At 34.7% G+C, this 72,089-nt stretch overlaps 1 protein-coding gene and 1 long non-coding RNA gene across 2 annotated transcripts in view; both read left to right on the forward strand.

Annotated features, from left to right (window-relative positions):
- The first annotated feature begins 30,899 nt into the window (after positions 1–30,899).
- LOC112702839 (UNC93-like protein 1) lies at positions 30,900–34,294 on the forward strand. Its single transcript, XM_025754032.3, has 4 exons — positions 30,900–31,639; positions 32,347–32,570; positions 32,701–33,236; positions 33,802–34,294. The coding sequence occupies exons 1-4, from the start codon at positions 31,234–31,236 to the stop codon at positions 34,001–34,003; spliced, it is 1,368 nt and encodes a 455-aa protein (XP_025609817.1). The 5' UTR covers positions 30,900–31,233; the 3' UTR covers positions 34,004–34,294.
- Positions 34,295–58,738: 24,444 nt separating this feature from the next.
- Positions 58,739–72,089, forward strand: part of LOC140174215 (uncharacterized) — a 268,666-nt gene continuing 255,315 nt past the window's right edge. Inside the window, exons 1-2 of the long non-coding RNA XR_011863454.1 lie at positions 58,739–58,797; positions 58,889–58,960. This is a non-coding gene — a long non-coding RNA (uncharacterized lncRNA). The remainder of the gene's footprint in view (positions 58,798–58,888; positions 58,961–72,089) is intronic.

A 72,089-nucleotide genomic window follows, 5' to 3' on the forward strand; every position in this document is an offset into this window, starting at 1 on the left:
TGTGGTTGGACGGAGGCGGTGGTTATGTTGTTGGGTTGAGGTTTGGTGGTAATGGGGTTTCAGAGAAAAGAAGAAGAAGAAAGGGTGATAGGGTCTATGAAGCGCGACAGTTTCCTTTCGAATTAACGTTCGAAAAATGACCTGTGTGTACGCACAGGGTGGTGTGCGGACGCACAGAAAGGAAAAAAAATGAAGGGTGTGCGCGTGCACAGCAGCGTGCGCGCGCTGTGGACAGAATGGGTATCGCGACCTATGCGGACGCACAAGGGTTTGTGCATGCACACAGAAGAGAAAAGGGTGTTGGTGTTCACACACACAGAGCGTGCGTGTGCCGTGGCCAGAAAGGGTATTGGTGGTTGTGCGTGCGCTCAGGGTTGTGCGCATGCACATGTGGATTTTTTTTAACCAAAAGAGGTGAAGTGTGCGCACGCACGCCTGGTGTGCAAACGCACAAGAAGAAAGAAAGGGGTGTACACACGTACAAGCCATGCGCGTGCTGTGAATAGAGCGAGTGTTTAGAGGTGTGCGTGCACATGTTGCTGTGCAGACGCATGGGGACGGAAAAACAGGGGAACTATGTGTGCACACAAGCCTGTGTGTACGCACAGGACTCTGTTCCTGCAACAAAAATTATGCCACTAATGCATCAAACATGACATCCAAAACAGGTTTTCATGTCACAAAACACCATAAAACTCCAAAAACACATTATTCCACCAAAATTTACTAGCAACCATCAAAATAAACTAACCAACCAAGCAAAATAACCAATTATTCAAGCATGAAAAACTAAAAAGAGAAAGTTAGAAGGATATTACCATGGTGTGGGGTCTCCCACCTAACACTTTGGTTTAAAGTCCTTAAGTTAGACTTTGAGGAGACCCTTGTTAGGGTGGCTTGTGTTTCCACTCCTTCTTGAATCTCCAACCAAGTTTGCTCTTGATATGACCTCCGGGATCCCAAATGAATTGCATCAAACTCTTAAGAGATTTCAAGCTAGCTACTAGGATCCATGAGTGTTGACTTTTAAAACTAATGCCCGGATCCCATATTCTAGTTTCTCTATCACCCTCTTGTTGGTTTTCACTTGTGCACTTAGATGAACACTCTTTTGAATCACCTTTGAAGCACCCAAACAATCTTTGGAATCCTCTCACTTGTATCTTGCACCATTTATACCTTGAGTTCCTTTTGCAACCAACATCCATTTCTTCATTGTTTAACACGCCAAGAAGTACTCTAAGTTGATAATCCGTTTCCACGAGAGAAAATTGATGAGGGCCTATGAAGCTCATTAAAGAAATTGTTACCCACTCAATTTGTCCTTAGATTAGAGTTGCTTCCTCACCCACTTCTTCTTCCTCTTCCCCACTTAAGTCATAGCAAGGAGGTTGTGAGAAGTCTACCTCCATGTCTCTATCAAACTCATTGGAAAGAGGCTCATTAGGATCATTGAAGGGATTGAACAAGGAGGACAAAAAATCATCAATGATGGAATCCTCATCTTGATCAATCTCTCTCAATTATCTCTTGCTTTGCTCTGGTTCACATACTCTATTTTCTCCCTCTTGTTGCCCTTCAAGCTCTAACTCTTCTTCTTTTTCTTGAGGCTCCATGTTATCCTCCTCTTTATACTCCTTCGTTGCTCCTCCACATTCCTCAAGGAAAATGTCTTGATTGCTTGAGTGTAGTGAGGCTAGGCGGCTCACCACCTCGGCCATGGTAGCCATGAAGTCCTTTTGCTTCCTTCGGAATCCTTCTTGTTCTTGAAAGAATGCTCGAAGGTCTTGTTCCTCTTGGGACAAGGATTGAAAAACTTCACATTGAGGTGGAAAATAAGGTTCAAAGGTTGGGAGAAAGGTTATATATGTGGGAGGTAGTTCATGTGGGTGGGGACATTGAGGTGGTGTATAAGGGGTGATGGTTCATATGGTTGGTAACAAGGTGTATAGACATTTTGATTCTATGGAGGTGTATGGCGTGGTACTTGAAGGTTTGGTGGTTGAGGGTTGTGTATGGGGTATCTCTCATATCCTTGGGTTTGATATTCATATAAGGGAGAGTGTGGCTCGTTGTAGTATGAGGGAGGTGTTTGCCATGAGTGTTGCTCATACACAATTGGTTCCCCCCTTAATCGATTCTCCCACTCCATGAAGCAATTCAAATTTGAATTCATCATACCCTAAAAATTACTCATAACCAAGCTCCAAGCAACAAGGGTGATAACTGATAGAGAAAAAAGAACTAAAAACAAAAGATAGTAACAAATAAGAAAAATAAACACCCAAATATTAACAAAGACAACCAAACAACCAAAAAGTAAGATATTTACACTATCAACATATTTACAACAACCAAAAGATAGCACTCAATTGCATCCCCGGCAACGGCGCCAAAAACTTGATGAGTTGTGATTTGCATCGGTTTGGAAATTAGATAAAAATAGTTCTTTCGTTGTGAGTATAGTCCAAACCGGCAATTAAATCCCAATCATCAAAGTTTAATTCAAATCAAATAAATCAACCGAGAGTAATGAAACCTCGGGTCGTTCTCCCTCGGAATGAAATTGAAAGTGTTACACCTTCAGTTGTTAGGGGCAAAACAGAGTGGTTTCCAAATCAAAGAACGAAAGATTAAAAGAATTAAGAGATAAAAGAACTAAGGAATGATCAAAATTTAAATTAATGCAAGTAAGAGGCAACAAAATCAAAACTAGTGAAAATGCTAAGATATGTAAAAAGAGCTTTGACTTAGGAAAGAGAATCCAAGGAATCATATCATCGCCATAACCACAACTATGATAATTATCATGAGTTAATCTCGCTTAGTTAACCCCTAACATCGAGTAATAGGTCAAGCAAGCATAATTGGCCTTAATCCATAAATCCTAACCAACTTACCAAACTAGTTGATAAAAGACTAGCTTTAATGGAAACAAGAGTCAACTAACTCCCCAAGAATTACCACTAAATGTCGGACATTATGACTCTAGTATCCTAGGAACTCAGATCCCAAGCCAAGGTGGGAAAATTTACTTAAAAAACTAGAGTTGACATTTTCACAAACACTTTGTGGGCTGATAAACCCCATTTTTAGGGGTTTATCTTGTGTTCATTTTAGGGGATTTTATCACCTTTTCTCACATTTATCCAATGAAATAGCATGGTTTTTATTATTCTCCTTTATTTGTGCTTAAGTGTGAAAACATGCTTTTTAGGCCCTTAAATCGGTGATTCTGAATCACCTTAATTCCATTTGATACCTTGATGTGTTTGTTGAGTGATCTCAGGTTCATGAGGCAAGTAATGAAAGGAAGAAGTGAAGAGAAAAGCATGCATAGTGGAGAGTCCATGAAAAAACAAGGATTTGGGATGCTGAGATCGATGCACACGCACAGCAGACGCGCACGCGTGGAAAGTGAAGTCGCATGGCGACGCGTACACGTGAAAAACGCGTACGCGTCGATGCTCGCACGTGACCCACTTAAAGTGAATTCGCTGGGGGAGATTCTGGGCTTCCCAGGCCCAGCTCCAACTCATTTCTGAGCCTATTACATGCAGAATTCAAAGGGGGATCAACACACATTAGCACATAGTTGAGTTTTCATCATGCTTTAGTTAGTTTCTAGAGAGAGAAGCTCTCTCCTCTCTCTAGATTAGGGTTCTTAGTTTAGATCTAAATCTACTTCTTCTCTTTTGCTTTAATTTTTCTTTTTCACTTTGATTGTTCTCTTATAGTTGTAGCATTCTACTTTTCTTGTAGCTCCTTTGTATTGTTAGTTGTAGTTTATGAATTCTTTTGTAGATCTCCTTTTCCTTTCAATGCAATTTATGATTTCTTTGTTGTTTCATAATTGTTTTGGTTTTCTATTGTTGATCTCTTGCTTTTGTAGTTGTAGATTCCTTTAATTCTTGTAATTAATGTGATGTTTGCTTTTATTGCCTTCTATGTGTTTGATGAAATGTCTCTTTTAGTTATGAGTTAGGTTTTCCTCCTCTTAGTTTGGGTTGAGTAATTGGTGATTCTTGAGTTATCAAACTCTCTTGTTGATTGATGATTTGGATGTTGCTAGTTGACTTGAATGCCACTAAAGCTAGTATTTCACTATGATTTGACTAGGACTTGTGGACTCAAGTTGATTATTCCCACTTGAATTTCCTTCATAGTTAAAGGTTAACTAAGTGGAGCAATGGATAATTCTTCTCACAATTGATGATGATAATGAGGATAGCACTTCTAGTTCTCATACCTTGCCAAGAGCTTTCTTAGTTACTAGTTTATTTCGTGTGCAATTTACATTTCTTGTTCATTATCTCAAAAACCCCAAAATATACTTTCATAGCTAATAACAAGAACACTTCCCTGCAATTCCTTGAGAGACGACCTGAGGTTTAAATACATCGTTTTATTTTTATTGGGGTTTGTTACTTGTGACAACCAAATTTTTGATTGACGAGTTGTTTGTTGGTTTAGAACTATACTTTCAACGAGATTTTATTTGTGAAATTCTTTACCGACCGACAATTTCCGCTCATCAAAATGTCGTCGTTGCCGGGGGAAAAGAACACGTAGTAACCGGTTGCCCTACCAGCTAAAGGTAGCAACTCGGAAAGTCGCCGTACCCCCTTACTCATCTTTGAATGCATCGAGGATGGTGCAAACTTTAAGTGTAGGGGGTCGTCCGATCGGTCGGCATTTTTGGGTGACAAGTTTCTAATCCCAACACTTTTGCATTTCATTTTTTTGGTCTTTTAGGATATTTTTTATGCATTTTCTTATTTTGTATACATATATATATGTAATAAGCTTAGTTAAAATCATGATATTTTCCAAGGATTTATTCTATAGGGCATCCCAATTAATTTGAGTGAAAAATTTTTCATTGAACTTGCTTGAATTATACATTATAGATCGTATTTTTGAGCTAAAAACACACAACCTTGTGAGATTTGAGCCTAATTGCGCGGTTACATCTTATAACCACTTATTTTCCTTCTTGTGTGCATTGTTCTCTTCCTATGATTGTAATCTTTGATTTGTTTGAATCTATATGTCCATTATTTTGTGTGTACACGCATTTATATGATTGAGGCCATCATTTCATTTAGCTCACTTACCCAAATGGCCTTACCTTTTATCTTCCATTGTTAGCCAACTTTGAGCCTACGATTAACCCACTTTGTTCTTAATTTTAGCACATTACAAGCCTTAAAGCGGAAAACAATAAATGTCCTTAATTTGGATCTTTGATTAGCTTAGTGAGTGTGTGTATCATTCAAGTGTGGAAAAACTTGGGACATTGGTTGAGGTAAAAGTGTGTTTTTGTATTTTGTTGAAAATATTGGGAATTGGGTACATACTCATATGTTAATTAAATATTTAAACCATATGCATTGCTATTTGTATATAATTACATCAAAAAGAAAAAGAGAAAAACAAAAGAAAAATATATATATATATATATATATATATATATATATATGTATATATATACAAAAGAAAAAAATAGAAAGAAAAGAAAAAGAAATAAAAAGGGGAGAAAATGCCCCAAAGTAAAGTTCAATAATAATTAATGCATATGTGTGGTGATAAAAAAGAGAATGCATGAGTATGTGGAAAAGTGAAGAATGGGTAGCTAGGTTAGCACTTAATTTGTATAGGTTGTCATAGGTTAGGTGGGAAGCTTAGGTTAATCAAAGATTCAAATTCTAGTCCACTTAACCATATACAACCCTACCTTGACCCTAGCCCCATTAGAACCTTATGAAAAGACCTCATGATATTTGTATGCATGCATTGAATAATTGTTGATTGTTAGATGAAAAACAAATCTTGGAAAGCATGATTAGGGGAGAATCGAGTGAATCAACCCTAAACATTTGAGTGACTAGAGCAGAAACACATCCGGTGAGGGTTCGATTGCTCAATTACATGTTTCCACCTAGAATCATCACTTTTCTTGCAAGTTTGTAAAAATCTTCAATAACTCGATTCAATTGTGGATTTGATTTGATTGCTATTGCTTTAGCCCTAGTGCTTATAGATGTTCTCTTGGAAATTGATTTATTTTGACCAAGTAATTTCATTCATTTAGATAGTTGCATTTAGGTAGATTATATTTAGATAGTTTGTTGCATTGAATAAATGTTGACACTCTTTGTTTCTCTCTTGATTTTAGCATGAGGACAGGCTTGGTTTAAGTGTGGGAAGGTTGATGAACCCATTTTAGGGTTTATCTTGTGTTAATTTTAGGGGATTTTATCACCTTTTCTCACATTTATCCAATGAAATAGCATGGTTTTTATTATTCTCCTTTATTTGTGCTTAAGTGTGAAAACATGCTTTTTAGGCCCTTAAATCGGTGATTCTGAATCACCTTAATTCCATTCGATGCCTTGATGTGTTTGTTGAGTGATCTCAGATTCATGAGGCAAGTATTGAATGAAAGAAGTGAAGAGAAAAGCATGCATAGTGGAAAGTCCATGAAGAAACAAGGATTTGGGATGCTGAGTGGTGCACGAAATTGTGTGGCCAATATTAATGGACTATTTAACACAGCTTCGCACAACTAACCAGCAAGTGCACTGGGTCGTCCAAGTAATACCTTACGTGAGTAAGGGTCGATCCCACGGAGATTATTGGTTTGAATCAAGCTATGTTTATTTTATTATTCTTAGTCAGGATATTAATTAAAATTATCAGTTGGAATTATTAGATTGGAAAAATAAAAGAGAATAAAAGCGTTACTTGTTGTGCAGTAATGAGAAATATGTTGGAGTTTTGGAGATGCTTTGTCCCCTGAACTTCAACTCTTCCTTGAAATCCTTTTTCACACACAAAGTCCCTTCCATGGCAAGCTCTATGTAGGGTGTCACCATTGTCAGTGGCTACTTCCCATCCTCTCAGTGAAAACGTTCCTATGCTCTGTCACAGCACGTCTAACCATCTGTCGGTTCTCAATCAGGTTGGAATAGAATCCATTGATTCTTTTGCGTCTGTCACTAACGCCCAGCCTTCAGGAGTTTGAAGCTCGTCACAGTCATTCAATCCCAGAATTCTACTCGGAATACCACAGACAAGGTTTAGACTTTCTGGATTCTCATGAATGCCGCCATCAATCCGGCTTATACCACGAAGATTCTGATTAAGGAATCTAAGAGATATTCATTCAATCTGATGTAGAACGGAGGTGGTTGTCAGGCACATGTTCATGGATTGAGGAAGGTGATGAGTGTCACGAATCATCACCTCCTCCATAATTAAGCGCGAATGAACATCTTAGATAAGAACAAGCGTGTTTGAATGGAAAACAAAGGAATTGTATTAAATCATCGAGACGCTGCAGAGCTCCTTACCCCCAACAATGGAGTTTAGAGACTCATGCCGTCAAAAGTATGTAATTCAAATCTGAAAATGTCATGAGGTACAAGATAAATCTCTAAAAGTTGTTTAAATAGTAAACTAGTAGCCTAGGTTTACATAATGTGAGTAAACTAAGATAATTGGTGCAGAAATTCACTTCTGGGGCCCACTTGGTGTGTGTTGGGGCTGAGACTAAAGCTATCCACGAGTTGAGGCCTTTCTTGGAGTTGAACTCCAAGTTATAACGTGTTTTGGGCGTTCAACTCCGGATCATGACGTTTTTCTGGCGTTTAACTCCAGACAGCAGCATGTACTTGGCGTTCAACGCCATGTTACGTCGTCTATCTTCGCGCAAAGTATAGACTATTATATATTGCTGGAAAGCCCTGGATGTCTACTTTCCAACGCCGTTGAGAGCGCGCCAATTGGACTCCTATAGCTCCAAAAAATCTATTTCGAGTGCAGGGAGGTCAGGATCCAACAGCATCAGCAGTCCTTTTTCAGCCTAACTCAGATTTTTGCTCAGCTCCTTCAATTTCAGCCAGAAAATACCTGAAATCACGGAAAAACACACAAACTCATAGTAAAGTCCAGAAATATAATTTTTGCCTAAAAACCAATAATATTCCACTAAAAACTAATTAAAACATACTAAAATCTACATGAAATTACCCCCAAAAAGCGTATAAAATATCCGCTCATCACAACACCAAACTTAAACTGTTGCTTGTCCTCAAGCAACTAGATAAATAAAATAGAATGAAAAGAAATTAAGAAGCAATAATATCTCGGAGTTTTAAGTGAAGCTCAGATTCTTATTAGATGAGCGGGGCTTGTAGCTTTTTGCTTCTGAACAGTTTTGGCATCTCACTTTATCCTTTGAAATTTAGAATGGTTGGCATCCATAGGAACTCAGAATTCAGATAGTATTATTGACTCTCCTATTTTAGTATGTTGATTCTTGAACACAGCTACTTATTGAGTCTTGGCCGTGGCCCTAAGCATTTTGTTTTCCAGTATTACCACCGGATACATAAATGCCACAGACACATAACTGGGTGAACCTTTTCAGATTGTGACTCAGCTTTGCTAAAGTCCCCAATTAGAGGTGTCCAGAGTTCTTAAGCACACTCTTTTTGCTTTGGATCATGACTTTAACCACTCATTCTCAAGCTTTTCATTTGGACCTGCATGCCACAAGCACATGGTTAGGGACAGCTTGATTTAGCCGCTTAGGCCTGGATTTATTTCCTTGGGCCCTCCTATCCATTGATGCTCAAAGCCTTGGATCCTTTTTACCCCTGCCTTTTGGTTTTAAGGGCTATTGGCTTTTTCTGCTTGCTTTTTCTTTTTCTTTCTATTTTATTCCCTTTTTTTTCGCACAAGCTTTTGCTTTTTCACTGCTTTTTCTTGCTTCAAGAATCACTTTCATGATTTTTCAGATCATCAATAACATTTCTCTTGTTCATCATTCTTTCAAGAGCCAACAATTTTAACATTCATAAAATTCAATATCAAAAATATGCACTGTTCAAGCATTCATTCAGAAGACAAAAAGTATTGCCACCACATATAAATAATTAGAATTTTTCATATTAGGAACTCGAAAAAAATATTGCCTCTTTATTCTAAAAATCTACTATTTTATTCATGTTTGATGATGATGAGAAAAATAAATTATAACTTAATTGGAATTAAAATCAAAGTAGAGATAGTAATTACTACTACTAATATATAACTTCTAAGGTAAATTTCTAATAAGAACAGTTATCACAGAGTTAAGGCAAAGATTAGAACTCAATGACCTTTATTTTGGGAAGTGGATGTTCCTCTAGTCTGTGGGGTGCTTGGTCCTTCAAGGAATAGCTTCTGACACTTTAGTTCCTTCAGTTCACATCCTTGCTCTTCCTGTTCCCTTAGGTGCCATGATCTTGATGAGTTTTAACTCAGTGATCATGGCAACTCACACCAAACTTAGAGGTTTGCTTGTCCTCAAGCAAAAGAAAGGACAGGAGAGGAATAGAGGGAGAGGCAATTTCGAAATCCAAAAGATATGATGAGTTGAAAAATATTTGAAAAAGATTTGGATTGGAAAAAGATTTGGGTTTATGAATTAAGATATATTTGATATTTTTGAAAAAGGGATTTTAGAAATTAGTGTTTTTAGAAATTAGGATTAAAAATTTTGGAATTGAAGGATGATATTTTGAAACATGTTTATGCAAGAAATCATGAATTGAAACATAAAAATTTAGAAAAATTATAAAGAAAAACGAATTTTACCTCCTCCCCACCATCCTGGCGTTAAACGCCCAAACAATGCATGTTTTGGGCGTTTAACGCCCAAATGCTGCTTCTCCTGGGCGTTCAACGCCCAGCTGATGCTTTTTTCTGGCGTTGAACGCCAGGAAGTCCTTTGTCACTGGGCGTTTTTCTGAACGCCCAAGACGCTGTCAATCTGGCGTTTAAACGCCCAGAAGGTGCTTCTTTCTGGCGTTCAACGCCCAGATGGCTACCCTTACTGGCGTTGAACGCCCAGTGGGTGCTTCTTTTGGGCGTTCAACGCCCAAAATGTTTCTTACTGGCTTTTTCACGCCAGTGAGCTTCCAAATTTCCCTGTAACTCTGTGAATTCAATCAATTGCTATTTTTACCCTTTGAAGATACTTGGACACATACCTGTAAAAAAAAGGAAATTTATTTAATTAGTAAATAAACTTTGTAAATGGCTGGGTTGCCTCCCAGCAAGCGCTTCTTTATTGTCTTTAGCTGGACTACCACTGAGCTCTAATCAAGTCTCAGTTTTGAGCATTCTTGCTCGAAGTTATTTTCAAGATAATGTTTAATTCTCTGTCCATTAACAATGAACTTTTTGTTAGAGTCATTATCCTGAAGCTCTACGTATCCATACGGTGATACACTTGTAATTACATATGGACCTCTCCACCGGGATTTTAATTTCCCAGGAAATAATTTGAGCCTAGAATTAAATTGCAGAACTTTCTGCCCCGGCTCAAAGACTCTGGATGACAATTTCTTATCATGCCATCTTTTTGCTTTCTCCTTGTAAATTTTTGCATTCTCGAAAGCATTGAGTCTAAATTCCTCTAGCTCATTTAATTGGAGCAATCGTTTTTCTCCAGCTAACTTGGCATCAAGATTTAGGAATCTGGTTGCCCAGTAGGCCTTGTGTTCCAGTTCCACTGGCAAGTGACATGCCTTTCCATACACAAGCTGGTATGGAGAGGTCCCTATAGGGGTCTTGAATGCTGTTCTGTACGCCCACAGAGCATCATCCAAGCTTCTTGCCCAATCCCTTCTACGGTTAATTACAATCCGTTCCAGGATTCTTTTGAGTTCTCTATTTGAGACTTCAGCTTGCCCATTAGTTTGTGGGTGATATGGAGTAGCTACCCTGTGGCTAACTCCATAACGTACCAGAGCAGAGTAAAGCTGTTTATTGCAGAAATGAGTGCCCCCATCACTGATTAATACTCTAGGGATACCAAATCTGCTGAAGATGTGTTTCTGGAGGAATTTTAACACTGTTTTAGTGTCATTATTGGGTGTTGCAATAGCCTCCACCCATTTGGATACATAATCCACTGCCACCAGAATATAAGTGTTTGAGTATGATGGTGGGAAAGGTCCCATAAAGTCAATGCCCCATACATCAAACAACTCAATCTCCAAGATCCCTTGTTGAGGCATGGCATAACTGTGAGGTAGGTTGCCTGATCTTTGGCAACTGTCACAATTAAGCACAAATGCTCGGGAATCTTTATAAAGAGTAGGCCAGTAGAAGCCACTTTGGAGGACTCTTGTGGCTGTTCGCTCACTTCCAAAATGTCCTCCATACTGTGATCCATGGCAGTGCCATAGAATCTTTTGCGCTTCTTCCTTAGGCACATATCTACGGATTACTCCGTCTGCACATCTCTTGAAGAGATATGGTTCATCCCAAAGATAGTACTTTGCATCTGTGATCAATTTCTTTGATTGCAGCCTACTGTACTCTTTGGGTATGAATCTCACTGCCTTGTAGTTTGCAATGTCTGCAAACCATGGCACTTCCTGGATGGCAAAGAGTTGCTCATCCGGAAAAGTTTCAGAAATCTCAGTGAGAGGGAGGGACGCCCCTTCTACTGGTTCTATTCGGGACAGGTGATCTGCTATTTGATTCTCTGTCCCTTTCCTGTCTCTTATTTCTATATCGAACTCTTGCAGAAGCAACACCCATCTGATGAGTCTGGGTTTTGAATCCTGCTTTGTGAGTAGATATTTAAGAGCAGCATGATCAGTGTACACAATCACTTTTGATCCTACTAAATAGGATCTGAATTTGTCAATGGCGTAAACCACTGCAAGTAGCTCTTTTTCTGTGGTTGTGTAATTCTTCTGTGCATCATTTAGAACACGGCTGGCATAGTAAATGACATGCAGAAGCTTGTCATGCCTTTGTCCCAACACTGCACCAATGGCATGGTCACTGGCATCACACATCAATTCAAATGGTAATGTCCAGTCTGGTGCAGAGATGATTGGTGCTGTAACCAATTTAGCTTTCAGAGTCTCAAATGCCTGCAGACACTCTTTATCAAAGATAAATGGCGTGTCAGTGGCTAGCAGGTTGCTCAGAGGTTTGGCAATTTTTGAAAAATCCTTTATAAACCTCCTATAGAATCCTGCATGCCCCAGAAAGCTTCTGATTGCCTTAACATTGGCAGGTGGTGGTAATTTTTCAATTACCTCTACCTTAGCTTGATCCACCTCTATCCCCTTGTTCGAGATTTTGTGCCCAAGGACGATTCCTTCAGTCACCATAAAGTGACACTTTTCCCAGTTTAAAACCAGGTTAGTCTCTTGGCATCTTTTCAGAACAAGTGCTAAATGGTTAAGGCAGGAGCTGAATGAGTCTCCAAATACTGAAAAGTCATCCATGAAGACTTCCAGGAATTTTTCCACCATATCAGAGAAAATTGAGAGCATGCACCTCTGAAAGGTTGCAGGTGCATTGCACAGGCCGAATGGCATCCTTCTGTATACAAATACTCCAGATGGGCATGTGAATGCCGTTTTCTCCTGATCCTGGGGATCTACTGCAATTTGATTATAACCTGAATATCCATCCAGGAAGCAGTAGTATTCATGACCTGCTAGTCTTTCTAGCATCTGGTCTATGAATGGTAAAGAAAAATGATCCTTTCTGGTGGCTGTATTGAGCCTTCTATAATCAATGCACATACGCCACCCTGTAACTGTTCTTGTAGGAACCAGTTCATTTTTTTCATTATGAACCACTGTCATGCCACCTTTCTTAGGGACAACTTGGACAGGGCTCACTCAGGGGCTGTCAGAAATAGGATAAATAATCCCAGCCTCTAGTAATTTAGTGACCTCTTTCTGCACCACTTCTTTCATAGCTGGATTCAGCCGCCTTTGTGGTTGAACCACTGGCTTGGCGTCATCCTCCAGTAAGATCTTGTGCATGCATCTGGCTGGGCTAATGCCCTTAAGATCACTGATGGACCACCCAAGAGCTGTCTTGTGTGTCCTTAGCACTTGAATTAGTGCTTCCTCTTCCTGTGGCTCTAAGGTAGAGCTTATAATTACAGAAAAGGTATCACCTTCTCCCAGAAATGCATATTTCAGGGATGGTGGTAATGGTTTGAGTTCGGGTTTTGGAGGTTTCTCCTCTTCTTGAGGGATTTTCAGAGGTTCTATTATCTTCTCTGATTCCTCCAAATCAGGCTGAACATCTTTAAAGATGTCCTCTAGCTCTGATTCGAGACTCTCAGCCATATTGACCTCTCTTACCAGAGAGTCAATAATATCAACACTCATGCAGTCATTTGGGGTGTCTGGATGTTGCATGGCTTTGACAACATTCAACTTAAACTACTCCTCATTGACTCTCAAGGTTACTTCCCCTTTTTGGACATCAATGAGGGTTCGGCCAGTTGCTAGGAAAGGTCTTCCTAGAATGAGAGTTGCACTCTTGTGCTCCTCCATTTCCAGCACCACAAAGTCAATAGGAAAGGCGAATGGCCCAACCTTGACAATCATGTCTTCAATCACTCCTGATGGGTATTTAATGGAGCCATCAGCAAGTTGAAGACATATCTTAGTTGGTTTGATTTCTTCAGTTAAACCAAGCTTTCTGATAGTAGATGCAGGTATTAGGTTGATACTTGCCCCAAGATCACATAAAGCTTGCTTGGTACAAGTATCCTCTAATGTGCATGGTATCATAAAGCTCCCAGGATCTTTAAGCTTCTCAAGTAAGCTTTTCAGAATGACTGCACTGCATTCTTCAGTGAGGTAAACTTTTTCAGTTTCCCTCCAATCCTTCTTATGACTTAAGATCTCTTTCATGAACTTAGCATAAGAGGGTATTTGCTCAAGTGCTTCTGCAAACGGAATCTTTATTTCAAGAGTCCTGAGATAGTCTGCAAAGCGAGAAAATTGCTTATCCTGTTCCGCTTGGCGGAGTTTTTGAGGATAAGGCATTTTGGCTTTGTATTCCTCAACCTTAGTTGCTGCAGGTTTATTACCTACAGGAGTGGGTTGGGAAGCCCTTTTAGAAGGGTTGTCATCAGCACTTGTATGTGACTGATCCCCCACTGGCATTTGAATGCCAGGGGTGGAAGCTGGAGTGGCGTTAGACGCCACCTCCTTGTTTGTTACTGGCGTTTGAATGCCAGAACCATGTTCCCTTTGGGCGTTCAACGCCGGATTCATGCTTGTTTCTGGCGTTGAACGCCAGAAATGAGCATGGTCTGGGCGTTCAGCGCTAGCTTTATTCCTCTCTGGGCTCTGACTGTCCTCAGAGGGATTTTGAGTAACCAATTGTTCATTTCTTGGTTTCCTGCTGCTTTGAAGTGAGGTATTTAATGTTTTCCCACTTCTTAATTGAACTGTTTGGCATTCTTCTGCTATTTGTTTTGACAGTTGCTTTTCTGTCTGCTTTAATTGCACTTCCATATTCCTGTTAGCCATTCTTGTTTCCTGTAATATTTCCTTGAATTCAGCTAGCTGCTGAGTTAGAAAGTCTAATTGCTGATTGAATTCATTAGCCTGATCCACCGGACTGAGTTCAGCAGTTACTGTTTTAGCTTCTTCTTTCATGGAAGATTCACTACTTAGGTACAGATGCTGATTTCTGGCAACTGTGTCAATAAGCTCTTGAGCTTCTTCAATTGTTTTTCTCATATGTATAGATCCATCAGCTGAATGGTCTAGAGAAATCTGAGCTTTTTCTGTAAGCCCATAGTAGAAGATGTCTAATTGCACCCACTCTGAAAACATTTCAGAGGGGCATTTTCTTAGCATCTCTCTGTATCTCTCCCAGGCATCATAAAGGGATTCATTATCTCCTTGTTTGAAGCCTTGGATGCTTAGCCTTAGCTGTGTCATCCGTTTTGGAGGGAAATAGTGATTCAGGAATTTTTCTGACAGCTGTTTCCATGTTTTTATGCTGTTCTTAGGTTGGTTATTTAACCACCTCTTAGCTTGATCTTTTACAGCAAATGGAAACAGTAATAATCTGTAGACATCCTGATCTACTTCCTTATCATGTACTGTGTCAGCAATTTGTAAAAATTGTGCCAGAAACTCTGTAGGTTCTTCATGTGGAAGACCAGAATACTGGCAGTTTTGCTGCACCATGATAATGAGCTGAGGATTCAACTCAAAGCTACTAACTCCAATGGAGGGTATACAGATACTACTCCCATATGAAGCAGTAGTGGGGTTAGCATATGACCCCAGAGTCCTCCTGGACTGTTCATTCCCACTTAATTCCATGATGGAATAAAAGAGATGATATGTATGTTGATATTATTTATTTTATAAAAATTAATTTTTATAAAATAAAATAAAAACGAAACAAATAAAAGAAATTGAAAATATTTTGAAATTGAAATCTGAATTTTTATATAAAATTTTCGAAAATATAGTTTAAAATAAGTTAGAAAAGATATCTTTCTTGAATTTTGAATTTTATGAAGAAAGAGAAAAACACACAAAAGACACAAGACTTAAATTTTTTAGATCCAATGCTCCTTATTTTCGAAAATTTTGGAGGGAAAACACCAAGGAACACCAAACTTAAAAATTTTAAGATTAAAACACAAGAAAGACTCAAGAACACTTTGAAGATTCACAAGAACACCAAGAACAAAAGAAAGAACACCAAACTTAAAATTTTTAGAAAACCAAGACAAATTTTCGAAAATTAAAGAAAACTTAACAAGAAAACACCAAACTTAGAGTTTGGCACAAGATTCAATCAAAGAAAAATTATTTTTGAAAAATATTTTTAAAAGAAGATGCCCAATTGCCAAGAACATAAGCCAACGCTATAACCAACTGAGCTAAAAATGTAATGTATTTTAAAGATGTATTATTTTTGTGGATAAAAGTATAATTTTTGAAAGTTAATGTTTTGAAAAAGCACAAGAAAAACAAGAAAAGACACAAAACAAGAAAAACTCAAGATCAAACAAGAAAAATAAACAAGAACAACTTGAAGATCAATGAAGAACAAAGAACACAAGTCGAAATTTTTTTTTAAAAAATAAAATATGCAATTGACACCAAACTTAGAACAAGACACTAAACTCACGAAAATTAGCAATTAATTAAGAAAAAATAATAAATTTTGAAAAGAAATTTTTGAAAAGAAACTATCCTATCAAGATTTAATGACTCTATAACAATAAAAATAAATTATTCCTAATCTAAGAAATAAAATAAACCTTTAGTTGTTCAAACTCGAATAATCCCCGGCAACGGCGCCAAAAACTTGGTGCACGAAATTGTGTGGCCAATATTAATGGACTATTTAACACAGCTTCGCACAACTAACCAGCAAGTGCACTGGGTCGTCCAAGTAATACCTTACGTGAGTAAGGTCGATCCCACGGAGATTATTGGTTTGAATCAAGCTATGTTTATTTTATTATTCTTAGTCAGGATATTAATTAAAATTATCAGTTGGAATTATTAGATTGGAAAAATAAAAGAGAATAAAAGCGTTACTTGTTGTGCAGTAATGAGAAATATGTTGGAGTTTTGGAGATGCTTTGTCCTCTGAACTTCAACTCTTCCTTGAAATCCTTTTTCACACGCAAAGTCCCTTCCATGGCAAGCTCTATGTAGGGTGTCACCGTTGTTAGTGGCTACTTCCCATCCTCTCAGTGAAAACGTTCCTATGCTCTGTCACAGCACGGCTAATCATCTGTCGGTTCTCAATCAGGTTGGAATAGAATCCATTGATTCTTTTACGTCTGTCACTAACGCCCAGCCTTCAGGAGTTTGAAGCTCGTCACAGTCATTCAATCCCAGAATCCTACTCGGAATACCACAGACAAGGTTTAGACTTTCCGGATTCTCATGAATGCCGCCATCAATCCGGCTTATACCACGAAGATTCTGATTAAGGAATCTAAGAGATATTCATTCAATCTGATGTAAAACGGAGGTGGTTGTCAGGCACACGTTCATGGATTGAGGAAGGTGATGAGTGTCACGGATCATCACCTCCTCCATAATTAAGCGCGAATGAACATCTTAGATAAGAACAAGCGTGTTTGAATGGAAAACAAAGGAATTGTATTAAATCATCGAGACGCTGCAGAGCTCCTTACCCCCAACAATGGAGTTTAGAGACTCATGCCGTCAAAAGTATGTAATTCAGATCTGAAAATGTCATGAGGTACAAGATAAATCTCTAAAAGTTGTTTAAATAGTAAACTAGTAGCCTAGGTTTACATAATGTGAGTAAACTAAGATAATTGGTGCAGAAATTCACTTCTGGGGCCCACTTGGTGTGTGCTGGGGCTGAGACTAAAGCTATCCACGAGTTGAGGCCTTTCTTGGAGTTGAACTCCAAGTTATAACGTGTTTTGGGCGTTCAACTCCGGATCATGACGTTTTTCTGGCGTTTAACTCCAGACAGCAGCATGTACTTGGCGTTCAACGCCAAGTTACGTCATCTATCTTCATGCAAAGTATGGACTATTATATATTGCTGGAAAGCCCTGGATGTCTACTTTCTAACGCCGTTGAGAGCGCGCCAATTGGACTCCTATAGATCCAGAAAATCCATTTTGAGTGCAGGGAGGTCAGGATCCAACAACATCAGCAGTCCTTTTTCAGCCTAACTCAGATTTTTGCTCAGCTCTTTCAATTTCAGCCAGAAAATACCTGAAGTCACAGAAAAACACACAAACTCATAGTAAAGTCCAGAAATATAATTTTTGCCTAAAAACCAATAATATTCCACTAAAAACTAATTAAAACATACTAAAATCTACATGAAATTACCCCCAAAAAGCGTATAAAATATCCGCTCATCACTGAGATCGACGCGCACGCGCAGCAAACATGCACGCGTGGAAAGTGAAGTCGCATGGCGACGCGTACGCGTGGATAGAAAATGCCATCGACATGTACGCGTGACCCATGTGTACGTGTCGGTGCTCGCACGTGATCCACTTAAAGTGAATCTGCTGAGGGCGATTTCTGGGCTTTCCAGGTCCAGATCCAACTCATTTCTGAGCCTATTACATGCAGAATTCAAAGGGAGATCAACACACATTAGCACATAGTTGAGTTTTCATCATGCTTTAGTTAGTTTCTAGAGAGAGAAGCTCTCTCCTCTCTCTAGATTAGGGTTCTTAGTTTAGATCTAGATCTACTTCTTCTCTTTTGCTTTAATTTTCCTTTGATTAGGGTTCTTAGTTTTCATCTTTGATTGTCCTCTTATAGTTGTAGCATTCTACTTCTTTTGTAGGTCCTTTGTATTGTTAGTTGTAGTTTATAAATTCTTTTGTAGATCTCTTTTTCCTTTCAATGCAATTCATGATTTCTTTGTTGTTTTATAATTATTTTGGTTTTCTATTGTTGATCTCTTGCTTTTGTAGTTGTAGATTCCTTTAATTCTTGCAATTAATGTGATATTTGCTTTTATTGCCTTCTATGTATTTGATGAAATGTCTCTTTTAGTTATGAGTTAGGTTTTCCTCTTCTTGGTTTGGGTTGAGTAATTGGTGATTCTTGAGCTATCAAACTCTCTTGTTGATTGATGATTTAGAAGTTGCTAGTTGACTTGAATACCACTAAAGCTAGTCTTTCACTATGATTTGACTAGGACTTGTGGACTCAAGTTGATTATTTCCACTTGACTTTCCTTCATAGTTAGAGGTTAACTAAGTGGAGCAATAGACAATTCTTGTCACAATTGATGATGATAATGAGGATAGGACTTCTAGTTCTCATACCATGCCAAGAGCTTTCTTAGTTGCTAGTTTATTTCATTTGCAATTTACATTTCTTGTTCATTATCTCAAAAACCCCAAAATATACTTTCATAGCCAATAACAAGAATACTTCCCTGCAATTTCTTGAGAGACGACCTGATGTTTAAATACTTCCGTTTATTTTTATTGGGATTTGTTACTTGTGACAACCAAATTTTTTATTGAGGAGTTGTTTGTTAGTTTAGAACTATACTTTCAATGAGATTTCATTTGTGAAATTCTTTACCGACCGACAATTTTCGCTCATCATGGGCATAAAAGTAGAACATGGAAAATTGCAAAGGAAAATGAAAAACTATAACCAACTATTTACCAAATCAACAATAAACATCCAAACAAACATAAAGAAAGCATAAAACATTAAATTCATTAATTAAAACTTCAAGAAACTCAAAATTGCAAATATGAACAATGTAACTTGAACCATAGGAAAATAAAAATAAGACAATGTAATTAAAGAGAAATTAAGAGTACTTACAATTAAAGAAGCAAATCCAAAATCAAAGCTTGCTATAAAATGCTACAATGAAAATTGATAAACCCTAATTAAAACCCTAAGAGAGCTCTCCCTAATCTACACTACTCCTACTCCTATTATGTAAAACTATGGAAAAGTATGTCTAAGTCCTAATTCCACCTAATGCCTCCATATGTGTTGATATCCCATTCATATAGCATCAATATTTAGCCTTCAAGCCTTCTAAAATGGGCCAAAAGCCTCCAGAATTCGCGTTGCACGTGTTTTATTAATGAAATCACGTGCAAGGTCTTGTGCGTACGCATACATGTTAATTTCTTCTTGTGCGCTCACACACTTGGATGTGTGTGCTTTTCCTTGTTTTCTCAAGTGTTCTCCCTTGTACATGCTTTCTTCCACTTTTTGGCTATCCATTCTTGCCTCTATGACCTGAAGTTACTCAACAAACATGTCATGGTACCAAATTGAATAAAAGTGGAATTAAATTGCTCATTTCAAGCACAAAATTGTATATTTTCATATTTAGGTTCAATTTAGGGATCAAACACAAAAGTATTCTATTTTGGTGCTTAAGTGTGAGTTTATGTGATGAAATCCATCCAAATCAAGCCAAAATATCTCATCAAACATGGATTCATCAAATCTACTAGGGTATCAATTTTTAGAAGTGGATATGGGTCTTTTGGACACGCCTTGTTCAGGTCAGTGTAGTCAACGCACATCCTCCACTTGCCATTCTGCTTCTTGACTAGCACCACATTTGCTAGTCAAGCTGGATATTTGATCTCTCTGATGAAGCTAACTTCTAGGAGGGTTTGTATTTGCTCTTAGACCATTTGAGCTCGTTCAGGACCGAGCTTCCATTTTCTCTGCTGAACAGGTCGTGATCCAGGGTATACTGACAGCTTATGCGCCATGAGCTCGGGATCTATCCCGGGCATGTCAGAAGCATTCCAGGCAAAGAGGTCAGAATTCTCTTGTAGGAGCCTTATCAGCTTCTCTTGCAAGTCTTCTTTCAAGTTGGCTCCTATGTTGGTATTCCTTCCGTCCTCTTGCCCAATCTATACCTCTTTAGTCTTTCTCGGGGGCTGTTGTCGTAATTCTTTAGCTCGGATTCCCCCAAGCTCAATGGTATGAACTCTTTGCCTTTACCTCTCAGGTTTAGGCTTTCATTGTAGCACTTTCTTGGTAGCTTCTGGTCTCCCTTGAAGGTTGAAATTCTCTCTGGTGTTGGGAATTTTATGCACAGATGGGGGGTGGATACCGCTGCTCCAAGCCGATTAAAGGTCGTTCTACCTATTAAGGCATTATAGGCCGAACCCACATCAACGATTATGAAGTTGATGCTTAGAGTTTTGGATTTCATCCCCTTTCCAAAAGTTGTATGTTGGGGTATGAATCCTTAACTCCTTTTCGTCCAATCCCAACTTGTCAAATGCTGGTTTGAACAAGATGTTGGCCGAGCTCCCTGATGAGCGGATATTTTGTACGCTTTTTGGGGGTAATTTCATGTAGATTTTAGCATGTTTCAGTTAGTTTTTAGTAAAATAATATTAGTTTTAGGCAAAAATCATATTTCTGGACTTTACTATGAGTTTGTGTGTTTTTCTGTGATTTCAGGTATTTTCTGGCTGAAATTGAGGGAGCTGAGCAAAAATCTGACTTAGGCTGAAAAGGGACTACTGATGCTGTTGGATCCTGACCTCCCTGCACTTGGAATGGATTTTCTGGAGCTACAGGAGTCCAAATGGCGCGCTCTCAACGGCGTTGGAAAGTAGACATCCAGGGCTTTCCAGCAATATATAATAGTCCATACTTTGCACAAGAATTGACGACGTAACTTGGCGTTAAACGCCAAGTTCATGCTGCTGTCTGGAGTTAAACGCCAGAAAAACGTCATGATCCGGAGTTGAACGCCCAAAACACGTCATAACCTGAAGTTTAACGCCAAGAAAGGCCTCCACACGTGGAAAGCTTTAGTCTCAGCCCCAGCACACACCAAGTGGGCCCCAGAAGTGGATTTCTGCACCAATTATCTTAGTTTATTCATTTTCTGTAAACCTAGGTTACTAGTTTACTATTTAAACAACTTTTACAGACATTTCTTGTACCTCATAACATTTTCAGATCTGAATTACATACTTTGTGACGGCATGAGTCTCTAAACTCCATTGTTGGGGGTGAGGAGCTCTGCAGCGTCTCGATGATTTAATACAATTCCTTTGTTTTCCATTCAAACACGCTTGTTCTTATCTAAGATGTTTATTCGCGCTTAACTGTGAAGAAGGTGATGATCCGTGACACTCATCACCTTCCTCAATCCATGAACGTGTGCCTGACAACCACCTCCGTTCTACATCAGACTAAATGAATATCTCTTAGATTCCCCAACAGAATCTTCGTGGTATAAGCCGGATTGATGGCGGCATTCATGAGAATCCGGAAAGTCTAAACCTTGTCTGTGGTATTCCGAGTAGGATTCCGGGATTGAATGACTGTGACGTGCTTCAAACTCCTGAGGGCTGGGCGTTAGTGACAGACGCAAAAGAATCAATGGATTCTATTCCAACCTGATTGAGAACCGACAGATGATTAGCCGTGCTGTGACAGAGCATATGAACGTTTTCACTGAGAGGATGGGAAGTAGCCACTGACAACGGTGACACCCTACATAGAGCTTGCCATGGAAGGAACCTGCGTGTGAGAAGAGGATTTCAAGAAAGAGTTGAAGTTCAGCGGACAAAGCATCTCCAAAACTCCAACATATTCCACAACCCTTTATAAACAAGTAACTCTATTGTTCAAGTAATCCAAACAACTTTGTTGACATCCTGACTAAGACAAATAAAATAAACATTGATTGCTTCAAGCCAATAATCTCCGTGGGATCGACCCTTACTCACGTAAGGTATTACTTGGACGACCCAGTGCACTTGCTGGTCAGTTGTGCGAATCACAAATTCGTGCACCACTCCCCTGATCCACTAGGGTTCTGTGTAGATGGGCATTGGCGAGAATCATGGTAATTACCACCAGATTGTCATGTCCAGGGGCAATAACTTGCCCGTCTTCTTTGGTGAAACAGATTGTTGGAAGGTCGGGTAGCTCTCCCCTGACCTGGTAGACTTCTTTCAGGTGCCTCTTACGAGATGACTTTGTGAGACCTCCTCCAGTGAACCCTTCTAAGATCATATGTATATGTCACTCCGGGGTCCGTGGCGGGTCTCTCCGATCTTCTTCATCTCTCTTCCTTTTCCCATGTCGGGTGAGATTGCCCAGGTCGCCAGCTTGGTTCTCGTAGCCTGGTATTTTCCTCCATATTGATGTACTTCTCAGCTATTCCTTGTACATTGGTGAACAACCACAAACTAACCGGCAAGTGCACCAGGTCGTACCAAGTAATACCTCAGGTAAGTGATGGTCGATCCCATGAGGATTGATGGATCAAGCGACAATTGTTAAAAGATTTACTTAGTTAGGCAAGTAGAAAAGGGTTTTGAGATATTCAAAAGGTTTAAATTTGAAAATATCAGAAGACAGGCACGCAGTAAATAAGTTGAAAATAAAATATTGGAGAAACAGTTAAGGCTTCAGAGTTATCTATTTTTCCGGATTAACTTTTCTTACTAACTATTTTAATCATGTAGGATTTAATTTATGGCAAACTATATGTGACTAGACCCTAATTCCTTAGACCTTTCTAGTCTCCTCTAAAATTCATTAACTGCCAATTCCTTGGTCAATTAATTCCAATTAGAAGCTGCATGATCAAATTCCAGTTCATATGCCACAAAAACTCTAATTACTCAAAAATAAAAGGATTATATGTCACGTATCCCGTTAAATCCAGATAATTAAAATTTAAGAGAATATGTTTTCAAGCTGTTGTTCAAGTAAAGAGCTTTTCCAAGTTTTACAAGAACTCAAATAGAAAGAGGGTCATACTTCTGTTCCACCCAAATTCATAAGATAAAGAGCGAAAACAATTCTTAAATTATAATCCATACATGAATTAAAATAGAAAAAGCAATAAAATCAATCTATACAAATAGACAGAGCTCCTAACCTTAACAGTGGAGGTTTAGTTGCTCATGAAATGCGGAATGTAAATTCGTCCCGAATTTCCTAATGGAATCCCCCTTTTATAACTAATCCTAATTAATTTAAAAATCTAAAATTAAAATCATATCTTTTCCTATTTTAAAAATCAAATTTGAATTTAAATCAGAATAATCAGCAGGTCTTCAGTTGATGGGTGGGGACCACATGTTTTGTCCATTCTGCAGCTTCTAATCTGTGTTTTCTGGGCTGAAAACTGGGTCAAAACAGCCCAAAAATCACCCCTAGCATTTTTTTGCATTTTCTGCACGTGGCGCATGTCACGCGTACGCGTCAGTCACGCGTACGCGTCGCTGATCTTCTTCGCAAGTCACGCAGACGCGTCGGTCACGCGCACGCGTCGCTGTGCAATTCTTCAAATCACGCGTACGCGTCAGTCACCCGCACGTGTCGATATGAAAAGCTCCAAATCTCGTGCACGCGTCAGTCACGCCTACGCGTTGCTCCTCGCTGCCATCTCTTTTAATTTTTGTGCTGCAGAAACTCCATCAAATCCAGCCGAATGCTACCTAAAATAAACAAATTTGCACAAGACTAAAAGTAGCATCCATATTGGCTAAAAGATAATTAATTCTTTATTAAACTCAATAAATTAGATGCAAATTCACTAAGAAAAGATAGGAAAGATGCTCACGCATCATACATCACTCAAAGAAGTCAGGTGCTTTTTCGAGATGGACTGAGAGAAGGGACCTTCTCGGAGTCAATTTACTAGGCCCATAATTACTGCTTCTGTAGTCAGATCTTGAATTTCGAGACACACCTTGTTGAACCTTTCCATATAGTCCCTCAGAGGTTCTCCGACCTCCTGTTTTATTCCTAGGAGACTCGACGCATGCTTGACTTTGTCCTTTTGGATTGAAAATCGCATGAGAAACTTACGCGAGAGGTCGTTGAAACTGGTAACCGACCTTGGGGGGAGGCTATTGAACCATTTCATCACTTCCTTTGTCAGAGTTGTCGCAAAGGCTTTGCAGCGAGTAGCATCAAAGGCGTCGGCTAGGTACATCCAACTTTTAAAGTTGCTCAGATGATGCTTTGGGTCGGTGGTCCCATCGTATAAATCCATGTCGGGGCTTTTAAAGTTCTTTGGAACTTTTGCCCTCATGATGTCTTTGCTAAACGGATCTTCTCCCCCCAAGGGAAAATCTTCTTGGTCATTGCCAGAGCTCTTACCTCGGATATTGGATTCTAATCTCAAGAGCTTTTCTTCAAGCTCTTTTCGTCACTCGACCTCTCTCTTTAGATTTCTCTCCGCTTCTCGCTATCGCTCTAGTTCTTGTTCCAGCTGCTCCAGCCGTCCTTGGTGGCCGTGGAGCAATCCCATGAGATCGGCAGCATGAGGTTGTCCCTCTTTTCCTAGTTCGTGCACCTCAGAGGGGATTACCCTTAGGTCGTTTACACCAAAGGGACCTTCTCGGTGCTGTCCGCCTGCTTCTTGCAGGGATATTATAGCTCTGTCATTGTTGACTGCATCTTGTTGCTCTTGCTCAGACTCTGATGTAGTGTGTCCATCCTTATTCTGGCCGTCCGCTATTATAGGGTGATCTCTCAGGTCCCTGGCAACGGCACCAATGTTACGTGGGTAACCTGAGATAGGTAGATTTGGGCTTGAAGGATTGGTCCAAACGTCAATAGAAGGTGGTCACCGACTTGTTCGCATTCGAGAGCCGCCATCCGAGTTACGTGTTTGAAGAAATGGGGGCTAGTACCTGCAAAGACACTCCGATGCCTAAGTTAGCAAGAGGGTAAAGCAGGTTTAGAGAGTACTGAAACTTAGTGTTACCTGAGCATGTCAGTGTATTTATAGTGGTGATCCAATAACCACCGTTGGAGTAGTTCCACTTCTGAAGGTGGATAACTGTCCCTTTATCTTAGGGTTGTTGGGATATTGCTTCTGGAAGTGGGTTGAGAGATTTTAGGAGCAGTTACTTATTTGAATAAGTGTTATCTGCTAGCTCATGTCGAGCCCGACCTCTTTGGAGAGGAGCCTATGTCAAGCCCGACCTCTTTAGATGAGGTAGGGTGGGTGGTGAAGGCCATCTTTGGATTGGGCCTTTTTGACTTATTTGGATCTGGACCATAGTGTTGGGCCAAGGCATGAGCAATAGTATATATTAAAAATTGTATTATTATTATCTTGACACATTCAATAATTTTGAAATTCATAAATATTTTATTAAACATTATTTATATACATTATACTTGAAACTTAAATACATAGAAAATAAAACTTAACAATAAGTTTCTTACATTATTTATTTACACAAATACTTAACAATCTCGTCTATTAAACTATTCATCGTTAATCAAATGGCCAATATTTCCTTTAGGATCCTCAAAGAAATCAGATACATCATAATGAGTGGTGAGATTTTCAGCATCATTTGAAACAAAATTTGTTTCCTTTCCTTTGTTATCCTTTTTTAAAGATGCTTGATAAAAATCGACTAGGTGCCTTAGGGTATGACAAGTACGCAACCAATGGCCCTTTCGGCCTTTCCACCACAATGAAAACACTTATCCTCTGTTGATTTATTTTGCCCAGAATTTCTTTCTTTATCCCACTTCTGGTGAGATTCTTTCTTATGAACATAATTCTTCTTCCTTCCATATTTTTTTGTTACTAAAACCTTGCCATTTACCTCTTCTGGGGTAATAATTTGCCATATTTGCTTTAGAAAATGGGGTGGCGCCAGTTGGGCGCGCTTCATGATTCCTTAAAAGTAATTCATTGTTGCGTTCAGCAACAAGAATACAAGAAATTAACTCAGAATATTTTTTAAATCCTTTTTCTCAATACTACTGCTACAGGAGCACATTCGAGACATGGAAGGTCGAGAAAGTTTTCTCTAACATATCATTATCAGTTATCTTTTCCCTATATGATTTCATTCGTGAGGTGATTTGAAACATTGTTGAATTATATTCATTTATGGATTTAAAATCATGTAGACGCAAGTGCGTCCATTCATATCGGGCTTGAGGAAGTATCACCGTCTTTTGATGATTATACCTTTCTTCAAGGTCTTTCCACAGATCTACAGGATCTTTTAATGCGAGATATTCATTTTTCAATCATTCGTCAAGATGACGACGAAGAAAAATCATGACTTTGGTTTTATCCTTTTGAGATGTATTATTTTCAGCCTTAATGGTATTTCCAAGATCCATTGAATCAAGATGTATTTTAGCATCTAGTATCTATGATAAATAGTTGTTTCCAGATATATCAAAAGGACTAAATTAAAGATGAGAGAGTTCCGACATAATAAAAATTTGTTACCTGGAGTCTTCCTAAAATTTGATCAGAATCTCGTGCTGATAACGTGTTGTAAAATAAATAAGGAAGATGTAATAATATAAAATAATGAAATATAGTTAGATAGCTCTAATAATAATATTCACCATGATTATTATCTTAATATAATAATGATGATTAATATATCTACTAATATTATATGTTGTAGTATATGAAGAAAGAAAAACTTTGTACGGAGAGAGAGAGAAAAAATATTTTGTATTTTTATTGTGTATATTCTTTTGTCTTAGATCATGCTTTTATAGATATACAGAAGTTTGTTTTTCAAACCACATTTATTTTGCTTCATCTTAAGATTTTGTTCCTTTCAATAGAGAAAATTGGTTATCCATAAATGGACATCCATTCTTATCCTATCATTGTCACAACATTCCTAAATTATTAGTATTACTTTTAACACTAAAAGTAATTGATAAAAAATAAAAAAGAATAAAAATTTTATTTTTATATTATAGAAAAAAATATATAGAAAAAAAGGAACAAAAAACATCATTTTTTAATAATAATAATAATAATAATAATAATAATAATAATAATAATAATAATAATAGAGTTAATAGCAGCTCAATTATAGCAGGCTGGAATCGCTTTAAACCTGCATTATTTTGATTTAGGCAAAGTAAGATGTGAAAATGAGAGTTATAGGTCCCCTGTTGATGCTTCACCACTTCAAATTGAGATTGATCACTTGCCAATCATTTATGGAATCTCACTGTTGACAAAGTAATGGAATCAAGTGACAATGATATAATTATAAAGAAATTATTTTCAGAGTTCCTAAATAATTTCAAATTGGATATTTTGTTTTCGATAAATTAAATTTTATTCTTTAAAAATTATTTTCCTCATATAAATTAGTCTTTGGCTATTTTTAATAAAATTAATTTATTTTATAATGATATTTTTTAGACTTATTTATCTTATAATAAAATTTATTAAGACTTATTTGTTTAATTCTCATATTAAAAAATAAAAAATATGATTAAAATTGACAGTAAAATTAATTTGTCTTACGAAAATAATTAGCAAAAATTTTTAAGATAATAAAAATTTATTAGAGACCAAAATATCCGATCTTAAATTACTTAGGGACCAAATTTAAATGGTTACTCTTATCTCAACATCAAGTGGATATGTTTAAATATATCTTATATATTTATAATAAAGATTTTTAAGTTTTCAATAAATAAATATGAGAAATTGATTTGTTTGTGAAAATATTTTTATTTTTATTTTTGTAAATAATTTTCATTTCTAAATTTTCATATGTTTCAAAACATGATTGGTATGTAAAAGTATATTTCATTTCTAATGCATGAAACAAAAAAATGTGTTTGGTTTGTCCATTTTAAAAATATATTTTTAATATTGATTTTGAATAATAAAATCATATTTTTATTAAATATACAATTTTAGTTTATTATGTTTTTTAAAATAGCACAAAAAATCAATTTTTAATTAATTATATATAATGTATAAATATATAAATTATTTTATATATTTTTAATATATATTTTATCACGAGTGACTAATTTTTAAAGTAGTTAATTGCATGCATATTAAAGAGATACAATTTAACCAAATAAATAATAATGAATGCAATTGTCTTTATTTTTCAATATATTGATTTAGCAAAAGTCACAATTAAAAACAAAAAATAAAAAAGGCCCCATATTCAATTGGAGGTGTGTAGTTTAAATACAGTAAGGAAGAAAAAAGATTTTGAATAAGGTATCAAAATTAATTAAACTTTGACAAATTTAATTATAGGAGAATTAGAATTAAATTGTGACCATAAAAAATAGAGTTTTATAGACAAAACTATTCAAATCTTAAAAATCTATAAAAAAATTCTTAAATTATCCTCTAATCTAACTTAATCATTTTCAAAGTCTAATCCCATTTTATTTTTATCCTCTAATTTTTTTCACCACTCCAAATTTTTCAGATCCCAATCTTTCTTCTATTTTCTCTCTTTTCTCTCTTTCCACTACTACTGCCATCTCAATTTTCTATCAATTTTAGAGTTTATTATAGTTGCAAGTGACAGGAACATTTCAGGTAGTGAAAAAGAGCTATTTGGTGTTCCTTATGAAGGAAAGTAAACAAGTTCTTAATAGGTTCGTTGGCAAAGCCAAAATCATCCAAATCATGAAGCCATGTCCTGAATCTGAAGGCGAACCCAAACCCATATAAGAGACAATATTTTCTGTACTTTGAACCCGACGATTTAAAGTCTAACGTCTTCTTCCTTTTGCTAACGGCAGTGGAAGTGAGAAAATGCTACTCCATTGGCGTATTTGGCGAGTGTGATTCGGCGATTCAATAAAAGACGATGAGTAGTGGTTGTTGTTAATGCGGCTGTTGTTAGAATTCGGGACATTGTAACGGAACTCAGAGGCTTCTCAGAGAAGGTACGGTAGGCGGCGACGATTGTAGGGAGAGAAAGGGGTTGTCGAAGATTGGGAGCGTTGGTGAAGAGGATTGAAGAATAGAGATGAGGTGCAATTAGAATTTGAGAGGAATTAGGTTAGATTAGAGGAAAATTTAAGAATTTTTGATAGATTTGTAGGATTTAGATAGTTTTACCTATGAAACTTTATCTTTTATGTAGGGTGTACACGGGCCGGTCTCGAAGACCTCGTCCGGACCCGAAGCAGTTTTGCACATGTTGGCCCAGATTTGAAGTGGCCCGAGTTTGATCTAGGGACAAAAAAAAAAAACACTCGAAAGAATACCTTAATCGGATTTGGGCCATAACTCGGGTCACCCGACCTGGCCCAATAAGAATACATATTTCAAAATTATTATTTTGTATTTAAGAAGTATAAGGCTTTAGACTAATACATAATATTTTGTGTTATTTGTACGTAACTTAGATATTTAGTTTTTTTATTTTTGAAACAAAAAGCTCAAGACAACAAGGTGGAGCATCAATGGAAAAGTACTAAACAGATAAAATAAACTAATTCCTAATCATTTTCGACAAAAGTCATCAACAACCCAAAAGATCAAATATCACTCCATTTTTTATAACTCTTAATCGACTTGTTGACTACCCCTGTAATACCTGATTCTTGATTCCTGAAGATTATTTCATTCCTTTTCAACCAAATGCTCCAAATGATAACAATGAAACCAAACTCACCAACATTATATCAATTCGACTACACGATTGACCCCTGAACCACGTAAACTTACAGTCATTCAACTCTATATTCACCAATTCTATAATGCTGACACACTAGCGCCTTTCCTTTCTTCCAACTACACAACCTCGTTGAAGACACCCATGTAGTAAAGAGGAACCTGACATATTCCTGATAAAAACTCAATTATTCCCACACAAGCTTCTCTTCCCTTGTATGCACACCATACACCAAGCAAATCGCACAAATAAAAATTATTGTTTGTAAATTTTCCTTTTATACACAACAATTTCTCTCCTTTGTAACAATTACTCAACCTAAACATTATATCATCCCACATTATTAATAAACCTCCATAAGCACACCTTTCGATCCCACAAATTCTAAACCCACTGCATCATTACCCAAAATTGCTACATCAAACTTAGTAATAACCTCTTTCTTTGTCTCTATCAATCCTAACATATTCACATTATTTTTACGCTAACATTGTTTTATCATTTTTCACTTTCTAACACCCCTAAATCCCTCGTATTTCACGAACTAAAATCATTTAAAAACTTTATTACACACCTTATTTCAATTTTTTGGGCGACTCCTTTTTGCTTTCTCTTTCTGTTTTGCTTGCCTTCTTTTTTGTGCCAATATTTTATTTTGAGTTTAGAAAATAGCCATAATATCCTCATTCTTGTCATATAAAATAGTTCTTGATTCGACAGTCAAATCCCAAGCAACTCTATTTTTAGTCATATCTTTAACCCTATTTTTCAGGCTAATACATATTAAGTGTTATTAGTATTGATTTAGAATTATGTTTTAATTTTAGAATTTAGTTGATATTTATTATATTTTTTTAAGTAAATTTTATCATATAAAATATTGTTAAAAATTTGGAACTCCTCTCATTAGCATTCAAAAAAATAATATAGTTTGTCTTAAATTTGTATTTTTTTAACTAATATTGTAATATTAATTATAAATTAATTTATTTATTTTTAATAAAAACAATTATAAAACTAAGAAAGAGATAAAAAAATGCATGAAATTATGATAAAATTTTAAAAGTCCAATTTTTACTCGGCAAAGGATATGCATGACTAATTATTAACATTTTCTTCTTTCTTCTTTCTTCTTTCTTCTTTCTTCACTAAAAAAAGCATCTAAGGTTTACAAATCCAACAGCATCCAGCTGGGTGGTCCATACTTGAAAACTTGGTAATGAATTCCTTATTTCTAGGCTATATATTAATTAATTATTAAGAATATTAATTCCCTCTCTTATAATGTTCCCATAATTGCAAAACCTTATACCAAAATTAAAAAACAATAGCATCAAAGAATCTACACCCGTAGGCCGTAGTAGTCTTCACACTTGCACTCTTCCTTATCTTAAATTCCCCAATCACGATCATAATCACCGTCTGATTTCTCAAAACAATTCCACAAACCGTGTTGCATAGCCTCTCATCTCAACTGCAAAATGGTTCTCAACAATGTTGATGAAGAATCAAGCAGAAAATCAAAAGCGTCATCAATGGTAAGGTACAACTCAGCATTGGGTCAGATAATGATGATTGGGGTAGTATGCTTTTGTTGCCCTGGAATGTTCAATGCACTATCAGGGATGGGTGGTGGAGGCCAAGTTGACCACACTGCCTCCAACAACTCCCTCACGGCGCTCTACACAGCCTTTGCCGTCTTCGGCGTCCTCGGCGGTGGCATCTACAACATCCTTGGACCTCACCTTACGCTCTTCGCAGGTTGTTCCACCTATGTTGTTTACGCGGGTTCGTTCCTCTACTATAACCATCACAAGCACCAAGCGTTTGCGGTTGTTGCTGGTGCACTCCTTGGTGTTGGTGCTGGTCTTCTTTGGGCTGCACAAGGTACACCGCCAATTTCGAACTTAAATCAACTTGGTCCCCAATCTTTTTTTTTTTCTATTTTAAATCAATTTTGAATTTTTGATTTGTTTGTTTTAGTGGAGAAAGCAGTTAATGTTGGGTGACAACTAATTGGAGATAAAAGGGTAAATACGACGTCGTTTTATTTAAAATAAGTTAATTGGTTCAAGCGTGCATATTTCTTCTACCTTGAACTTAAATTTGTGGCAACTTTTTTGTATTTTAATTTTTTTCCACAGAATTGTTGTACTGTTTGTGTATATGCATGAATGAAGTTGCCTCAAACTTCTTACATTTGTGACTAAATTTCCCGTAAAACTGTCCTACTATTTGTACTTAATCGAGTTTATTTTTTATGCACTCGGAGTGGTAAACGTGTTTAACATAGTCATAGAATTTCTGTTGGATGATCATTCACCGAGTAGTTATTTTGACTAACATGACATTAGGTAATTGGATGTACGATCATCAAAATTAAATTCTTGTTTGGTTAGTTTTGTTGCCTTGCCCTTTTTAAAATTTGTGACAATTCATTTTCCATACAGTTGCCATACTGTTTGCGTATATCCATCAAATATTGATGCCTTCAGTGACAACTTAAATTTGTGATTATTTGTTCATCAAATTGTGTATATCACGTCATATCATATTGTATATGATAGTTATTGTGGGTGTGTGATGAAACATAGGTGCTATAATGACATCTTACCCTCCATCAAACAGAAAAGGGACTTACATATCAATTTTCTGGAGCATATTCAACATGGGGGGTGTAATTGGTGGCTTGATTCCTTTTATATTGAACTACCATCGCAGTGAAGCTGCTTCTGTCAATGATGGAACCTACATAGCCTTCATGTGCTTCATGTCATTGGGGACACTCTTGTCTTTGGCTATTTTGCCTGCAAGTAAGGTTGTACGCTTTCATCCATCCATACTTCAAAATTGCCAACACATAGTGTTTTAATAGTTGAAGTACTTAAGATAAATTTATCAAATTATGCATTGAATCTAATACTTGTATCCATATCAATGCAATATAGGTTGTGCGCGACGATGGGACAAAGTGTAGCAGCATCATGTACTCAAATGTGTCCACCGAATGCTTTGAGATTCTCAAGTTGTTCCTCAATTGGAAGATGCTTCTAATTGTTCCTGCTGCATGGTCAAGCAATTTCTTCTACACCTACCAGTTCAACAATGTCAATGGGGCATTGTTCAATTTGAGGACTAGGGGTTTGAACAATGTGTTCTATTGGGGTGCACAAATGTTGGGGTCAGTTGGGATTGGACACATAATGGATTTCAGCTTCAAGAGCAGAAGGAAGAGGGGTATTGTGGGAATTTCATTGGTTGCTCTTCTTGGGTCTGCTATTTGGATTGGTGGACTCATCAATCAGATCAAGTACTCTTCAAATAATAATGGTTTGACCGAAAAGTTGGATTTTAAGGACTCAGGGTCAAGATTTGCTGGTCCTTTTGTATTGTATTTTTGTTTTGGTTTGCTTGATGCCATCTTCCAAAGTATGGTTTATTGGGTCATTGGAGCGCTTGCTGATGATTCTGAGATTCTTAGCAGGTAATTTTTGTAGAAAAGAATAAACTCTCTGATTTAGTTATTTGCTGAATTCTTTCTTCTACTAGTATTTGATTCATCAATGGAAGTAGGTAGTTTAATTATTAGGGGAGTATAAGTAATTTGTGAGTAGCAAAAGGTTAAAATGTTTATTATTTTAGTCACTGGGACTTATTATATTTTCTCGTAATACCCTAAAGAATAAAGATCACTTAATGCCAAATTAGTAGTTAAACTCAAAATACACAAACATTGTCCTTATTTTGACTATCTTTAATTTCCAAGTTAATAGAAAATGGACAAATTTTGTCTCGAGATAGAGAAGTTGTGTTTATTGTTCTTATATCTTTCTTTTTTTAATATCTCTGTTTTTTGTCTAAAAATAATTACCAAACCGAGTCTAGAAGATCGATACACAAATTAATGTAAAGGTCCCCGAAAAAACAATTTACTAAGAAATTAGTCCTTGACATGCCACCAGTAGTAACATAATAATATCACCACTAATTAAATATCTTTATAACAACTAAGTTGTCAGCAGTATTTTGATATTGGCGAAATTATGCAGATACACAGGGTTCTACAAAGGAATACAAAGTGCAGGAGCTGCAGTTGCTTGGCAAGTTGACACACACAAGGTGTCTCCAATGTCTCAATTGATTGTGAACTGGGTTCTCACTACAGTAAGCTATCCATTACTTCTAACTGTAGTCATCTTAGCTGTGAAAGATGACAATAAGGATGAAAATAACAATGCTCAAAAAACATAAAGATTGAGATCACACTGACTGAGAATCCAGTTGAATCTGTCTTGTTCTTATGGCTATTTGATCTAGCTAGTTGATTGCTTTTATGAAATTAAAAATGTTTATGTCAGTGTATATGGAAGTGGAACTCATTTGTGTAAATGATAGAGACTAGTGAGAAAAGAAACTAGTCAGTTTCTTACAGAGTGATTTAGGTTTATACACCTAACTATAATCTGAGAACTTTTTCTTGGTGCATAAATAAAATAGGGGCCTGCTACACATACAAGTAAAAAGGCCGTACAAGTTTTACAAGTTATCAGCCCAAACTTCATTAACACGCGCATTAACTCATTTTGAATGGAGCGTAACTACACGCGCCCCACTCAAACGGTTCCTCTTCGTCTTCTTCTTCTTCTTCTTCTCTTCTTCTCTTCTTCTTCGTCTTCGTCTTCGTCTCTTCCTCTTCCTCTTCTTCTTCTTCTTCTTCTTCTTCTTCGTTTTTTTTTCGATTTTCATGGTTTCTGAAATTCTTCTTCTTCTTCTTACTGCACGTTCTTCTTCCTCTTACTCTTCTTCTTCTCCTTTTCTTTCGTTTCTGCACGTTCTTCTTCCTCGTTTTCCTCTTCTTCTTCTTCTTCTTCTTCATTTACATCTTTTCTCTCTGTTTTTTCTTTTTTTTTTTTCAATTTTTCATGGTAAAATCGTTTTTGAAGAAGAAGCAGCAGCAGAAGATGAGGAGGAGAGAGAGAAAGAGTCCTGAATTATGCATAAGATGTACTTCAACGAATTTTGGGTGTATTTTCTGTAACTCTTTGGGTGTATTCCTATAATCGTTTGGGTGAATTCTTGTAACCGTTTGGGTGTATTTTCTGTAATCCTTTGGGTGCATTTCTGTAATCATTTGGGTGTAGTTGAGTGATATCTGACTGATATCTATGGGTGTATCTGACTCATATCTATGGGTGTATCTTACTGATATCTATGGGTGTATTTTTCATTTTAGAAAAAATGGCAAGCATTACAGAAATACACCCAAACGATTACATAAAATACACCCAAGAGATTACAGAAATACACCCAAACGATTACATAAAATCACCCAAGAGATTACAGAAATACACCCAAACGGTTACAGGAATTCACCCAAACGATTATAGAAATACACCCAAAAGATTACAGAAAATACACCCAAAGGATTTAAGAAATACACCCAAAATCATGCATAATTTAGAACTCTTTCTCTTTCTCCTCCTCATCTTCTGCTACTTCTTCTTCTTCAAAAACGATTTCAGAGCTTGATGTCAAAAAACAATAGAAATCGAGAATAACGAAAAAAGAAAACAGAGAGAAAAGCACGTAAATGAAGAAGGAGAAAGAGAAGGCAAGAAACAAAAGAAAAGAAGAAGAAGAAGAGGAAGAGGAAGAAGAACGTGTAGCAACAAGAAGAAGAAGGTGCAATGAAAACGTGCCGTAACAGTATGTGAAGGAACTAACGTCAACGACGAAGAACAAACCAGTGAAAAAGGAGGAGAAAAGAACGATCGAAAAAGAAGGAGAAGAAGAAGGGATGTAGCGCGTGTAAGGAACGTAGCACTTGCAGCGAATTTTGGGGATTAGAGTTTAATTGGCTTGTAATACTTACAAGCCCTAATCGCTTGTTCGCAGAGTTTTCCCCAATAAAATATTTGTTATTGTTTTATACTGCATTTTTCTTTTCCTTATTTCACGAAGGAACATTGAGTCAATTTTCCGTTGTACTTGCTTTCTTTTTATTATTATCTTCTCCTATAGAAGTATGTTATATTAGTGCATAATGGCCACTTCTCAAATTCATTACTTTCAAAGTTTCAAAATAACTTCGTTTTGATTTGTTTATACATTAAAAAATTAATATGTTTAGATGTAAAATAAATATATTTATTTTTAATTTATCAAAAAAAGTTAAATCAACAATTATTTTAAAACAGAAAAATTCTAAATTATCACTTTCTTAACATATTTACATGCACACAAAAATAAATTATCAAATTAATTATTCATATAAAATATATTTTAAAACACAAAATACACACTAAAAATAAGTTGATGACTGATTTATAATATGCAAATAATATTTTTGTTCTTTTTGATCAAAGATACGTATTGCATTACATTCAATCAGGGAAAGAATATAATTTGTCCAAAATGCATGACATTACAGCAAAAGAAGTGGGGTTTCCCAAAGAATTTCTTCATACAAGTGAAAAAGAGGTGAACGAATAAACTAAAGAAGAAGAATTTTACCAAGATCAGTCTTGCTTGCTATTCCCCTTGCCTTCAATTAATCATTCTTCTTCCTACCTGATCGGTTTTAACCCAGTCGCCAATTCGGTCTTTTTTGACATTGTTTTGAATCATGCCCTAGACAAGCACAATAAGTACAAAACTTTCCAATGCGCTCATATTTAAGGCCAATTTCAATAGTCTTCTGATCTGGTCCTGCCAACTTGAGATTATCCTTCAGTCTTTTCTCGCCATTGATCATCACTTTAGCCTTAATAATTCTGGTTTCCTTCCCTCTAACTTGGAAGAAACCAATATCTTCAACCTCACCTAGGCTTCTTCCCAATTTAGATCCAACCTCCAAGGTTTTGAACTGTTCTGGCAAGCCCCAAAATTGAACCCAAATAGGAATCGTTGTGATCACTCCCTCCCCTGAATTTTCAGCAGCCTTCCACCTTTGAACGTGGAGAATGTAATTCTTGAAGAGCCATGGTGACCCTCTTTCAATTCTCACCACATCAGTCTCCTTATCAAAGAAAAATTGAAATTGGTTATGACCCTTCATCTCCACCTGAAACCCCTTAGATCTATTCCATATTGCTTTAAATGCATTCTTCATAGTGCTAACCGAAAAGGATCTTGCAGCAAAAACTCTACCAATGAGACTTTTAAAACAAATATTAACTCCTCCAGAGATATCTTCCTCTGCAATTGAAATAATTTCCTCATTATCATAGTCACTAGCCGAATCATGATTGTGACGATCATCCCTGAGTTCGTCCATGAGGAACACTGATTGATCAGAATTGAGAATTAGAAGAAGAGAGAGAGGAATGTAGAATTATAAAACAGAGTGATCAGGGTAGATGAGACATACATGAATCAAGAAGAGATTGCCAAGAATAACCCAGAGCCAGTAGCAGAATAACAAACTGATGCAGAGAAGAGTAACTAGAAAATGCAGAGAGTGAGAATTGAAACTATATTTTCACTAACGGAAAAAACCGACTATACTCTTCTCTTATAAATAGATGAGATAGAATCAAGATTCAGCCCAAGAATAGCCTTAAGGGGCTACTTGTTCAATTTTACATAACTACCATTTATCAATCTCACTCTATTTCTAATAGAGATCAAAGAATCATAGTGGCACTTGCCCTTAGTGGAGTGCTAGCAAAAACCCCAAGACACTAATAAATCAAAGACACTAATAAAAGCTGCATGTATATAAATCAAGGAATATATATATGTTCAGTTTAAAATTTAAATATTATCCCTAAAAAATATGCTAAAGTAACTGCCTATTATGTGATACAACATACAAACAAATTTTTTTTTTTGGGCAACTACTCCTAAATTACTAAAATTTGAAAAAGGCAACTTAACGTGTGTGTTATTACCAATTAAGTTCATTGCTAGTATGCATAAATGGCCAAGTTTAGATATATTCGGTAGGGGTGTTTGCGGTGCAGTTTGGATCGATTTTGAGTCAAAAACTCATCCGATCCGAACACTAATTTTACTTGCGGTGTGGTTTGGATTGGATGATTTCTTTAAAAAATTTCGATCCGATTCGATCTAATTTCAAGTGATTTGGATTGGATTGGATTTCCGGTTTTGTAAATTAAAAAAAATTAAATATATATAACAAGTCTCAATATCAAATTTTAAATAATAAACAATGACATAACAAGTCTTAACAATATCTTAAAAATAGTTAAGTACGATTTTGGTCCCTAACGTTTAGGCCGAAAATTTATTTCGTCCTCAACCTTTTTTCGCTATAAAATGGTCCAAAAGGTTTCAGTTTGTTTTAAAATCGTTCTTTTCACCAAATCTTTTATTTTTATTACCATTTTATCCCTAATTAAAAAAATTATAAAAAAAAGAAAGAAAGGGAATGAGGGGGAAGAAAGAGAATGGGGGCTGGGGAAGAAAGAGAATGGGGAGAGAAAGAGAGTCGCAGGGGGTGGGAAAAGTGGTCGTCGCGCCGCCGCTTGTGATGGAGAGTTGGAAATTTCCACGCCATCACTGCTTCCTCGCTGCTGTTTCCTCGGTGCTGCTTCCTCGCCGTTCTCATTGCAATTCGCGGCGTCGCCACGACTGGCGCAGCCCTTTCCACGCGATCTGCCACCACCACCGCATCTCTTCTCTCCTCGCGATTCGCAGTTCACCGTCGCAACCCCTCCTCTCCCACCACCGCTGCATCCCGTTTTTCTTTAATTTTTCTATTTTTGCTTTTGCTTCTGTTTCTGCATTTTGGGGAAGATGGGAGAAGGGCATTTTAGTCTGAAAGATGATTTTTAAACAAATTGAAACCCTAGGGACCATTTTGTAGCGAAAAAACACCGGAGACAAAATAAATTTTTGGCCTCTACGTTAGGGACCAAAATCGCACTTAACACTCTTAAAAACTAACGATAACATAACAATAGAAATAAAATTATAGGTTAATTAAAAAAATAAATAAATCACATTTTGAATATAAAATATTTATTAAATAATAATAATACATGAATAATATAAAAACATATAAGAAATTGAACATGTTATAAGAAAGAAGTATAATTGTAAATATAATAATAAAATAATATTATAGTACATTGTGCAGTTTGGATTTGTTTGGATCGGTTATAAAAAGTAGATCCAAAATCCGATTTGATCCAGCAGTTTGTAAAAAATAAAATCCAATAAAATCCAAATTAGTGCGGTTTTAATTGATTTTCGGTTTAAATTGAATTAGATAAACAGTTTAATTAGATCGGTTTAAATTTGAACACCCCTAATATTTGGTGGTTGAATGCTTGAAAAAATTTTAAAAATTTTAATATCCAAATTTAAAGATCATTATTTGCAGTTGTTCTTTTCTCTTCTTTAATTTTGTAACTGTTCTGTAAACATTCTCCTTTTCATCTTCAAAATCAAATAATTATGGCTAGTGCGAGCAATGTAGTTATTAGGAGCTCGAATAATCCACGCTCTAATAGAAGCGTTGCTAGGAGAACCACCAAAAACAAAGAATTGCATTTGCCAAAATGGCGGAGGTATGGGTCGTAACCAGTTCTGGTCAGGGACTGATACTAACCTAGGCCGTTCCTTAGTTACCCAAACTACAATGTAAGTAATAGTTCTTATTTGTTGTTTTTTTGGATATAAACTTGACTCGTTCATTTTTAATTTTTGTTGAATTTGTCTGTAGACTGTAAGTAAGAAGTTGTATATGTGGTTTTTGTGGACAGATAAAATTGGGTAAAATTTTGGTATTTGTATGTATGTTGGTATTGCTGATTATTGTAGTTATTCTCTTTTTAAAGTTGGATAAGTAATTTGACCAATTGAGATGTGCATATGCATATTTTGCTCCTATATATGTTTCTATCATTAAAAAAAATGAAAATTGACAGTTTCATATTAATATTAAATAAAACGTTAATAACAATTCTAAATAAAAAAATTACGTTAGAGACGGTTTCGATTCTGACCCTAAATATTAGGGACCAAAATAATACTTACTCTTTACTAAAACGATATAAAATACTAATCTATTTACCAAATATGTCAAAGTTGCTAAAATAAAGGCCTAGGTCTTATAAAGCCACAATAATTGGATCTTAATTAAGAAAACATTCAAAGTAAATAGTCCAAACAAAATAGAAAGACAAAAACACCGTATCGAATGTTTTTTATATATAATAATTTAGTTCATTATTTTTTGGTTTTGGATAACTTGAATCCAAGAATAGACACAAATCTCATAAAATTTGTAAGTTTTGATACAGTCTCCTGTGTTATATTTTACATGCGATTAAGTGGATTAGTTCTTACTAGATTGGTGCTGGCTGGTGAGGTGATTGTAAGGGGAGTGCTTGCTAATAGAGTACTGCTTGGTGGCATGATTGTAAATGAAGTGCTTGCATTGCTAATGGAATGTTTATAACTTTGGATAACTTTCTTTTAAAAAGAAGTTTTGTTGGCCTAACAGTAATGGAAGATACTTATGGATAAAATATGTAAAATAATTAATAAAATTGACAAGAGACTTTATTTGATAAAAATTCATATAAATTACTTTTGTGAACCTGTTGATAGTCATTAATTTCTAACAAAATAGATGGACTAATTTCAAGCTGAATTTTAGTTTGGGATTGTGAAACAAGTGTAGTATGACCACTATTTACCACAGTAACTGAAATAAAATTGTTGGCCCGACCTTTATTACCATCAGTAACAATAACATCTGCAGCAGCTGCATGCTTCTTAATCGGCCGATGTTTCTTGATTTTAACAAAATATGTTTTCTTAAAAATGGTCAGAATGAAGTTTGTTACGTTTTAAAAATTGAATATAAGTTATGGTTTAAAATCATATTAAATGTTAGATAAGACATCTTCATGAATTAATAATAGATGTATTTCAGTTCATCTATTTTTTTTGTGCCAATTGAATCGTCAATGTATATTTGGACCTAATTATTAGAAAATTAGATTAGTCTTGTCTAACTTAGCTAAAATCTTAATAAAAAAACAAGGTTTTTTTTTTTCTTCCAACTCTCATGAATCAAATTCGAAGCCAATGATTTAAAGGACCGTCAATCTTAATAACTTGATCAATTTTAAATTATATAACACAAGATAGTGAGTTTATCGCCTATATGAAAATATTTCAAATTTTAGAATTTAAAAAAAAAATATTCACTTTAATGTGGCTCAACCTCAACGACAGATTCAACTTCTGCTATGTGACACTGAACATCGATTACATTATCGGGATGACCACCACTAATAATATCGTTATTATTGTTGTTCGTTATAATTCCATTTGTTATTATTGATATATTTTGATACACTATTTATGCTATATTTTGGTACACTATTTATGTTGCATTTTAGTTCACTATTTTCTAATTTTTTTATATCATTGTATTTAGTTTGGGGTTAAATTATTGAGCTCTATTTTTGGTTTAATAAGCAAACATCGTTTCGTTGTATTTTAAACTTTAGAATTTTTGCATAACATAAATGCCGTAAACATGGATAATTTAAATCGCAAAAAGTTCGAGTACAACATTTACTTAATCAAAATACAACAAAGTAAACAATAAATTAAACTACACAAATACATGAACTACAGAAACAACAACCACAACAAACACAAATAAAGTAGCGACTGTAAACTAAACCTCGTCCGTCGACTGGTTTGGACACTCTTTTTGGGTATGATCGATTTGCCTGCTTGGCACTCATCTTTGTCTATCTCATTACAAAACCTGGTGAAAACAGGTCGGCCGGTAGACTTCCTGTGCATATGGCATGATTAGGACAAAGCTATGTCCTGTACCATTCTAGCCAAAGCTTGTTATTTGGTATCGGAGAAAACTCCGTCTCATACACTTTGAACACAACCTGCTGCATGTACACCGAATGGACGTACGGACCCCATTCCATACTTGCGGCGGCACAGGATGCTAGAGGATGACGATATGGGAAATGTAATTACTGGAAAATGCCACAGTCACATGTGTCCGCCGTCAAGCGAACACGAAACGACCCTTGCGACCAACCGTTGAAAGGTTCTGACTTCTCAACCAGGAACATTGAAGCTCATCTGTCGTAATGAGTGATATGCATCTTCGAGATTCCCTCTCTATTCTTCATAATAGCAGCTGTTGAAAAATTGATTACCCACCACTAGTTGTGCATGTGTCTCCCGTCCTTTCCTGACGAACAATTGCTACAGCCTCTCGTAGGTATATCGCACAATGGCTAAAATCGGTAAATAGCATGTACCCTTAAGCATAGAATTCATGTACTCGGAGAGGTTTGTCGTCATGTGCCCAAACTTGCGACCGCTATCACAGTGTTAGTTGTAGCCAGATCTCTTTGTTGAAACTACCAGCCCAGTCCGCCATCTCCCATATACACAGATTATTGCAGACCTACATCGCCGCCTTTTAGATCTCTTTGTACTAAGACAAAATCTTTTGATGCTTGTCTTGTAGTCACGGCAGGAGGTCAACCATTGCTAAGGTATGATTAAAAACAAAAATGTTAGATGTACATTAAAATCAGCAATCAAAGTCAGTTTTTATATATTTTTGTATAAATTAAAAATATATATTAAAATATAAATATATATTAAAAATAAATTAAATTACACATGTATTTATACACAAATACATTGATAATTGATTTTAGTGTACGAATAGTATTTTTATATTAAAAAATTTTAATTTTTAAAAAATACTATTTGCACATCAAAATTAATCACTACATATTTTTATATAAATATATGTAACTTAACTAATTTTTAATATGTATTTTATATTTTTATGTATATTCTATTTTAATGACTGATTTTAGTGATTAATTTTAGTATAAATCTAACATTGATTATAAATTTTTGTATTAAAAAATTATGTACACCATTTTTCTTGCATTATCTTTTGTATATTTTTTGTTTTGATATTAAAAACAATTAATAAAAAATATATATAAAAAGATTATGTAAATTAATCCCATCCCTCATCTATTATTGCTTGTATTTTCAAGTCATCATCTAGTGACACTAGAAGAAGCAAACAAGACAATTACCTACAACCAAGACTGAAAATTAAATAAATAAGACCATGTACACTTTTAAACTTTGGGAATATAATGGCCGGCTAACAATTAATTAAAAAATGAAAAAATGTAATTAAAAAATAATAAAAAATGAAAGCAGTTGAATGAATTATGGAGCAAAGCACATGACATGTGCATAACAATGATGTTTATCCCCGGTCCAGTGTTGTAATACTTTGGTTTTCCCATCTATATATTTATATTTATTTATATAATATAAAAGGTAAAAACTGATACCAAACATATAATAAAACGAATTTATGCCATATTACTTTTTGCATTTGTATCACATTAATAATTTTGCATAGATAATAATGTTATAATATAAAAAATCAGTAATTTGAGCCGGCCTTGTGACGCGTGTGCGTCACCCACGCGTATGCGTGGGGTCAAAAAGGAGGATAACGCGTAAGCATCCGTTACGAGTATGCGTGACAACTTTCATTCTCCACACACAATATCTGCATTGTTCTATTACAACTTTTTGGTTTTTGTACTATGCAGCAACAACATTAAGATACGACGCGTATGCATAGAAAGCAGAGAGGAGAAGGGACGTGCAAGTATCGGCCACGCGTACACGTGGATGCTTTTCGTGCCCTTGGCACAACACCTGCATGGTTCCATTACAACTCTCGGGTTCGGAACCATGCAGCAGCAGCATTCATGAAACTGAGGTGATGCGTAAGCGTCGGCCATGCTCACGCGTGGAAAAGCAAAAACCAAGGTGACGTGTACGCGTCAGCTATGCGTACGCGTTGGCTGGTTTGTGCCCTTGGCACCCCACCCGCATAGTTCCATTACAACTCTCGGGTTGTGGAACCATGCAGTAGCATTACTAGAATTGAGGCGTCGACGCGTACGCGTCAGTCATGCGTACGCGTGACCCGACAGGTTTTTGAGTAAGGAACCAAGCGTCGTCGTTTCATTGTGCTGCACTCTAACTAGCCCTAACCAAATTCCATCGTCCAGAATGCGCCTCTGCCTCAGTGCCTCTCTCACGCTCAGTTCAGGATTCCTCTCATCGGGCTCCTGGTTCGTCCAACCACACGTATGTTTATTTATTTATTTATTATTATTATTATTTATTATTTATATATATATTTTATATTGTGCTATTATATATATATATATATATATATATATATATATATATATATATATATTCTTTTAAAATATACATATATATTCTTTTAAAATGTACATATATAAATAATAACAATAGTTTGAAACGTCACCTAGAGAACACACAAGAGTACTCGTACTCTTTTTCTTTTTTGTTATTTTATTTATTCATTTATTTATTTATTTTTATTTTGGCTAAACAAAAAAATAAGACAGCTCAGTACTCTTATCTTCTTGTAATACTTGTGAGAGAGAAAATACGTTAGTGTTTGAATACCTAAAAGCTTCTTCCTCAACTTTGCGTCTCTTATTCTTCCAAATTCCATCTACTATGGTGGGCTATTTCCATTTACAAGGATTCAACTGTATTTAGATCTTCTGATATTTCAGGTAGGATTTCATTGTTAGCTCCATTTTTATCTTTCTCTTTTTCATTGTTGATTAAAAGGAACCCTAATCCCAAAAATGGCATGCAAAATATCTCTTGTGTTATCCATGACTATGAGTACTAGAATTTTACTCTGAAAACCATTCTCCTTTTTTCTTTTACATTTTTTGACTCAAATTATGATTTGACTATTGAACCCTATTCTTCAATTCTGCTATGTTGCTGTCTTTTTTCTATTTTCAAATAGAAAGAAGAGGTAGAAAAAAAGAAAATATATATATATATATATATATATATATATATATATATATATATATATATATTTCTGTCCATTTTGCTTCCAAAAATAGGATAGAAGGGATGGTTCATTTTCTTGGCACAAACATGCCAGAATTTCATCCCTTTTTTTTGGTAATATATTATTATATCTACAAATATAACCTGATGTTCCCTAATTGAAAATTGTGTGCTGCCCCAGAACCTGTTCACGACGTGTTGAGGATCAAGGTCTTGAATTTCTTCAATTTGCTTTCCGATGGTTCAACTGTCTTCTAATCCTCGAGGTCTTGCTGAAGGAGATGCTTTATCAGACTTCTTTGTGTATATATTTGCCAGCTTCTTTCTAATAGTAAGTGAGCTTGTTTTGGCTCCTTCACTAATATGATCTATTTTAATTTAACTATACTTTTTTCAATGTAAATAAAAACAATTGCTATCTTGTGGCCATATTAATTAGGAATAATTTAGCTTTTGCATCATTTTTTGCCAATGGATTTTTTTAATGAAGAATGCAATTATAGGACCTCTGGCAATGCTCTGAAGCAACGTTACACAAATGCAATAGAAAACAAAGGGATTTGCTTAGATTATATACACATTTTCCTTACTTTTAACAATGATCAATCTAGTAGATCATGAATTTTTTCATGTTTCATTTATGGATTTTTTTTATATTCATGAGTGTTGGCAAGCAATATTAAGTCTTGTTTCATGTTAAATCCTTACTTACTACTTAAACCAAATTAAACCCATATAAATTCAATTTCATTTTTTTTACCTTTACAGCTTGTTTGTTGATCATTAACAACCTCGACACTCAATACTTGAATTTTTTAATCTGCATTGTTATGGCAACCTCAAACCACCATCTGGCAACAAGTCTTCTTTCCTCATCTAAAGTGGCCATTTGTGATAAACCTATTGTAAAAAACGTCAAAGATTTTGCTCCTGAACTAAAGGCCTCAAAATAAAAAATATGAGAATCTCAGGTGCTACTCCCTTTCACCATTAACAGTGTAGACTCAGCTTTCGTCGGCCCTATTATCTCTCCCAAAGTCGCCAACAAAATCAAAAATTCTTTTCCTGGTCACCCTCAAAGAAAATCCGTTGCTTTTCAAGACTCCATTCCTATTGGATACTTCGACTCCAACAATAGGCTATTCAAAAATTCTCCAAAGACCAACATTGAAGGTTACCATGCTTGGTTAGGTAGGGTTGAAACTGAGAAGATGACCTTGTGAAAAAGATTGGGATACATGACCTAATTCAGCTTAGTAAAAATTCTTACACTGTTAATTCAGGACTAATGGGAGGTGCATTGTATTTCTGGGATGAGACTTCTCATACTTTTCACACCTCATACGGTATGATTACTCATACTCTTCTGGATGTAGCTGCAATAACTGGCCTACCACCCTTGGGAGAGGAAATTTTAACTACTACCCAGTCAACTACAGGAGTTGAGTATGCCATTGATATCTATTCCACCACCTACCAAAGCTTCATTCTTAATAACAGATGAATGGATATTTTATACACTCTTTGGCATCATGTTCATATAGTTTTTAGTATGTTTTGTTTAAGTTTTATTATATTTTTATAGGTTTTAGTGTACAATCCACATTTTTGGATTCTACTATGAGTTTTTTTTTATTTTTGTGCAATTTTAGGTATTTTTTGGCTGAAATTGAGGAGTTGGAGCAAAAGTCTGTTTCAGAGGCAGAGAAAATGCTGCAGATGTTGTCTGATACAAGGATTTACACCAGTTCGGAATTCCACAAAATAATTCTGTTGTTAGTATAGTCCAAACCAATAGTCAATCCTCAAATCAAATTAAATTTGGTTTTGTCACAAGTAACAAACCCCAAATAAGAATTAACCAAAGTATTTAAACTCCGGGTCGTCTCACAAGAAATCACAATGAAGTGCTCAATTATTGGCTATGAAGATGCAAAGGGGTTTGATTATATATTTTTGCAAGAAAGTAAATGGTAAGAAAAGTAAATGAACAATTAACTAATAAGAGAAAGGAAAAGTACTCTTGGCTAGACATAGGTAATTGAGATCACCATCCTTATCTACAAACCATATATTTATAATTATGAGGAACCAAACTCATTAAGTCTACCTCCAAGAGCTTTAAGTACGTAATATCTACTCCTAAACTTGAGGTACGTCAAATGGCTTGATCAACATCAACTCATAAGTCCCAACCTATCTACTAATTAGATTAGTAGTGTGTTGGTGTCAATGAGTATTAAATTGATAACCAAGAGTTCTCAAATCACCAATTCAATGAGACCCAATGACTCAAGGTCACTTAATTCTCTTAGCCTAAGTCAAGAGCAAAGAAAACTACTCAAAAACTAAAGGAAATATTTCATCAAACACCTAGAGTGCAATAAAAGTAAACATCACAAAATGCAAGAATTAACAAGACCCATAACCATCATGAGGAAGAAATCAACAATAACAATGAAGATAAACATCAAAGAGAGCATGGAAACATAAAATTACATTAAAAGAAAAGTAAATCCAACAAGGGTTCATGAACATAAAAGATAGTAAAATAAGAAAATTAACAAGAAAAACTAAGAAGATTAAGACAATAGAATAATAAAATGTAAAGAGAATTGAACTAAAAACAAGAATTCAAAGATGAATTTGAGAAAAATTAACCTAACTTTACCCTAATTTCTATCCTAAATCTAGAGAAAGGAGAGAGATTTCCTCCCTAGAATTCTACCCTAAAACTTGATGAAAACTCAACTATGGCTACTTAATTCATCCCCCTCCAATCCTTGGGTTCAATAGCATCAGAAATGAGTTGGATTGGGCCCAAAATGCTTCAGAAATCGCTGGCCACGAGTTGCCTTTAGTGAGTCACGTGCAGCAACCCATGCGTGCATGTGATGCATGCGTACACATCTCTAAACGTCAAGCAACTATAGCAAAATTTATATCATTTTGAAGCCCCGGATGTTAGCTTTCCAATGCAACTGAAAACGCCTCATTTGGATCTCTGTAGCTCAAGTTATGATCGATTAAATGTGAAGAGGTCAGGATTGACAACTTTACAGTTCCTTCATTTCTTCATGAGTTCTCCCACTTTGCATGCTTTTCCTTTATTTCTTCACTCCAATCTTTGCCTTCTAAACCTAAAATCACTTAACAAACATATCAAGGCATCAAATGAAATTAAAGTGAATTAAATTTAGCTATTTTAAGGCCTAAAAATCATGTTTTCATACTTAAGCACAAATTTAGGGAGAATTACAAAACCATGCTATTTCATTGAATAAATGTGAGAAAAGTTGATAAAATGCTCCAAATTAAGCACAAGATAAACCACAAAATTAGGGTTTATCAAACCTCCCCACACTTAAACCAAGCAGGTCCTCATGCTAAGAATAAAGAAGACAAGAAAAGGGGTATGAACATTTATTCAATGCAAATAAACTATATGTACCTATCTATATGAATGCAACTAAATGAAAAATGATTCTACCTAATTGGTTAAAAGTAAATCAATCCCCAAGAACACATATGCACATGTAGGGCTAAGTAGTATGATGATTCATGAATCCTACCAATTTGAATATCAAAATAAAGTACAAGTAGACTTGCAAGAAGAAAAGCTCATTAAAGCCGGGAGCAAGGAATTGAGCATCGAACCCTCACCGGAAGTGTATCCGCTCTAGTCGCTCGGGTGTATAGGGTTGATTCTCTCAATTCTCTTCTACTCATGCTTTCTAAGATTTGTCTTTCATCTAACAATCAACAATTATTCAATGCATGCATACATTCATCATGAGGACTTATTCATAGGTTGTAATGGGGCTAGGGTAAATGTAGGGATGCATATGGTTAAGTGAGCTTGAAATTTGGATTTTTGATCAACTTAAACTTCCCACCAAACCTATGACCACCTATACAATTTGAGTACTAACCTAACTACCCATTCTTCACTTTTTCACATACTCATGCATTCCTTTTAATTCACATTCCATATGCATTAATTTTTTATTGTACTTTACTTTGGGGCATTTTGTCCCCTTTTTATTTCTTTTTCTCTTTTTCTCTTTTTTTTCCTATATATTTTTTTCTTATATATATATATATATATTTTCTTTATCATTATTTTTCTAAAGTATATACAAACGTATCAATGCATATGGTTTTACATATTTAATACATGAGTATGTATCCAATTCCCAAAATTTTGACGAAAATATAAAAATACCTTTTTATCCCAACCCATTGTTCCCAACTCTCCCAAACTTGAATGATAAGCACTCTCACTAGCCTATGCTAATCAAAGATCCAAACAAGGGACATTTATTATTTTTCACTTAAGGCTTGTAATGTGCTAAAATTAAGAACAAATGGGTTAAGCATAGGCTCAAAGTTGGCTAACAATGGGAGAAAAAAGATAAGGCTATTTGGGTAAGTGAGCTATTTGAAATGATGACCTCAATCATATAAATGCATGTATACATGGAATAATGGACATCTAGACTCAAATAAATCAAAGATTACAATCATAGAAAGAGAACAATGCACACAAGAATGGAAAATAAGTGATTATAAGATATAACCACACAATTGGGCTCAAAACTCACATGCTTGTGTTCTTAGCTCAAAAACCATGTTCTAAATTACATTCTTCAAGCAAGTTCAACACAAAAAAAATTTTCAAATTGGTAGGGTGCCCTAAAAACAAATTCTTGAAAAAAAAAATCATCACCGTAACCAAGTGGTCCTAACATAAAAAGAAACGATAGAATATATACAAATTATAACTAACATGCAACCTATCATGCAATGCAACAACTAACTAACAAAGAAATTAAAAAAATTGGTGTTGAGAAAGGAAGTTGTTACCCATGGAGATCGGTCGGACGACCTCCCCACACTTAAAAATTTGCACCGTCCTCGGTGCATGCAAAGAAGAGCAAGATGGACGGGTTGCTACAACTTGTTAAGCTTCTTCAAAAGATTGTGCAGGTGACTTGTTTGTTGCTCCATTTAGAAATTTTTCTTTTCCCTTTCCTTCTTGGTGGCCAACCTCAAAGGGGAGAAAAAAAAAATAAAATTAAGCCTACAACAAAGATATTAAAGCAAAGAGAACATAGGCGGGGGCTAATGCCAAATAAAAGTAGGGTTCTCACTACATGTTAGCTACGCATGTGAGTGAGAAAGCAATATAGGCAAAGGGCATATCAACTAATACTTGATGCAAGAACAAAATTAAAGCATGAAGAACACTTAGGAGCATCAAGTTTAAATAGGAATTGACACAAATAAGATTAGTGGTAAGCATGAGAGCATTTGATCCTATCTAACTCAATGATAATGAAGTGTAAAAACAAAGAATAATAAGTTAGGAAGGACTAAAGCACTAATCTTGTGTGTATATCAAGTATCACAATTAATGCAACAAGTCACAGAGCACCAAAATAATACAAGAGATTCTCAACAATTGAGTATAAGAGTTCAATACCATTATTAAAATAAAAACTTAGAAAGAAAATAAGAACAAGCTACAAAAACAAAGTTAAAATGCAATAAAGGAAAATAAACAAATTCAACATATAAAAAGAAAATAATAATAATAATAATAATAATAATAATAATAATAATAATAATAATAATAATAATAATAATAATAATAATAATAATAATAATAATAATAATAATAAACTCAAGAAAAAAATGAGAAGTGAAAAATTAAGAAGAAAGAAGAAAGAAGAAAGAGGAAAGAAGAAAGAAAGGAAGAGAAGAAGGAGAAAAGAGAACAGGGCAAAAATAGGGGAAGCAGGGCGCAAAGGCGACGCGTAAGCGTCACCCATGCGTGCGCGTGGAGGGCAGGCGAGACAATCGACGCGTAGGCATGATGCACGCGTATGCGTACATGGAGAGAGTGCGAATCGACGCGTCCACATGATGCACGCGTACGCGCGGAATGAGAATTGTGCCTGAGGCACAATTCTGGCACTAAGTTGGCATAACTCTTGAGAAAAAGTATGGGCGCTGCACTGACGCATCGACGCGCATGCGTGATGTACGCGTACGCGTGCCTCCCCCCCTTTTTTTTAAAACTCAGAACAAAAACAGGGCACTCTCCTAATCTACAAGCATTCTAAAACAATCAAAAATCAAATTTAACAACAAATCTTTTTGTTTTTGAAAAATTTTCAAATACAAAACAAACAAAACTTACACTTCAAGCAAAATACAATATAATAATAACTACTCTAATCAAAACATGAATTTAACAAACAAACTATCAATCAAAGCAAAATGTATAAGAGTATAGAAAATAAGAAAAACTACCTACAATGGCAACTCAATTCATTTATTAGTTATATTTACAAGAGAATGGAAAGAGTTTACCATGGTGGGGTGTCTCCCACCTAGCACTTTTATTTTAAGTCCTTAAGTTGGACATTTGGTGGAATCCTTGCTATGGTGGCTTATGCTTGAATTCATCCTGGAATCCCCACCAATGTTTGCATCTCCAATGTCCACCGGGATCCCAAATTAGGCACATAAAGCCTTTAAGTAAGCGTAGGTAAATGGCAAGGCCCCAAGAGTATTGGTTGTTGAAATGAATTTCGGGGTCCCAAATCTTGTTCTTGCACCCATCTTCTTGTTGACTACCATAGTTAAGTTTGGGTGACAAGGCTTGTGAATTCTCAATTAAGCATCCAAACATTCTCCTAGACCCATGCAATTTGGTTCCACACCAACCATTGGTATTCAACTTTGAGCATGCTACCATCATGAGCTTAGAGTGATGTTTCCAACTACTAACCATCTCCCTTTTGCTCTTAAAGCCACAAAGAGCTCTAAGTTGTCCATCTGTCTCAAGCAAACCATATTCAAGTGGGATAATAAAGCATAGAGATGAGAGATTTACCCACTTGAATGAGAAAATAGATGGTGATGGCTTGGGGAGAGGTGTTTCCAACAATCTTGTAAGCTCTACTCCCTTGTGTTCTTCCTTGTCAACTTCCACCTCTAAGCAAGTTTCTTCACATTCAACCCCTTCCTCTTGGTAGTTTTCTTCCAATTCAATTTCTTCTTCATCGCTTACCAAGGGTATGGGAGGTGAAGTATCTTCTTCTTTAATCTCCATGTCATGCCCAATGGGGGAGGATTCAATTGTACATAAGAATTCCTCAATGATTGAATCCATCCTTTGGTCAACCTCTTCAAAGTCTTCAACCATGATATGTCTTGGAGGTTGTACACCCTCCTCAACATCAATGTCAAGCTTCTTGGAATAGGGCTCTATGACTCCACATCCACATGGACTTTCAACATCTCCTAGGTCTTCAACCACTTCTTCCGGCCCAATTTCATCAACTTCCTCCCCTTGTGACAATTCTTGTTTCCACTCCTCTTCTACACCTTGAAGCTCTAAACTCACTCCCTCACTATGTTCCTTGATTGCTTCTTCACATTCAACAATGGGAGTGCCTTGATCATGTAAGCTTAGGCGGGAGGAGACCATGTTGCGAATGGCTTCCGCTACGGTGGCAAGCACGGCTTCAATCTTCTTGAACTCCTTTTCTGTCCCCTCTTGTTTCCTTCGGATATGAGAGTCAAGATCTCTTAGTTCTAGCATGAGGGCTTCATTGGGGGGTGGTGGTGGAAGAAAGGGTTCATTGTTTGAGGGAAAGGATTCATAATTAGAAGATGGTTCATCTTGGTAATAGTATGGAGATGGCGCATATTGAGGTAGTTCTTGGGAGTAATTGTGTTGGAATGGTGGTGGTTCTAAGCATGGTTCATGTGGCTCATAAAGTAGTCGGTATGGTAGATAAGGATTAGGGTCATAATGAGGTGTTTGGTGGTAGGGGGTTTGTGAGTAAAGTGGTTCAAAATTAGGTTGAGGGGTGGTTTATAGACATGTGGTGGTGGTTGTTGACAACTACAATAAGGATCACCACATCCATTAGATTGATATGCATTAGGGGTGGAATTATACCTATAAGAAATCGGAGGTTGTTGTTGACAAGAAGGTTGATCAATCCCTTGAGGCTCCTCCCATCTTTGATTGTTCCATCCTTGATGCATGTTACTATTGTAGTTCCCATTTCCTACAACATAATTTGAGCCAAACTTATAGCCAAATTGAGGATGAGAAATCATAATAGCAAATAAAAGCAAAAGCTAACAAAAATGAGAACAAAGTCCTAAACCTAAGAAAAACCAACAAATAAGCAAAAGACAAACATATTCACATATTCGTAATAGCCAATAACATAACCTCATTACAATTCCCCGGCAACGGCGCCATTAATTTGATACAAGGATTTACACCGGTTTGGAATTCCACAAAATAATTCTATTTTTAGTATAGTCAAAACCATAGTCAATCCTCAAATCAAATTAAATTTGATTTTGTCACAAGTAATAAGCCCCAAATAAGAATTAACCGAAGTATTTAAACTCGGGATCGTCTCACAAGGAATTGTAATGAAGTGCTCAATTATTGGCTATGAAGATGCAAAGGGGTTTGATTTTATATTTTTGCAAGAAAGTCAATGGCAAGAAAAGTAAATGAACAATCAACTAATAAGAGAAAGGAAAAGTACTCTTGGCTAGACATAGGTAATTGAGATCACCATCCTTGTCTACAAACCATATATTGACAATTATGAGAAACCAAGCTCATTAAGTCTACCTCCAAGAGCTTTAAGTACGTAATATCTACTCCTAAACTTGAGGTACGTCAAATGACTTGATCAACATCAACCTATAAGTCCCAACCTATCTACTAATTAGATTAGTAGTGGGTTGGTGTCAATGAGTATCAAATTGATCACCAAGAATTCTCAAATCACCAATTCAATGAGACCTAATGACTCAAGGTCACTCAATTCTCTTAGCCTATACCAAGAGCAAAGAAAACTACTCAAAAACTAAAGGAAACATTTCATCAAATACCTAGAGTGCAATAAAAGTAAACATCACAAAATACAAGAATTAACAAGACCCATAACCATCATGAGGAAGAAATCAACAATAACAATGAAGATAAACATCAAAGAGAGCATGGAAACATAAAATTGCATTAAAAGAAAAGTAAATCCAACAAGGGTTCATAAACATAAAAAAGAGTAAAATAAGGAAATTAACAAGAGAAACTAAGAAGATTGAGACAATAGAACAATAAAATGTAAAGAGAATTGAACTAAAAACAAGAATTGAAAGATGAATTTGAGAGAGATTAACCTAACCTTACCCTAATTTCTATCCTAAATCTAGAGAGAGGAGAGAGCTTCCCTCTCTAGAATTCTATCCTAAAATATGATGAAAACTCAACTATGGCTACTTGGTTCATCCCCCTTCAATCCCTGGGTTCAATAACATCATAAATGAGTTGGATTGGGCCCAAAATGCTTCAGAAATCGCTGGCCACGAGTTGCCTTTAGTGAGTCACGTGCACCAACCCACGCGTGCGCGTGATACACGCGTACGCATCTTTAAATACCAGGTAACTATAGTAAATTTTATATCATTTTGAAGCCCCAGATGTTAACTTTCCAACACAACTGAAACTGCTTTATTTGGACCTTTGTAGCTCAAGTTATGATCGATTAAGTGCGAAGAGGTCAAGATTGACAGCTTTACAGTTCCTTCATTTCTTCATGAGTTCTCCCACTTTGCATGCTTTTCCTTCATTCCTTCAATCCAAGCTTTGCTTTCTAAACCTGAAATCACTTAAAAAATATATCAAGGCATCGAATGGAATTAAAGTGAATTAAATTTAACTATTTTAAGCTTAAAAAGCATATTTTCACACTTAAGCACAAATTTAGGGAGAATTACAAAACCATGCTATTTCATTGAATAAATGTGAGAAAAGTTGATAAAATTCTCTAAATTAAGCACAAGATAAACAACAAAATTGGGGTTTATCATTGTCCGAATATGACCTCCTTGCACTCGAAAGAGCTTTTCTGGAGCTACAGAAGTTCAAATGGAGCATTCTCAATGGCTATGGAAAGCTAACATCCAGAGCTTTCTAGAAATATATAATAGTTTATACTTTACTTCAGAATAGAAGGCCCAAAACTGGCATTTAGCACCAGCCATCTACCCCAATCCAGGCGTCCAGTGCCTATCAAGGGGAGACCAGCATCCAAACGCCCAAAGAGGTGCCCCTAGCAAGCGTTCAATGCCCTAGAGCCCTCCTAGCTCGTGGATCTCAATCAAGCTCAGCCCAAACACTCACCAAGTGGGTCCTAGAAGTGGATTTTAGCACTAAAAGACTGTTTTACCCTTCTTATGTAATTCTTAGTCATTAGTTTAGTATTTAAAGGATATTTTACATTATCTTCACGACTTTATGCCATATTTTCGTTCATCATTGTATTTTCTATCAGTATGAGTTTCTAAACCTCCTAGGTTGAGGGGAGGAGCTCTGCTGAGTTTTATGGATCAATAAAGTACTACTGTTCTTTCTCAATTTGTGTTTGATTCTCTATTCTAAGATGTATCTTCGTTCTTTGTTCTAAGACTGCGTGCCTAAAAACCACCCGTGTTCTTCTTGGGTTCGTGTGAATACGTAACCGAAAAATATTGAACCACTAACTTGATTATACATCTATTAGACGGCTAATCCATGACTTTGTTAGGGACTTCTTGAGACACTAGTTCAGCCGAGGTATGGGAAGATTAGAGTCTTTGTGGTAGAGGCTAGAATCCAAAGGTGCATCATTCTCTTATCCAGAAGATTCGACCTTATCTGTGGCATTTTTAGTAGGATCATGAAGGAGAATGAACTGTAGGAGCTTCACCCTCAATCAGAATGGATCCACACTAACCCTGGGGTTTAGATCTGGAGGAGCATTGGCGACCTCTCAACTGGCGTCGATCACATACAACCTGCCATAGAAGAAATCATTCACAATTGAAGAAGACAGTAAGACCGGATTAATTCAGAAGAATAAAGCATCTCTAAGCCTTAACCATCTTCTTGTCATTGCAAACAGGTCAACCTAATAAAGCTCGACTTTCAGATCCTTGATCCACTGACCCAGAAGCAAGAAGGTAAACCGGTTGCCCGCAACTGTGACGGCAAGTCGGTGACAGCGAAACCAATTCAGAAAGAAGAGAAAGTTTCATTCTGACAACTGAGAGAGAGACGTTCTTTGAGAGAGATGTCAGAAAACCCAGGAAAGATGAAGAACACTAGAACCGTTCTTCTGAATATTTTTTGTTCTTCAGATGTGTTATTCTTTTTTGTATGAATGAACATAAGAAATTAGGGTTTATGGAAGAGTATAAGCATGATTGACTGTACATGAATAATCAATTAGATGTTGTTTTAAATTTAAATTATTTAAATTTATAAATATAAGTTAGTTCAACTTAAAAATTTGATTAATTTAAAGAGATATATTTTGTCCAACATTAAAAAAAGGATATTTAAGTTTTTTTATAAAATTAAATAAAAAATATTTTTTAATTTTATTTAATTAAAAAAGTGTTTTAGTCAAAGTGGTTATATAATATATATTTAAAAAAATTAAATATTAATGTGAAAATTTTCACATGACTAGTTATTATTTGTCTATATTTTAAATATATCGGTACCGAATTCTACAAAAAACAAGGGGTTTAGCCATGAAAAAAATTGTGACTAAACTCCAAAATAACGGTAGTAACTATACATTCGCCACGAAAAAATATTTGTGGCTAATCGGGGGGTTGCATTTTCAATTTGCCACAATTTTGAAGTTATTAGCCACAGTTTTAAACACCGTGGAGACCTTCGAAGAGTCACGATTTATATATCATTACCCACACATTATGCCGTGACTAAATAAAAATTATCAAATAAAAAAGTATAATTCTACCACACTTTATCTGTAGCTAATTTGTGCATCGCAGGCCAGATTTTTTAGCCACAATTTTTTTCGTGGCTAATATCGAGTTATTTAATCACGTTATTTTCGTTGCTAACTTGCACTATTTTTCATATATCATTCGTGGCTAATTTATGCTAATTTGCTACGTTTTTAGCCTTGATTTTAGTTTGACCGTGGCTAATTGAACAGTTTTATTAAATTAAAATTATATTTACATATATAACATTAATAACGTAAGTCAAATTTTTTAAATATATAATATTCAACACTTTTCAATAAAATAATAATAATAATAATAATAATAATAATAATAATAATAATAATAATAATAATAATAATAATAATAATAATATCATTAATAGTAATAATACGATAAGTCTAAATTTGTATATAATAAAAAATAATAAAAATCCTAACATAAATAATTAAAATTGTAACATGTTCTGGAGTAAATATATTTAAAAAGTTAACTATTATTTATTAACTATACTAACTAAATGTCTGGCATATTACCGGACATACTAAGCACTTCATCACCATATTTTGATAATAAAAATTTGTGTAGAGTTGCCAACTGAATTTTGGTTTCTTCATATCCATCTAGTTTTTTCTCTAATGTTTCAACCTATACTACAAGATTTTTATTTGTTTGTGGTAGTTTTTTAATGGGAGTTACTAAAAACCTCCATAATATATTTTATTTGTGACAAATTATAAAACCTCCCTAAATAATTAACAAAAACTCCCACTACTCTCAATCCAATCAATTATCAAAAAAGTCCAACCCAAAATAAATATTCACTTAGCCCATGTCCAACAAAAAAAATCAAAACAGAGCTTCGAAAGAGAGGATGAAGGAGAGTGAGATCTCTCTGAAACCCTAGAATATCAAAGTCATTGCCACCGGGTAATGATTCCATTAAGATCGTTGAGGGAGAGGACGAGAGCTTCAGTGATGATTCCATTCAGATCATTGAGGTAATGCTTAGATCTTCTGCTTTTTCCACGACGGCTTCTTCCGTTGGTTCTGCTTTTGCTCCGGTAGCTTGAAGCACTCAGAGCGCGATTTCAGCACAGATTTTCAGTGGCACTAGCTGAGAAAATCTAGAAGGCGAGCGAGAGGGAGTCTCTGGAAGCTTTGATTGAAGCTGCGTTCGAAGCTATCAGATCTCGTGGAACTGATTTTCATGTCGTTCCAAGTCATTCGGTGAGAATTTCTTCCTAATTTGTTCTTGTTTAGTTCGGGACTTAAATTTTCTCACTCACTTCCGTTCAGAATGTGTTCAGACAATCTCCGTGTTTGTGAGAAAGGAGAATTGAATTTAAGATCTCTATTAAGTCCAATTTGTGCCTAGTTCAGCTTCATACGAATACTTTCTCACTTGCTTCTATGATTTCAATTATTCTAGATTGCTATTTCTGCACCTCGTCTGTGGATTTCGTGAATTGAATTGCAATCCTCAACTCAAGCTTCTCACGACTTCCAAAGTGAATGATAACTATTATGGATTTAGGATCAGCATCTGCTACAATTAATGATAGCAAGAAAGTTTCACGCCAAGATATTGAACTTGTAAGCAAATCCTACCAGCTTGTCAGGAAGCTAATTTAATAAAATAAAATAAAATAAAATCTTAAAACAAAATTTGTTTACAGATGCAGAATTTGATAGAAAGGTGCCTACAATTATATATGAATAAAGATGAAGTTGTGAAAACACTTTTGACCAGAGCAAGGATAGATCCTGGATTTACAATTCTAGGTATCCTTGAAATTTTCTATCATGAAATTTATGTTTTTCATCCTCTTTGTAATATAAATAGTTGATTGCATGAGCTATTCAATTTATGTTCATACTATAGCTACAATGAGTTTCTAATTAGTGCTTTAGTGGAGGTTGGGACGAATTTCTATATTATTCTTAGATAATATTGTTGCATTTGTGAAGCATTAGCATGAGAAATTATAATTTTGTTTTTCTCAAATATTTTTCGCTGTTGAACTTATGGAACTAATTGAAGCCTTTGAAAAGCCCAGGCCCGTTTGTCTAAGGACTAACACTTTGAAGGTATAATAACATATTCACTTCCAATGTTCAATGTTTAAATGTTATTATTGAATTATCCATGTTTTTTATTGATTGAGTTTATGTATTTTTTGTGCTCCTCTATACAATCAGACACGCAGACGGAATTTGGCAGATGTTTAATAAATAGAGGAGTAAATCTAGATCCTTTAAGCAAGTGGTCAAAGGTATGAATTCATGTTTTAATTTATGACTTATTGTTTCTCGTATTCCTTTTTTGGTGAAGAAAATACAAGTAACAATCTAAATTTGTGACAGGTTGGACTTGTTGTGTATGATTCTCAAGTACCAATTGGTGCCACTCCAGAGTATATGGCTGGTTTCTACATGGTGCATATTTTTTTATGAGATGCCAAATACACGTTTCTATATGCGGTGGTTGATTAATGGTGAACATGTAAAATGATTGTGTTTTCAAATAGATTCTTAAAAAATGATACACTTGAAAGTCTGAATATAAGCACTTCTTGATTTCAATAGCAATGCATAAACCACTTTGCTTGCAATACTTATGTGATAATTCTGATGCCAGTTTATGCTCTATGCAGGGCTGCACCTAGAGGTAAAATGACTTATGTAGATGCTCTTATGAAGAATACAGGTGTCTATTAAAATTTATGAATCTTTTTTGTAGTTTCCTAATTCCTGTGCATTTTGGGTTGTGTAATTTTTTTTGCATTAAACAAGTAACTTGTTTCTTCATGTATTGCTATTTTCTCTATGTGTGTTAAACCTAGTTGGGATGATTTGACTATTTGCAATATTAAGTAATGACACAGAAAGAGGAACCATATATTTTTATAAACTTTAAAGTGGTTGAGTTGCTTATGCTTCATGAAGGCTGCTATTTGCCGGCTCATTAAGCATTAGAGAACTTACTACATCGATAATGAACTTCTCTAACAAGTTGCACTAAACATCATGAGGTGTTAATTTGTTGAATGTTTATGCATGTATGTATGCTCTTTCCGTTGTTTGTTTTTGAGTTGGTATCTCTCAATCTATTTTATCTTGTAAGTTGAATAACTGAATAAAATTGACCGTGTTTTATAATATTAGATCCTCTAATTTTGAATTTTTTTGTAAATGAAATGAAGGTATTGCGGCTCAAGTCACTTACTGCAAATTTGCACCGAATGGGTGTGTCAAACACTGTAGTCTGCAATTACGATGGAAGAGAGGTTAGCATCTTCTCTCTAATCAATTATTGTTTATAATTTCTTACCAAAAGATATTGAAGTTTGATGTCTTTATTGCTACTAAATTGTCTTGTTTGGTTTTGCATTTTTCTTACTGCATCTGGCTTGTGTGATATCATGCATAATTTAGTATTTTGGAAACTATTGTATATTGGCTATGGAGTTTTGTTCAATATAAAGCAATAAGTACTTTCTGTTATAGTTGTAGCTGTTCATTTTCCTTTTATTGTAGATGTCTGTGTTGATCAAACTCTTCCAAAGAGGAGAATGAATAATTTCATGTATAATCGTCATTTCAACCATCCATGCTAACATCTATTCTGCATTTCTATTGTTTATTTCAGCTTCCAAAGGTGTTGGGTGTCAATGCTGTTGACAGAGTATATTTGGATGCTCCCTGCAGTGAAACTGGGGTAAGAAGTTGGGAATTTATTTAAGTGATTTCTTTGCGTGCTTGTCTTTTTTCCTCTAGAAACTAGAAATGGAATTGGAATTGAAATTGGAATTTTTTCCTCTAGAAGCTGAGAGTTAGAATCTTTAATGCTTCTTGGAAGGGTCTTCAAACTCATATTTTCTTGTAGTTATTCTTTTTTATGCTGACTTTTAGGTTGTTTTATGCTTCTATTAGCTAGATACAGTGTATACTTGAATTTCTGTTGTGGCTGAAGTGATCATTTGACATTGTATGGTTTGATACATTGACAAGAACTATTGATATTGAGAATATTTTTATATGTAGAGTTATGTCTTATATTGAGGAATTGTGTTATAAAAGATTTAGTTTTTAAATTTTGATATTAAAAAATAAATTTTTAATTTGAGAGTATGTAAATGAGATGAGATTAATGAATGATTTGAAATTAAAAATAAATAAATAATGACAGGATTTGTGGAGGGTTGAAAATCTCACAAAATAGTTATTTTTTGAATTAAAAAATCAATTTGTGGGGGTTTTAAACTGCCACAAAAATTATTTAAAATTGTCACAAAAGTCCAATATAAAACCCCCATTAAATACACACAAAACCCCCCACTGAATAGATCTCCACAAAAGACCTCGTGGCACCTCAAATTTTGGGGGTTTCAGAAACCCCAACGAACCATTTGGTAGGGGTTATAAACCTTCACAAATAAGAGAAAAAACTGCCACAAATAAACAAAAATCCTGTAGTGCTACTTCTCTAAATTTAACACATGCTGCTGAAATACGTTGCTGGAGACTCCTCCGGTTGTAAGTCCAAAAATATGTTTAGACTTGCCAAAACCTACCGGACATACAGCACTACTAAAACCTCACATACGCCCTACATTTTCAGCACCAAAGACCTTTTCAATTACATCATTCAGATGAGCTAACATTTTCCAAAGAACTCCTTCAGCAGCAGTATGTTCTTGATCTTCAGGCAAATGCTCTAATATTTGCTCCTACACAAGAAAAAAATTAGATTAGTGTATACTAAGTTTTAATTTATAAAATTAAATTACACATTAACTTAAAACAAATAACATGATACACTTGCCGCTAAATTGTATCCACCATTTACATAATTTTCATTCTTCTTCACCAAAGTCGACAACATAACTTTACTCTGACATACAGGTCTTCCTAACATTTTTTCCTATCATAATACAGTTGTATTATCAATGCTAATTTTAGAATAACTACAACTACAATAGAAATAAACATTAAAATACCATTTCACTTGCTCTTCTGGCATTGCTTTTACTACCACCAGCATGTGATACTTGAAGTTTTTCTCAATTTTTTCTATTTTGCAAGCATTGTTTCTAAAATTTATAATCATAAAAAATAAAGGTAATATTGTTATAAAAACAACAAGAATAAAAGATCGTTGTAATTAAAAAAAATAATATAACAGTACTACTAAAAGAAATATTATTCTATTACCTTTGTCTTAGGATTCGTGTAGTGATGCACAAAAGCCACCAATTCAATGGGAGGTATATCTGAATCAATCTTAGTTGCCAGAATTTCTTTCTTTGTTTTATTAGGATAAAAATAAATATTTCGTAACAAATATTTGTAGGCTTTCGATCACCCAATGTCCTTAGTGCCCATTTAATGCCAGCAGCATAATCAAACTCAAAATTTTCCTTCAAAATATTTATACACAACGTTAAAATTTATAATGTGCATTCCTTTACTTATTTTTCTCACAGCACTGTTTTCTAACATGCTCTATAACCATCACTAAAATTAGAGCATATAGCATTTTAGTTAAAAATAAAAAATAAAAAACAGGCTTAATGAGTGAAGAAACAAGCCAATTTTACACAATAAATTCTTTAAGATAGACCTAATCAAAATATAGCCAGATATATGCACCTCTCCAATAACATTAATATCCTCCTCTCATCTTATTTCTCTTTTAAAACGTACAATACTATTAATCAAGCTAGCCAGCATGCATTTTTCATCACCCATGGTTTCTCAACATTGCTTGTATTTCCAACAATACAACCAAATCTAAATAAGGTATCATCAGTCTTATTTAATACTAGATCCAATCTTCTTATCTTGCCTATTTCAAGTAGTACTCCCTCGTGAATTCTCTCTTTTTAAAATCTTAAGCCGGTTTTTTATGTTTACAGGTCTCACATCTTTTGAGAACATGATATTTAAATAGTTTATGGGTACAAGACATATCAAAATGTTCAAGCTAATATAATATTATCATACTCCAAAATCACACAAGAGAAACTAAAATAATATACAGCAAATTAAACTAAAAAATACAAGAATTGAACAAAACTAAACATTAAAAATAAAAAAGGTGCATAGATTAAAAAGACAAGGTAAATTTTAAAAGGCAAAAAAAATTTTAAAATGTCTAAAGTATACATACTTACTTCAATATAGTTTCACTGCTTTTTGTGTTGTCTTCAGGCATCTGATCCCATCTTTGAATTGAAATTGGACACAGCGTTGCTCTACGGGCCATTACACCCAGAAACCGTACCAATAAATTCGCGCCATTATCTTGACCTTGTCCATGGCCATCAAGTTCCATCATGACTTTTTCCTCCTTTTCAAATGCCAAACTTGAATGGCAGTCATTTTGCAAGCTGTGATTTCTCCGGTAGAAATGTCTATAAACGAATGCAACATTGAATAAAAGAAATAAACTAAATATTAGAACTCAAAAAATCACGTAAAAATTTGAAACTACATATACCTTTTATATCACAACTAAAGGGTCGTTATGATCTTTTTCGGTGGGTGCAATTGGTTGTTCTGTTGTCACAGTATCATGCTCATTCGTCATGTCTATATCCAAAGATCCAGCATCGTCTTGGTTGAGATTTATTTCATCCAAACTCTCTAAAAATTCTTTATTATTGTTGATATTTTGTGATTGTCGAAGTTCTGTTAGAAGAGCCTCTCCTGAATTATTACGTTTCTGCTTCATGAGGAAATTTGTCAAAAAAAACTAACAAATAACACTAAAGTGGAGAAAGAAAATATCGATATTTTGTATTTGGAAAATGCTGTCATATGATAAGACAAGTGCTTTCAGGTGCTATAGAGTAACAGAGTCAAAACAAGACGTGAACAGAGTGATGGGTGGTTACTTTAAGTTTCCGCTAAAGGGTATATTAAAAGTTAAGCGCACTTTGAAATTTTAAATCTTGAATACTCAGTATAGTCATTGTTGTTTAGGTGGTCTTTTTACTTTTTTATTTTTTTAATTTTAAAAAAATATTCTATTGTTTATTATCTACTAAATATACCTTATTAATTTATTTCTAATACAATAGTTATTTATTTATTTATTTTTTAATGGTCAAATACGATTAAAAATTTAAATTTAATTTTAAGTCTGTATATTTTTATCTTTAATTTTTGTAATAATATTAAATAACGTAAAGACCATTTTAATAAATATACTACCCTCAAAATTCCTCACTTCATGTGGGTGATGATTCAAACAATGCACTATCATTTAATTATTTTCCTATTTTACACGAAACAATAGTAAGAATTATACATTAAGTCGGTTTTATAAATGCTTTTACATGAAAAATTTAATGTTTATTAAATTTTAATTACTAAGTCAGTTATTAAAATTTAATTTTGTAAGACAAATTATTTATCACATAAAATTTATTTAACAAAATTTACAAATCAGTTTATGTTATTATTTAATAAAATTAAGAATTTTTATAGAAGTGAGTACATACTTATTAATTTATTAGTATTAATTTTCTTATAAGTAAGACTGACAGTTTAATTCAGATATAAATTCATGTGATGAATAATCTTGGATTTTAAATTAAACTAGTTCATTAATTTGTATTTTCTGAATCAATTTATTAGGAAGGTGATGAATCAATTTTTGTTTGATCCCTTGATGTATTTTGTACTTTTTTTTCTGTTTTTGTTTTGAGTTCATAGCGAAAAGAGTGATTTAAAAAAAATTGAAAGAAAAATTAAGATTTTAGTTAAAAAAAAATTAGGCAATATTTAAAATGAAAAGTTTATTAAACCTTTAAAATTCCCACATTAAAGGTAACTTTTAGTATTTATTTTTTTAATTTATTTTTTAATCTAAGTTGTCAATGATAAGTTTTTTAAAGAATTAATAAAAAAATATCTTCTATAATTTAAGTTGTTACTAACAGATTTTTCATAAGTTTAATAAAAAAAATAGCTAATTATCTTCTTATCTTTATCTTTAGTTTATGTATTGTCTTTTACTTTATTATATTTCTCATAACTTTAGTCAAAAGCAATAATTAAATATTTAATGTTATCTTATAACATTAGACATTTTAATATTAATGCATACTATATTGCTCACTATCACTATAAATCAACGTTAAACATATAGAACCATCAAAGCTAATAATTGTTAAATAATAAAATTAAATTATCTCATAATAATATTATAAAAACATTCATGTCCAAGCCAATTCTCCAAGACCTTGAGAAACTCTAGAGTAACAAATTTTTTAAAATGCATTAAATATTGTCTAAGTTATCTATTTTATCATCATCATCACAGTCATTATCATCATTTTCGTCAACATGCATTTCATCATGTTCTGCTTCATCAACCTTGTCCCTTGTCAATTGAAACTCTTTAAGATTCTCCACTTGTTGCTCACAAAATAGTATGTCCTCCACCAAAGATTCATCTAATTCCTCCTTATTCAAATCCCCCATATCATATAAATCTCTGGGTTTCATATGACAAACAGAACACCAACCTTCATCAACTGGATCATCAACATAGTAAACCATTCTTGCATCTGTTGCAAGAATAAATGGCTCATTTGTTTCATTATCACCAGTGTGTATCAAGTTAGAAAAATTTACACTTGTAATCCCAAATTGATCTATCTTGATTCCCTTGTTAAGTGTGGTATCAACCCAAATACATTTGAACAACACAATCCTCAGCTTGCCAAAGTAGTCTAATTCTATCATATCTACCACTTTACCATAGTATGTATTGTCACTTGCTACTATAATAGGGTTCCTGCCATTTGAAACACTATTAGTAATAGCAAACATAACTCACATAATCCCTAAACCACTCATGGAATTTGGCATGGATGTATTCTTCAATGATTTTGATTGTATTTTTTCTACCACGGTATATTCTGGCAATCTCACATCTATATTTTCTGGTAAAGTAGACTATAGTTATGTAATAGTTATAGCAAATAACTGAAATCTAAGTTAGAAAAAATAACATAACTCACTCGCGGAACTTGTCTACCACTAAACAATTTGTCAACACATAACGATGGGCTTGCAATTTCTCAGTTGGTGTTAATGAAAAAATCTTTTGAGATCTACGAGATATTCCTAAGGCTGAAAAAATCTTAGATAAGACAGTAAAGCAACTACTAAAAGTATTGTCATTTTGGTCATCATTGCGCCTTGGGCGGTTGAACCTTGTTTCAATATTGCCATGCTCCAAATATCTAGAGCAGAAAGTTAGACATTCCTCTATTATGTAACCTTCAGCTATGCACCCTTCCGGTGTAGCCTTGTTACGGACATAAGATTTTAAATTTCCTAGGGCCCTAATAACAAGAAGAGAAAATTAGTTATCCATAAAAATATATCGTAACAAATAAATTCAATTAAAACTTGTTAGAGTGCCAAAATTTACCTTTCAACAGGATACATCCATCTATACTGCACTGGACCCGTAATCATTGCTTCCTCTACCAGATGAATAACTAGATGAACCATAATAGTAAAAAATGCTGGAGAAAATATCATTTTCATGTGACACAGCGTCAAAATAATTCGCTGTTGTAGTCTTTCTAAATTCTCTAGTGATAGTAATTTACCTAAGACTTCTCTAAAATAGTTGCACAGCTCAATAAGCACGGATGTAATCTCCTTAGGCAAGGATATTCTAATTGCAATTGGCAAAATATGTTCCAGAAGAATGTGTGAATCATGGCTTTTTAGACCGCTTACCTTTCATTTTTTAATATCGACACATATAGAAATATTTGAAGAGTAACCATTTGGAAAAGAGACACTCTTTAGAACACCTAGAAAAGTATCCTTGTCAACATTTGTCATTCTAAAGCACGAGGCAAGGTACTTGGAAGAATTAGGATATGGATGGAGTTGTTCTCTGATTCTCATCAACTGCAAGTCCTTATGAGCTTGTAAGTTGTCTTTAGTCCTTTGTTTGTCATCAAGTACAGTAAAAAGCTCATTATCACACATATTTTTCTCTATGTGCATCATGTCAAGACAATGACGAACAAGATTATCCTTTCAATATGGTAAATCCCAAAAAATAGTCCTTTTTTTCATTGTAGTGGGATGTTGCTATCATTGAGTGCATCCTGAGGTCTTTTTCGACTACTCTCAATTTGGGACAAAATTCTTTTGCCTGATAACGTCGGAGGTGAGCATCTTAGTTTTGTATGGCCATCAAAAGAGTGTTTATTGTGCCTATACTCGTGGTCATTGGGTAACCACCGACGATGTCCCATAAAGCAATACTTCATGCCAAACTTCAACCTTCTGGAGACTGTATCAAGATGGACAAGCAAGGCTCGTATGTGTATTCCACCCAAACAGATTATCAAGACCTGGAAAATCACTAATAGTCCAAAATAATGCAGCATGCATACGAAAAATGTTACCGTCAACAGAATCGTAGACATCAACACCTTTCCATAATTCGTTCAACTCACAAATAAGTGGTTGCAAAAAAAATATCAATATTATTTCCAGGCATCTTTGGACCAGAAATTATTATAGAAATTTTAAGGGAAGTTTGCTTCATACAATACCATGGAGGATAGTTGTATATAAATAGCATTACTAGCCATATGCTAATGTTTGAACTGAGAGTCCCGAATGGATTAAAGCCATCGGTTGCTAAAGCGAGCCTGATGTTACAAGGATCTTTAGCAAATTCTGGATGTAATAAATCGAAATCTTTCCATGCCTTGCTATCTCTAGGATGCTTTAACTTTCCATCTGAGTTAGGAAACTCCGAATGCCAGCGCATTAGTCTTGCTATCTTAGAGGACATGTATAACCTTCTTAACCTATGAGTAAGAGAAAAGTACCTCAACACCTTTGCTAGTATCCTTTTCTTTTGATCTTGACTCATTTTCACAACTTTCGTATTGTTGTTGGTGTTCTCTTCTACTTTATATCGAGATGTGTTACAGACCACACATTTATTTTTTTTTCTCATTGTCTTTTCCCCAAAAGAGCATACATTTATTTGGACATGCATGAATTTTCTCGTATCCCAACCCTAACAATTTAATCATTTTTTGGGTTCATAAAATGAAGTGGGAAAGTTAGCATGGGGAAAAGCATTATTGAGAAGGTCGACTATTATGGAGAATGTCTTGTTAGTAGCACCGCACAACAGCTTGATATGATACAACTCAACAACAAATGATAACTTGCTATATTTTGTACACCCAAGATATAATTTACGATTCCCATCCTTTAGCAACTCTCTAATTCTCCTTGAATCCTCATTAGTGTCATCTTCAGACGGCATTGGAACGGAATCATTTCTTGAAGCAAAGGGCTCATCATCATCACCTTCATAATTGATGTCATCTATACGAAAACATCAGTCAACATATCATGCAGTGGTGGTTTTTCAACAGGCTCTGTATGATCGTGACCTAATAGTTCTTCTTCCGCTGGACTATAGTTTCTCCAGGCATATACCAAGAAGTATACTTTTTTGGAAATCCTTTTTGAAGTAAATGATTTAATACTTCAATTCTCGTTCCCATATTGTTGAACCCACATTTGATGCATGGACATATAATTTTTCCATTTATAGCAGCTCTAGCAAAGGCAAAGTCCAAAAATCCTTCAACCCCGCATTTATACTCTGTTGATGTAATTGATTTATGAATCCAACTCTTATCAATCATAATTGAATGACTCTGTTTAAATAATAATGTACCCAAATATAAGTGTATGAAAGGCATAACAATGAATGATACAACAAATCAGCATATCAGGTATTAGTTCCTAATTAATATACACAACAGATTATAGAAATGCAATGACATAAAGTGTAAAAGGAGGTGTTAGTGAACCAACCTAAATGGATCGTCAAATTAATATTACTCACTAATCAACTGCAGAATAAGATTGTATTATAGAATTTCACAATCTGCGTCACAACAAAAAAATTAACCTTGTCCTTAATAATCAACTATACATACTAAATTTAAAAATTATTAAGGTAGAAAATCATGAAACAAATAAGTTTATATAATATTTGACTAAAAATATACAAAAAACTCTATATAAAAAGGAATAAGTAATGGTAAAGGATATGATCTTGTTAACACGGTGCATAACTTACTTAAAAAAATGTAAATAGATCTTTTTTAATATATTTTAAACATTTTAAACATTGTTATATATAATATGTTATATAGTTTTTTTTTAAATATGTTGTACATGTTATATATGAAAGAAAAAGTTAAACAATATAGATACCATAGAATTTATTTAAAGTGTCAGCATGATTTATTTAGAAGTATCTCAAATTATGTTTAATACACAATAGTGTTGTATTAGGGCATTTGAGGTTGCAAAAAAGTCTAACAAATATTTATAATAAGTATACAGAGATATACTTTAGTTTGACAATGGAGGAGTATGGCCCCCAAAACTTTTTATAAAAAGATTTATCAGTAATTATGCATACTGAAACTTTATTAAAACTCTCAACACTGAATACCATTACATAATACTTTATAATTTTTATTTGTAAATATTTATTTTTTATGATATTAATAATAAAAAAATAAGTTTTATTTATAAATTTTATTTTAATATAAAAATTTCATCATGATTTTTATCTTAAAATTTTTTGTCTTTTCGAAATTTTTCAGTCAAGCTCGGACTATTGTGAATACGGTAATATATATCTGAAAATACAAGTATTTGTACATATTTGAGAGTAGTGATGCACAAGAAATAAAAAATTAAATATTCAAGAGATATAACCTTCAGGCTATTTGGAATCCCAAAAAGTATTAAGATTGGCTCTACACTTTATTTGTCTTGAATAATTTCACTTTCAGTGTCCTATAAGAGAGAACAGACTATCCATGAGTCCAAAAATACATTAAGTATACTTAAATCATATAAAATGAGGTATAACATTGTGAAAAAATTTACCTTTGTCTCTGGTCTCGATAATTTTCGTTGCACTCTTATTTTTTCTTTATCACGGTAAATTAATATTAATAAAATCCAAAAAAAATTCTATTGAAATGTGAATAAACAAATAATAAGAACATACAAATGAATGAAAAGGAGTATCAATTTTTATATAATGTTGATATGATACACAATTATAAGAATTTGTTAAGCAAAGGGTTAACTATATGAGTAAGTAACGAATAATTTGAACTATCTTATCTATTGATCGTTGTTTTTATCCTTCTCTATTACTGTTGTACTTTTTATAACAAATTTTAAATTCAAAATTTTAAAAGACTCAATTTAAATGTTCTTAAATAGATACTTGATTTAATTAAATACATATTCAATTATTAATTGAAATAAAACTTATTTTATTTTTAAGCCTCCGAATTTCACTTCTTTTATAATAAATGTTAATTTGATTTAATGACTCAAGATTCATTTATGAGGATGACAATCCAAGTGATGTGCTTAACTCGGATAAAATTATGCAACTTAAGTCTTTTCTTTATTCATTCCTTCGTTTTATACTGGGTGTCTAGTTATCTAATATTGTAGTAATTTTATTTCAATTAGCATGTTTAAATAGCAATAGTCATGCTAACTGGTCTCACAAGCAGATGCTATTTTTAAAAGAATTGTATTAACTCTTAGAATAGAAGACTTGCTTTTCAGAGGAGTCATAACAACCAATTATTAGTAGACAGACATGTTCAGTTGAAACCGATAAATAACATTAAATGAAAATACTACGCCTAGTTAAAACTGGAATTTAAAAGAGTAGTTATGTTCAACAAAAATAAAACAAAAGTACATCAAATATAGTATTCTCCTGGACACCATATTTCACAAAATCACCTAGCTTTGTCACGGGCAATAGGATCCAAATCATCTATAGAATACTACTTTTTGTTCAAATCAAAGTCTTTTATAGCAACTTGGATTATTGGTGATTCAGTTGTAGAGTGAACGTATCCTCTCTTTTGAAAAAATTTTGCAATATATTGTTCTATGATATTGAATTGCTTTCGACATGCCGAATGAAACTCCGCTTGTTTTTAACACTCATCTACAAAGAAAAATATAATGATTCAAATTCAACTAACAGCGCTATTATAGTGTTTGCCAAATAAATTCTTTTTGAAAATTACCTTCAAATCCATTAGTATAACATCAGTATTCCAATCGGAATATTTCTTAAAAGTATGAAAAACCAAACCTTACCAGATACTGTATGCTCAATGCATATATCTCCTACAAGTTTCAAACGAATCATAATTCAAGTAACATTTAAAGGATTATCTTCAATTAAATAACAAAATGCAAAATGAATGGTAAACATGGCAAACCTTAAGAGTAGAATTTATAATAGTGGATAAATCCCTATTGTAGGATTAACATTGAAAGCTACCAGCCAGGAATGGATATTGATCTTATTAAACCAAACGTCGGAAGTAACATCGAGTGCGTGTTGCAGCAAGGAGAAAAAAGAGGCAGAAGCCATCTCCTTAGCGAATTTGATGCTTCCACAGCATTAAAGAAACTCACTTTCTTCCATAGCAATCCAATTTGAAGATTTACTGCAATATTGTGGGACTTAGGGCAATGATGTATCACCATGCTCAAATAAAATTGCTATCTTAGATCACCTAAACATTAAGAAATGCATTATGAATGAAAAAATAAAAGTAGATATAGAGAGTTTCTGCATCAATATCTATTATTAACATTTTCAATGTGTTTGAAAATTTAAAATTGAATATGCAAATTAAAGGTTGTTCTTTATTTTTTCTTATATGTAATTATTTAAGTTTTAAATACTATATAATTTTTATCACTTTAATTAGAATTTGACGTTATTTTCAAATAAAATTAGTCTCAACCAGCAAGCATGCACTACAATCTTCAACAAATACAGAATGATTATCATAACTATATGAAATAAAATGTAAGTAATAGATAAACTAATACTATATATTTTCACAAAAACACGAAGGGAAAGCTATCGTAACATATCATATCCTTCTTTTCATCAATGTAGCATCACCGAAGAACCAAATAACAACAACCTAATAGGAGCAAACACCCAATAACCTAATAACAAGTTAACAACAAATGAAAGAAAAATCTATTTCATAACTCAGGAACAAAAATTACAAAAATGACAAGAAGTATAAGAAAAAAATTGAGTATAATCCTTGTAGAAATTATATTTACAAAATATAAATAAACATGATGCTCACATAAATTGGAAAAGGATAAGAAAATATAATAGTTAGGTGTTATCTGACAACAAATTTTCTCAATTCTTTAGCGGTGTGATTTTGTGTTGCACCAAATCAATTAGAGGAACAGTTAAATTTTTTTTAACCAAAATAGAGAGAAAATATTTAAGTAAAAAATGAAAGAAAATGGTGGGAACCATACCAGAAACATTCATCGGGCGCGCAATTTTGCTATGGTGGGTGTTATTCGTGGGAAATTAAAATTCCGAAAATGTGAAAGCCGAATAAAATTCGTCACGAAAAAAATAGTTTGTCACAAATCTCTGCCC

This window comes from Arachis hypogaea, chromosome 7 (assembly GCF_003086295.3).
Source record: "Arachis hypogaea cultivar Tifrunner chromosome 7, arahy.Tifrunner.gnm2.J5K5, whole genome shotgun sequence".
NCBI lineage: Eukaryota > Viridiplantae > Streptophyta > Magnoliopsida > Fabales > Fabaceae > Arachis > Arachis hypogaea.

Coding starts and splice junctions, on each gene's coding strand:
- LOC112702839 (XM_025754032.3), top strand. CDS start 31,234: ATGGTTCTCAACAATGTTGATGAAGAATCAAGCAGAAAATCAAAAGCG. Junction 31,640..32,346: donor TCTTCTTTGGGCTGCACAAG/GTACACCGCCAA, acceptor GATGAAACATAG/GTGCTATAATGACATCTTAC. Junction 33,237..33,801: donor GATTCTGAGATTCTTAGCAG/GTAATTTTTGTA, acceptor GAAATTATGCAG/ATACACAGGGTTCTACAAAG.